Below are 68,261 nucleotides of genomic sequence, written 5' to 3'. Positions count from 1 at the left end.
CAAGGACCAAGAGTTACATATAAAAAGGCTGCAATCCTAATTTGGAACGCAGACAGAAGATTTTTTGTTTTGTGAAGAACCGTAGTTCTGTAGATGTCTCTTGTGATCCAAGCAATTGCCCTTGATGATTGCGTTGGAATAAGTTGTGTGTGTTAATTGTCACTCTAAGCTTTTAAGCACGAGTGTGTGTCTCTTGATTGAAGCTTTTAAGCAGATCAAGGTGTGTTTTTGAAGAGTGTCTTCTCTCTGTAATTGTTTATGTTTATTTGTAATCACTGCTGTGATTGAGGGAGAGTGAGTGGAGATACTCAGGTCTAGGAATAGGTTGGAATTGCATTGGGTAGGTTTTAAGTGAGGAGTTGTAAACGGGGGAGTTTAACTCCGAATTAATTCTGCTTATATTGGATTCCCACCCTAGTTTGGTAGCCCCTAGAGTAGGTTGTTTGAACCGAACTGGGTAAACAATTTTGTGTGTTATTTATTGTTTTTATGCTGTTCTGTTATAATTATATGTGTTGTGTAATTGTGGATGTCATAACATCCAGTAAGACATCGAGCGTGTGTTACTAGAATTTCCAGTCATCTTGGACCAAAGAAGGAACATAACAAGTTCAAGAATTCTGGTGGTCCTAAAGGTCCAAAAAATGGATGTTACGTGTGCGGTAAACCTGGACACTATGCTCGAGATTGCAGGCACAAGTCAAAAAATGAGATCAATGCAGTTCGGGCCAATGATGACATAATTGCTACGGTGAGCGAAATTATGGCAATCAAAGGGAAAGTTCAAGGTTGGTGGTATGATACATGTGCTACGGTACATGTCTCCTATGACAAGGCTACATTCAAAACTTATTCTGAGGCAAATGATGGACAAGAAGTACAAATGGGAAATGAAGTTCGCTCTAAGGTTGTTGGAGCCGGATCGGTCGAACTCAACTTCACTTCCGGAAAGAAAGTTACTCTTGTCAATGTGCTTCATGTCCCCGACATGAATATGAATCTTGTTAGTGGGGATTTATTGGGAAAACCGGGTATTAAATCTGTTTATGAATCGGGCAAACTTATTTTTACCCGTAATGGAGTGTTTGTTGGAAAAGGATATTCCGCTGAGGGAATGATCAAATTATGTACTACCGACAATATTATTAATAAAATTTCTAATTCTGCTTACATGCTTGAGTCTGTTTCCTTATGGCACAATAGATTAGCATATTCTGGTACTAGTTCTATGAAGAGACTAATTAAATCTGGATTGATTTCATACGATATAAATGATTTCCAAAAATGTGAATTATGTGTCAAATCAAAAATGATTAAGAAACCTTTCAAAAGTGTTGAAAGAAATACAAATCTACTTGATCTTGTACATTCAGATTTGTGTGAATTTAATGGCATGTTAACACGCGGAGGAAATAGATACTTTATTACATTCATCGACGATTCCTCTAGATACACTCATGTATATCTCTTAAAGCATAAAAATGATGCTTTTAATGCCTTTAAGATTTATAAAGCAGAAGTGGAAAATCAATTAAGTAAAAGTATAAAAGTCCTTAGGAGTGATAGGGGCGGTGAGTACTTTTCTACTGAATTTGATGTGTTTTGTGAAAAACATGGCATAATACATGAATGTTCAGCACCTCGCACACCGCAACAAAATGGCATGGCAGAAAGAAAGAATCGAGCAAGAGATGATGAATGCTATGTTGATGCATTTTGAACTACCTCTCAATTTATGGGGTGAGGCCCTACTATCTGCTTGCCATATAATCAATAGAATTCCTTTAAAGAAAACCAATATTTCTCCATATGAAGCATGGAAAGGGAGAGCGTCAAATATCAGTTACTTTAAAGTGTGGGGGTGCGTGGCTTACTATAAAAACATGGATCCTAAGAGAACCAAGTTGGGTCCTCGAGGGATAAGATGTGCCTTTGTTGGATATGCACAAAATAGTAAGGCATATAGACTGTTAAATTTAGAGTCTAATGTAATTATAGAATCTCGAGATGTGGAATTCTTTGAAAATTTTATCACCAAGGATAAAGAATCGGAGTCAGCCACAAATAAAGAATCTTGTGAAGAAGAATCTTCTCGGATTGTAGAAATACAACCTGAAGGCACTCCTCGAATCATTGAATCACAACCCGAGCCTAGGATAAGCAAGAGAGTCCGGAAAATAAGGAATCTAGGACCAGATGAAATTGATCCTCAATGTATCTCCTTTTATCTAGTTGAAGGAATTGTAAGAATTGCGTTCAAAGTATTCCGGTCATTCTCCAAGCAGGGGGTGATCCTAAAACATACAAGGAAGCAATAACTTCAAGGGACTCTTCCTTTTGGAAGGATGCTATCCAAGATGAAATGGATTCAATCGTGTCAAACCACACTTGGGAACTTGTTGACTTACCAAATGGATCAAGGCCCATTGGATGCAAGTGGGTGTTTAAAAGAAAGTACCATAGTGATGGTACTTTAAACACTTATAAGGCCAGACTATTGGCAAAAGGATTTATACAAAAGGAAGGTATAGATTACTTTGACACCTATGCACCAGTAGCAAGGACAACCACAATTAGATTGTTGTTTACCTTAGCTTCTTTGAATGACCTTATAGTTCATCAGATGGATGTCAAAACAGCCTTCCTAAATGGAGATCTCGATGAGGAAATATACATGGAACAACCAGAAGGCTACATGCTTCCTGGAAACGAACAAAAGGTGTGTAAGCTTATCAAATCCTTATATGGCTTAAAACAAGCACCAAAATAATGGCATCAAAAGTTTGATTCTATGATACTCTCTAATGGATTTATTCCTAATTCTTGTGATAAGTGTTTATACACAAAGGTGTGCAAAAACAATGTAACATTCCTTTGTCTCTATGTCGATGACATGTTGATAATTAGTAATGATTTGAATGAAATTTTAGAAACAAAGAGGTTTCTAACTTCCACTTTCAAGATGAAAGATCTGGGACTTGTTGATACAATTCTAGGGATTAAAGTTAAGAGAAATAGCGGGGGTTATGAACTTAGTCAAACACACTATATTGAGAAAATGCTTGATGAGTTCAAACACCTATAATTTAAGGAGGTAACCACTCCTTTTGATCATGTCGTCAAACTTCAAAAGAACAATGGAAAAGCAGTGGCTCAATTGGAATATGCAAGTGCAATAGGGTGTCTCATGTACTTAATACAATGTACCAGACCTGATATATCATTTGTAGTTAGTAAAATGAGTAAATTTACTAGTAATCCAAGTACTGAACATTGGAAGGCAATCACGAGGATTTTTGGCTATCTATTGAAAACCAAAGATCTTGGCCTTCACTATGGTAGGTTCCCTGCCATACTAGAAGGATATACCGGTGCGAGTTGGATATCTAATGTTGGAGATCATAAATCTACAACTGGGTGGATATTTACACTAGCTGGAGGAGCAATTTCTTGGAAGAGCAAGAAACAAACATGCATTATGCTTTTGACCATGGAATTAGAGTTCGTGGATCTCGCTTCCGCTGGTCAAGAAGCAGAATGGTTGAGGGATCTTCTGTTGGAAGTTCCATTGGCTAAGGACAATGTCTTAAAGGTGATGATACACTGCGATAGCCAAGCCACTTTAGTAAGAGAGTTCAACGAAGTGTATAATGGAAAGTCTAGGCATATTGGACTTAGACATTCGTTCGTGAGAAAATTGATTAAGGATGGAATCATTTCACTCACCTATATACGAACAAGCTATAATTTGACAGATCCGTTTACTAAGCCACTGGCCAGAGACTTAGTAAAAAAAACCTCGAGAGGTATGGGGTTGAAACTCCTTGAGTAAGAGTTCTGATAGCGGCGACAACCCAATCTTACGTTAACAAAACATTAACCTCAAGATTTTCAATGGGTAATAACAAGTCGTTGATTTGGATAATTGTCAAACATTTCGTGATAATGTTGACCTTAAAACGAGGGTTGAGTTTTATTTCAAACTCTTAATGAAGTTCAATACCGAGGGTACGTGTCTCATGGAAAAAGACACAATATGAACTTCACCTATGTGAATTTCGAGATGGTGCCGTCTCAAAGTGAGAGTCGGAGTTTCTCTCATGAAAAATTCATGAAAACGGGATAGCATATGGCCATAAAGAGTGTGTGTAAGGTAACGCCGGTCTAATCACATGGATTAATGGTTTAAAAGCATTACTACCTAATATTCCGATCAAACTTTGCGTTATTCACACTAAGGTTAAGTTTTAAATCGAAAGATACCTAACTGTATTAACACTCTTTATATCTTTGTTTCTGGAATGAGTTTTTGTCATTATTAGAACAAGTGGGGGATTGTTGGAAGTTATAAAACAATAATTACCATAGTGTGTTCTAATGTGACAAAAAATGGGAATAGATTTTTGGTTGTTCAATAAATTTGTTTTTTGAATTCAAATTTTCAACATTTCATGAAGGGGTGTCTTGTGTTATTATAGACTAACCATTGCAATATATGGTCAAAAGGTGTTGTTTCATCAAGAGTTGCAAACTTATGAAACAACACATGCATGGCCTATAAATACACATTTATGAATCCAAAATGAAACACACAAAAAACATAAATCCTCTTCATTATTCCAAACACTCTTCCTTGCATTCGAGTTCTTCACCGGTCTTGTGCAAACTCGAGTAAGGCTGACATTATGCTGGGTATTCTTGCTTTCCAAACTCTAAGACAATTAAGAGAATGCTTGAAATACTTTTAAGGAAAGTGACTCTATTCACGATTCAGCCTGGATCATTTTGATCTTTCCGATATTTCTAACAATATATATATATATATATATATATATATATATATATATATATATATATATATATATATATATATATATTTCTCTCTCAAAAAGATGGTTTTTTTAACATTTTAAGCAGTTTTTTACTTTAAATATTTCTGTGGTGGATTTGGGGAATGTTCTTTTTGTAAATTAAGTAGATAGCATCAAAAAGTTAATGAAATCCTTAAAAGAAGGAAAACGCAAAAAGAAAACGAGAATACGCTAGATAGATAATGTAGCGTACGTACTGTAAAAAAACAGTAGTGAGAAGAAACATAGATATAACCATGATAATAATAAAGGTTTGAATTTCAAGCTTGAAAGAATGCAACGGGTAGAGAAGAAGATCCAAATTGTGGGGATGCATGTGAAGTGAGGAAGATGCATGTTTCAGCTAAATAAAGACACGAAGACACGTGTCAAGGTGGTATTGGTTTGGTACATGCAGATTACTAAGGCAAAAGAGCAAGTTGTTGTTGGACGTATTCGTTATTAATGTTACTGTTCGTAGCTGCTAAGATACGCAGTCAACGAAGACTTGATTGGTGAGTGATCATGCTATTGTTGCTACTCAATTCCTCAAGAATAACGGGGTTTTTGGTTGATTGTTGCACTGTGTTGTGTGTGTCTTGGAAAAAGAACTAGTATTTCTCAAATCTTTATCGTATCTTTCCTCCATTTTACAATGAGAATGAGTGACACTTTTTGTTTCACTTATGTACTTTTAAAAAGCTTTTTAAGAGTGTTCTAGAACATTATTAAAAATAACTTTTTCTTTGCAATACAAATTATTATATCATAACTCTCATTAATAAAGATAAAAGTGGATGTTTATCATTCTTTTTGTTTTTAATTTTTATATTCTCTATTAATAATAGGTGTAATTTTTCATCTCCTTTGTGTCCTATAAATAAGACTTACATTACAATGTAAATAGTACATTTAAAGAAGATAATACAATATTGATTTATCTCTTGTCTTTCTCTCTTTGATCTCTATAAAATTTTATAACATGTTATCAGCACAAAGCTCTCAGATATTTTTTTTTTGCTTCTATCTCGTATAAATTAAATTTTCAAAACATTCAACTATTTACGATAATAATATTTTATTGAAAATTTTATAGGTATGACTTGATGATTTGGAGGAGATCATTATTTTTTTTTTATATTTATGATATTTGGTAAATATAATCATATTAGAATATTTAAAATTATATAATTTTATTGTAATTTTATGTTTAAGATTATGTAATAGAGCATTCAGAGCCTTGGAGGTTGCAAGAGAAGATTTATAATCCTTATCAGACCAATCTTCTTCAGCTTTTAAGGTCAATTCCAATCTCTGTCTTTATTAAAAGGTTGTTTCCAACCTTTTAAAACAGCTTTTCAAACTTTGATGTCCATAAATTTTAGAAAAACAATCATTCTAACTTTCTACCAGTCATAGTTAGACACATCCAATAGAGGTGATTTGTTGTTGTATCCTCCTTCTTTATTTATAGTACCAAAAATATTTTCCTTGAAGCTCACCCGATAAACAAAACAGGGTGTCTGCTCTGATGCCAATTAAAATTCTGACACTTACAACAGATGTCGAGACATATGTCCTAACAACACACAATATCAAGACAAATGTTATAACATCTGCTGACTTACAGCACACTTATTAAAACTGAAAGTAAATGACAAAATAATAAATAACACAAGAATTGTTAACCCAGTGCAAACAACACCTAATCTAGGGGCTACCAGGCCAGGAAGGAAGTATACTATCAGTAGTATTAGTTCAAAGCTAAACCCCTCGTTTACAACTTCTCGCCTAATCACTATCCAACGCTACTTCTGCCTAGTCGACATCTAGACCTAAGAAATCGCCATCCCACTTCCAATCACCGCAGTGATAAAACAGTCACACACACCTCGTGACCAAGAGAACCCAAGTAGAAAGATTACACTTCCCAATAAACAAAATACTTGGTTAAGCACTCTAACTAAGAATAATACCTGGTCTTGCTTAAAAGTTTTGATCAAAAATAATAATCAACTCTCTTGCTTAAAAGCTTCAAGAGTGAGAACACACGTCCACTCAATGTATCAGAAGATAGATGAGAGACACGAATAAACAGAAAACACGAAGAACTTTAAGAACTCCAAAATAGCAACCCTTATTGCTCCCACGGATTTCCTTACAAGAAAGCTTGATCAACTAGATTTTCCAAGTTTCCTTTTTATAGATACTTGCTGTAATACGGTGAACTGACTTTTAAAGAAAAATGTGCGGATAGCAAGAGTCGCCACCGACTTTTATTTTATCCAATTAGGAAAGGCTAAAAGAACAGGAAAATACCTTTTGAAAGATTTTGAGTTCGGGGGGTAAGTTATACAAAGGGAAGGTGTAAGGCACCCTTTGCATCCATGGTTATCCATGGGCTCTTAATTGCTTAGCTCACTTTGTTTGTTTGATTTGTTTGAAAAGATTGAGAAAAGTTTGAACAAGAACTTTAGCTTGTAAATAAGCGTAGTCTTTTGAATTTGATTTGAAAAGAGTGGGAAAAGAATTTTGAATTGGAATTTGAGTTAAAAGAGCAAGCAGTTAATAGCAACTACCCTAAATTGTTCTTTTAGTCTTTCGGGCGAAAGGGTCTATCCATACCATAAGAGGGCAGGAAGCCTTTCAATTGGATGTGAAGGGTCATCGAGAAATCGTTCGCCATAAGATTGTCCCTTGCCATAAAGAGGGCAGGTAGTCTAAGGGAAAGATATAATAGTCATTTCTAGGCATCATGCGAGGATACCTTAGCAATTGGGGACAATCATTTTATAAGGCAACATCGAGGGAGTTTCAATAACTTTGAAGGCGACAGGCAACATTGCTTTAGGTATCCTCGGAATCGAGGGACTTGACTATTTAGTACACTTAGAGGCAACAGGCAATAGTTAAGGCAACAGTATAAGGCAACAGGAGGGATTACCCTAAAGGTGTGTGGGTGCAACAATCACGTGGTTCAGTTCGAATATTTAATCTTGTAATTAGTTATCCTAATTCTGTTAAAGGCTTGCACTCCCTAACATTACTAACCACGCAGTTTAAATTTGCAGAAATTAAAGGCAGAAAATAAATCCTACGCTATTACAATAAACACCTGCGGGGATGGGGGAAATTAAAAGGCGGAAGAATAAGAGAAATCAATAATTAGTTTTATCATCTTGATATTGAACCTTGATCTTCCTCAAACCCTTGATTGACTCTGATCATCTGAGAATTAACAAAAAAAACAATAGGGGTGAGTGTAGGCGGAATTCTTTAACATTTGAAAATAAACTCTAATTTAGATTATATAAGGTAAAAATAAATAATATTTAAAATTATTAAATAGGGACTTAGCTTTTTTATTGGCATGGCGCGTAGTCGGAAGATTTTCGATTAACCCTGAAAAAATTAAGAATGAAGAAAGAAAGAGGTTAGTGCATTAACTGATCTAAAACCCTAATTGATTACAAACCCTAAAGGTTTACAAACCCTAACTCTAAACCTAAGAGAATTATTTAAGAAAACTTATTGTGACCCACAAGGTTTACGAGGCTTAAAAGTGTGTTAGTGGATAATACCTACCAACAAACCTAAAGCTATCAGGATTGATAAATGTCTCGAGGTTAACAAATTAATTAAAAGTATATATAAATAATAATTTTTCTTATAGATAAAATAATTATTTTTAATGTTTGTGAGAAAAATCGAGTGTCAATTAAATTAATAGTTGTGTGAAATTATTATAATAATAAAAATGCTTAAATACAATAAATTAAATAAAAACCAAAAGAAATAAATAGAGGTTTAAAAATAAAAATAAGAGAAAAATAAAGAAAGGAACTTAGCTAGGCCATGATTGGGTGTGGTACTCTCATGAAGGTCCACGGTGGGGATTCAAGCTGGGGGCTTTAGATCTGGATTGGAGGAGATCCAATGGTAAGTGCTGACGGTGCATGGAACGCGTGTAGGTGGTGTGCGCACCAGATCTGTTAAAGAGAAATCTGGAAAAATAATATGTATGAAGGTGGGGATCCAACCCACACTTCTAGGGTTAGAACTAAACTCCCAGCCACCTCAACCACCTGCGCATGATGTTATGATTTTGAAAGGAAAATAATATATAAAAAAACAACAGACTAATTCAATGATTCAAAAAGTCTTCGCGTGGGTCCCAGTCTGGTACGAATGAGCCAATAGCGCAAGAGAGAGAGGATTTGAATTTTTGACTAGCCAATGAGGAAATTTTCAGCGCCACGCGTACAAGTGAATGGGTCCTGGGAAATGTTCATCATCTCTTTCCTCTTGACCTGCGGATTTTCTTGCAGCCATAGCTATGGATTTACCTGCGGATTTTCCGCAGGTTTTTAATCAGTCCATGCAACAGTTCGGTTCCTGCAAAACAGAGATTAAACAAGACAACAAGTAACCCAGATCTCATTAAAAACACATTACGAGTTTCATGGTGGCATTTATTTGGACTGAAACGGACTTCATCGACGAAAACGAATGTTTCTTCTCTCCATGCCCTAACAATGGCAATTCACGGTTTAGGGGGCCAAGCTTCGTTTTAATGATTCAATCATGTGCTAATATACATCCTTAACTCAACCAAACAATCAAAACGCATTAAAACACGATAGTATGAGTAAAACAAAAATCAAGAATATGTGATGGATATGTTGAACATGGAATGCGAATTATGGATGCTTTCACATACTATAAATCATGCATACTTACTCTAACTCACCTGAAAATTGCAATGGAAAGGCTATTTGGCTTTGAGGATGCTTGAAACAAAGGATACGATAATTTGCTCTTTCTTTGAAATTTTGATTTTTTTGAACCCTAGTCTCTCTCCAATCTTTTCGTCCCCTAGTGCTGAGTATAAGTTGTATATATATAGTGATGAGAATTAGGGCAAGAGTTTGCTTAGAAACCAAGTCCATGAGATTTGATGAAGATATGACAAAATATTTCTATTTTTGGTCCAATTTTAATTCTCCAAAAGAATCCCACGAATTTCTTTGGAATCTTGGATGATGTGGAATATTAGATTTGGTTCAAAATATCTTGCCATGTGTTTTTTTTTAGATTTCATATATTTTTTACTATTTATTTGAGAATTAAATGAATAAAACCCAAATAAATAGAACAAAAATACTATGAATCCATGGAATGATCCCTGAGGTCTTAAATATCCTATTTGATGGATTATATTGTGATTCATGCACTCAACAAGATTTATTTGTGATTTATTCAATTTATTTTGATTTAATTTGATTTTATGTGAATAAATTCAAAACTAAATAAAATAAAATCACAAAATAGATGGGGATTGGTCTATGGGTCGTGGATAGTCTATTGATCATGTTTGGATCAAAAGAAATTGGGCCCATTTGGAACAAAATTGATTTTGACAAATATTTTCCTTCATGCACTTCTTCAAATTTGACCAACTTTTGAACCTCATATCTCCTTCAATATTGATCATATGAAAGTGTTCTTGGACTTTTTAGAAAGCTCAAAGAGTCCTCTAAAGGCTCCTTTTGGTTTCATCTCAATTGAGTCTACCATGTCCAAGTTATGAGCTTTGAGAAAAAATGACTTTTTGCGATCTTTTAGAAGGACCTGTAATGTATTGGCTCATATCTCTCAAATGGTGTATTTTCAGACTTGGCGTGTGAGAGACAAAGTTGTAGAGAATTCAATTTCCTTCAAAATGAGCTTTAGATGGGAAATTTTTTATGTTCCATGCAGGAGTTATGGTTGGTCAAAGTTCACTTGACTTTAGGTCCAAAAAACCCTAATTTAGAAAGTTTGAGTTTTGATGATTTTAGAGCTTGAGTATAAAATGCGGTGGGCAAATTTTGGGGTACGACACTTGCATAATGGGCTTGGACTTCAATTTGAATTCAATCTTCTCTTTTTTGAAATAGCTGCAAGATCTTTTTACAAATTAGAAACAAATTAAAATCAAATCAAATCTTTGTTTTCCAAAAGAAATCACAAATATTCTTTTTCTAAAACAAAGACTAATCTGACTAATCAACATTTGTCCTAATCATACCTTGATTGCCTGCGCCTGCAATGATTATCTGAATATTCCACATTCTCATATTTTTCAATCAAATCTTTCATCATTTAAAAACAGACTGAACTGTCAGGATGTTCTGGTGTAGAATGTCACAACATCTGGCAGAACATTTGTCCACACACATAACAGCAAAACCTGTTATGATAGTAGAACAGGATGTTACAACATCTTGTTCAACATCAGTTAAGAACCATATTTTAGCAAAATTATACCAATACAAAAACCATGGAACTAACAATCTCTCCCTTTGGCAAATTTTGGCTAAAACAACCAAAGCACAATTTACTCCTGGAGATAAAACACATTTACATGATAGCAAGTAAATTTAAACACAAACTACAAAGATATATCAGAGATTGCACATCAGTTACACAAAAGCTCTTTGAAGCTTGTGCCAACATACAGGTACATTTCTTCCCCTGTCATACAGAACTAGTACTTCCCCACGAAGGGATATCATGACAATCATGAACTACTCAAGTCCACACATCAGAGGCATATGCAGGAGAAGATTTTTAAACAACCTCACAATCAGTAGGATGTCAAAACATCTTGCACACATTCTTCAATCTCCAGTCTTCAGGCCATAGCAGCGCAATCAAGTAGCTTGACATATTATCATGCTCCCTCTAAATAGTTGCAGTAGGTAACCACAATAACTATTTTTTATAGTAGTAGCACAATCAAGATGTATGCCAACCAGCATGTTGTAACATGTGTTGTAACATCATGATAATTAAACACACTAACAATTTACTCCCCCTTTTTAACCAAAAAATGACAAAAATATAGTAAATATAAACTAACTGGAAGCGCGCACACACACACACACACACAAAATCTTGCAAGCAATCAACACACACTAGCAAAGATGGAAGCACAGAAACAGTTGGAAACACACATAACAGTTGGAAACATACAAGCACTTGGAAACACACAAACAGTTGGAAACACACAAGAAGATCACCTTTAGGTGGTCTTCCATCTCCTGCCCCTATCAAAAAGCCTTATGCATTCCTTGTGGCTGTTTTTCAGTGTCCTTCTGTTCCATCCCTTGTCCATAGCACACTACCACGTTTAGGAAATTTCTTTACCCACCTCCTAACTTACTTGGTCACCTCTGGTGAATTTACCAAAATACCCCCTATTTTGGAAATGCATTTTCGAAAAACGTGCCTTTCTTGAAGAAAAAAAAGGTGTTTTCGGAAATGTACTTCCGAAAACCTTTTTTTATGAAAAACAATGATTTCAAAAATATACATCCGAAATAAAGTTGTTTGCCAGAAAATTGGTGTATTCGGAAGTTCATCTCCGAATTCACCCCCCTTGGAAGAATTCGGAAATGTACTTCCGAAATAAGGTCTGGACAGAAGAAAAATAACAAACAATAACGATTCGATTTATTTAACGGTTGAAGATTACATCGATCACGTTACATAAGATTAAAGTTACATATTGTTAAACACGGGTAGGTGAGGATGAGTCAACATTTTGATAATGTCGTCCCCCGATATTTAAAGTTTCGCGTCCAACTCGATCGGACCCTTCAAAGAAAATCAGTCGAATGTTGTCCACAAAACCGCTAAATCTTCGTCGTTCTTGACCTCGAATGGGGTGAACTCAACGTCTTCGTCGTCATTAAGCGATGGCGAGCGATACTCGAGCTTGACAACCTTTCGATTTTCCGGATATTGCAATAGCGTGTTGAGCGACGTTATCAACTCCACAAACGGCGTGTCGCGCGAGAAGCGGAATTGGAACGACATCGGGTAGCCAGTGGTGAAGTAGACGAATGCTAGGTAGGGGTAGGTTTGTGTCATTTGTGTTTTGTGGTGTGAAGAGGATGAAGAAGAGTGTGTTGTATTTATAGAATTATTGGAGCAATAATGGCCCAACAAACCTTATCCTACATTCAGTGGTATTTTCGGAAATGAACATCCGAAATTTGGCTGCAGACAAGTATATTTCGGAAGTTCATTTCCGAATTATGCAGAAACAGAGTTGAATTTTGCATTTTGTGCATTGCTGAGTGTTGTGTTAACAATACCAAAAGCATTCAAAATAGGCATAATTTAGGCAATGATGACATAAAACATAATTATATTATATATGTATTGAATCGGTCCGATTTTACATGGTAAACGACAATACATACAAAAACGGTCATTACAAACAAAAAATGGTCCGGTAAAAACTAAAATTCGCCGAACCAATCGGTGGCTCCTAAATCTAAAATAGGTATGTTCTTCGACCGCTCTCTATTTTTCTCACGCTCTTGGCGCATCATTTATTCAAACTCCGCCATTCTTGAAACGAAAGGATCCGGCCAAGTCTCCGCCTCATTTGAATGATGTGTCGTCCATTGAGAAGAAGTAGCCGGTATAGGACACCCCGATTTCAAAAAGACTTGCACGAAGTGCCGCGATCTTAGATACCCGATGCATATGATGCGATTCGACGCGTCCAATGGCGGTCGACTGTGAAGTGGAAAGAATGTCTCACATAGTGTAATACGGTGAATTGACTTTAAAGAAATGTTGCGGTAAGCAAGAGTCGCCTCCGACTTTTATTTTGTCCAATTTATAGAAAGGCTAAAAGAACAGAAAAAGACCTTTTTAAAAGAAATTGAGTTCGGGGGGTAGGTTATACAAAGGGAAGGTTTAAAGCACCCTTTGTATCCATGGTTATCCATGGGCTCTTAATTGCTTAGCTCACTTTTGAAATGTTTGAATGTTTGAAGTGTCGTGTGTGTTTGGAAAAGATTTTTGAATAAGAACTTTAGCTTGTAAATAAGCGTAGTCTTTTTGAAAAGATTCTTTGAAAAGAAGTGGGAAAATATTTTGAATTTTGAATTTGAATTTGAAAAGAGTAAGCAATCAGGAGCAACTACCCTAAGTTTGAAAGATCGTTCTTTTAGCTTTTTAGTTTGAAAAGGCTATCTGTACCATAAGAGGGTAGGAAGTCTTTTCATTGGATGTTGAAGGGTCAACGAGAGATATCGTTCGCCGTAAAACTGTCCCTACCATAAAGGGGTATGTAGTCTTTAGGGAAGGATAGAATAGTCATTAATCTTTTTAGGCATCATGCGAGGATACCTTAGCAATTGGGACAATCATCATGTTTTCGAGGCAACATCGAGGGACTAAATCTCATATGATGATTTTTAATCTTTTAAAGGCAACCTTGCTTTAGGTATCCTCGGAATCGATGGACTTGACTATTTTTTAGTATAATTAGAGGCAACATACAACATGCAACAGGCAACAAGAAGGGTTACCCTAAAGGTGTGTGGGTGCACAATCACATGATTCAATTCGATTATATTATCTTGTAATTAGGTGATTCTAGATTAATTACAGGGCTTGCACTACCTAAGATTACTAACCACGCAATTAAAATAAAGGCAGAATTAAAAGTTCTTACGCTATTACAATAAACACCTGTAGGGCGGAAAAATAAAGGCAGGAAATAAAACCTACAACTATTACAAGAAAACTTATTGCGACCTATACATATTTTCTAATATTTAAAAGACAGAAAATTAAATAATTGAAATAAAGGCAGATAATAAAATAAAAAGGAATAAATAAAAGGAAAAATTAAAAGGGGCAAAATATTTAACAGAAGGCATTCGACAATCACAGAGTATGGGGTGAGGAAAGAATTCGCGCATAAAAAACCTCAACAATTATAAGGTAACAGATAAAAAATTAAAAGGGTTAGGGAAAACAGTGATTAATAGTCATGATGAAAAATATTTAGCCAAAAAATAAAATCAGAGTTAGAAAACCTAAAAATAAATTAGCCTAAAAATCCTAATTTGATTAAATTAACCTAAGTCTAAAAATGTTATTGTTGAATTAACCTATATTTAAAAAATTAATTATTTAAACTGATCAGTGCATTTTGATGCACATTCTTCTATGTTTTTAATTATGCATTTCCATAGTTTATTTTGTTTATTATTCTATTTTATTATGTTTTTATATTTGAGTTTAATTTTATTGTTATTTGATTTTCGTATTTAATTTTCAGCAATAGTAGTCTGCACTAAAACGATCATAACTAGAGTTCCGGGAATCTGATTGACGCGTTCTAATAATCGTCGGAAAGCTAAGAGAAAGATCTGCAACTTTTGTGTTGGAGTCAAAGTCAGATTTGAAGTCAATTATTCCCAGAGTTTCGTTTGAAGTTGCAGCATTAATTTTATTTTAGTTTTGGGTCGTTAGTTTTGGGCCTGGGTTATGTTTTTGACCCAGTTGGGTTGTAAGCTGTTTGGTTCTCTCTAGTACCTAGGTCTGGCCGTACTGTCTGTCACTTTTTACTTTTAACCAAATAATTTTGAAAGCTTTGTACGAATGATGAGGAACTAATCCCCGGCAACGGCGCCAATTTGATCCACTGTCGGGCACGGATCAAAAACGAGTGTTTTGTAAAAACTGTAGTAACGGTAACGACAACTCGGATATCGTCTCACAAGGATTCTTAGTTATTACTAACCGATGGTAAATTGAATTAAAGGGGGGTTTAGGATTGATTTAATAATAACATAATGAAAAAGTGTTTAAAATAAGTGATTATGTAAATAAGCTAAAACGACAATTCTACTGATTCGGTTACCGACTTATCACTGGTTCAATAAACTTCAATCCCCTAAGTGGATTCTATTCCCCTACCGATTACAACATCAATTAACAAGCGAAATTGACATTATAAGATTTCATTCCTATTTTCCGAATAAAGCAAACGGATTAAGCACAATCACAAATTAAGCAAACGTGATTCTAACATACACACTTTAACGATTAAGCAACGATAAAGTACGGTAAAAGTCAAGGAACATAAATCAATCGGTATAAATCAATAATATTCTATATAACTCGAATTAAGCAAACAAGACATATAGATTAATATCGAAAGGGAAAAGAAATTGGATTAAAAAAACAAATTAAAAAAACAAATTAATTTTATATAAAAAGATTTTAGAGTGATTTATGAAAATAACATGAATTTTATAGTTTGAGAAAAAAAGATTAAGGTTTTAGTGAAAATTTAAATAATAAAACAATAAATCAATAATTAAAAAAATGAATTAAAGAAAAACCAGGATTTGATCTGATATGGTGTGGCTGGAGGTCCATGGGATGCCAATGGGATTTTCGAAGAGGCAAAAGTTTTATGCCCTAAAAATGGTAAACTCATATTCCTGCACCGCTCCTCTTTAGTCAAAGGAAATACTTGCAAAAATAGGATAATAATAAGAATAAGAATAATAATAGTAATAATAATAATATAATAAAAATAATAATAGTATAATAGTAATAATAACAATAATAAATAATAGAAGCAATTAACAAAAATATTACTAATAATAATTATAATAAAAAAAGGTTAGTAATGATAATAGTTATAATAATAAAAAAAATAAAAAATAAGAAAATATTATGAAAAGGGTTTGGCCTCATATAATCTACAATTTCACTAAGAAATAAAGAAATGTTCAGAAAGTTACATGAGGGCTAAAAGGACAAAAATTCCTAAGGGTTTAAAAAAAAGTATGATTATAAAAACATAAATTTAAATTAAAATATAGCAATAATGGCCAAAACAATGATTTTTTTAAAACAGGCCTCAGGTATCATCATTGGCCAAAAATATTGTAATTCTAGACAAAGTATTTGAAAGAGGTTTTTAAAAAGGGTTGAAAGAAAGTGTTTCAAAAAATAAAGAGGAGGTCAGAAAAACATAGTAATTTTGACAAAAGGTGGTCTCAAGTATTATCATTGGCCAAAAACCACAAACCGAAGTCTTCTTGAATATAGTAACATCTTTTGAAAAAAAGGAAGGCTTCAGGTGTCATCATTGGCCAAAATAAAAGATATTGAAAGCTTTTGAAAAGATATAAAAAAAGTTGAAAAGGTTTGTGACAGGGTTTGTGAAAATTGTTGATCTTTAGAAAATTGTTGATGGAGAAAATTTTAGAAAATAGTTGATTGGGAGAGAATGAGAACTGTTGATAATTGTTAGAATGAGGGCTAGAAAGTTGTTGGTCTCTTCAAAGTGTAGAACCTAGTGCTATTTATACATAAAAATTAGGTTAGTAAAAATATTAAAAGAATCAATTAATTAATTAATAAATCATAACTCTAAATCAAATATAATTTGAATTTGATTTCTGAAATATTTAACTAATTATCTTGATTCTTTACTAAACTATACAATTATGCAATATTAAAAAATATGAACAAAATCTTTGCAAATCTTTTTTTTTTTAATGATTTTTGGACTAAAATTACAAAAAATAAAGATTTTAATGAAAATATAATATTTTAAAAATGCCTAATAAAGAAATACAAAAATAATAATTAAATGATGAAAAAATACTATTTTTGATTTTTTTTTAATATTTTATGATTTTTGGTAATTTTTTGACTAAAAAATACATAAAAGTAAAAATTGACTACTTTAAAATAATACCTATTTAATTAGAACGAAAATTAAAATTAAAATGATAAAAAAATGCAATTTTTGTGATTTTTGAATAAATGGAGATAAAGTTAGAACTAAAATTAAAAAGCAAGTAAAAGGGAAAATGTTAGAAGTGGGATTCGAGCCCGGGACCTCTCGCTCTTGTACCTTTTAAGGTCAAATCCTTACCAACTGTGCTATGTCAATTATTCGAAATAAAATAACATTTGCAAATATATGAGGGCAAATTTTGGGGTATGACACGTAATCCAAATCTCGTCAAATCGACACACACCCGATCATATGCACTTGCTATTAGATGACCCATTTCGGGGAATGACATCCACTTCGAAACCGGAGCGATACCGGTAAGTGATGGAACAAGTGAATCATGGTGTAACAGCTCGAGCCTTCGGCGTTCCCGACACTATTACCTCATGATCTTCTCTACCCCCTCACTAGTAGAGTTTTTGCCTTCCGTGGGAATCGAACCATGTACCCTGGGGTTCAAGTACATGTTCAATCCATTCTCACAACCACTTGAGCTAGTAGCACATGGAGTTTCTCAAAGTTTTCTTGATTTTCATATAGTCGGTCGTAGATGTCCCGATGAGAAGTCAACTCCGAAAGAAGTTCCCATCGAACTAAAGTGTGATTTTCTTCCCCTTTACCGAGCAAACCCGCAACGGCCCGATATCCACAATTGTCGTCGCCTCCAACATCAATTATGTTATCGATATATTTGTGGATAAAAAGTGGCATCTCATCAATGTAGATAGTGGGTATTTTTTGATCGGCGGTGTGCGAGGTGGCTTCGAAATACGGGCTCATTTGTTATCACTACACTTGGATTTTGGAGTCGGTGAATCGGGGAACAATGCATCATGTTCAAAGTAGGAAGGAGACATTTTTGTTGATGTGTCTTCTTGTGTATTTTTGGACTTTTTCGGTGCACCTTTCGTTTTAACCGGTTGAGATGGCGGTTTCAAATCGGTGGTCTCCAGAAATGCAATTTTTCGTAATTGTTCTTTTATGTGCATTTTCATTGTGTCATCCGCATTAGCAAACTTCTCCATTATCACTTCCAACTCGTCGGAGATGGTGATTTTGGATTCATTTTCTTTCGGCGGGTCAAAATCATCAAAACGAAGCTTCTTCCAATGGTCGATTACCTCATCCGTGCGTATCGGTGAATTCAACTTCATTTTTTTTGAACGATCAGCAGAAAATTCGTCAATCAATGTAGTGAAATAGGGGATGAAATGAGAGATGTTTACCTCAAATTGTAGCTTTCAATGCTCCCTTTAACGTGATCAACGGTTTGAAACTTGATTTTGAGACGAAAAATGGATGGAGATTGATTGAGTTTTGGAGAGGGTTTGGAGAAGTTTTGGAGAAAAAATGATGAAATAGTGAAGGAGGGAAAATTGTATATGCAGATATGTTTTCGGAAATGAACTTCCGAAATATTTCCTTTTTTGAATTTTCATGCATTTCGGAAATGCATCTCTGAAAACACCAAAAAAGTGGTGTTTTTGGAGATGCATTTCCGAAGTCAAAAAAAATCTAAAAAAAAAATAACTTCGGATATGCATCTCCGAAGCGGGGACAAGTGGGGGATTTCGCTGGGGGTGACCCCCATAGGGAGGTGGGTAAAGAAATTCTCCCACGTTTATTGTCTCTAAAAATACTTGAAAAATGTTGCCAGAACTGAGAAAAATGTTGCCAGAACTAATAGGCAACAATTTTTTGCACACATTATGATACAAATTTATTAAAATTTGTGAGGTACCTACTGATGTGGGTGCTCTAAGGGAGACACCCATGCTTTGGGTCGATGACATATGCACGCTTTAAAAGTTGCTCAAATCCTTGATATCCACATGGTAACACCGATTATACATACCCTTGAATTAGAGCCTTAATTTCCAAAACAATATATATTTTAAAAAAAATTAGTGGTATACAAATTGAGTTCAATAATATGATTGGGGTTTCAGAGATTGAAAAAAAATGAAAGAATGAACTTCTCGCAACAAAGATTCGAAGATCTAGAATTTTAGAAAATTTGAGGATAATGAGAGAACAACCTCGATTTTGTTTCTATGGTCGTCACCGTCTCGAATTGAACCACACCACACTTAGGCAGTGAGTTTTGTTATGCGCAATAGGGTTTGAACTTGATATGAAGACAACCAAACATGACATCGATTTGGGAGAAGAAACCGCGAGTTGGAAGAAGATTAGATTTTCGATGGAAGAACGGCGAATTAGAAGAAGATGAGGTTTTTGATGGAAGAACAGCAAACTATAAAATGAAACAAGATGTGAAAGGGTTTCATCTTTCCTCATTCTTATTTTATTTTACTTCTCTAAACTTTTTAAGTTTTAATAATTATTTATCTTGTAGACTAGTTTTTTTTTTTTTTTAAAATAGCATCACAAAAATTATTAATAAAATTAAATCATTCAATATGTTCTATAAAAAATAATATTCAATATGTTAGTATTAATATTGTTAAACTAAATAAACTTTCTTATAAGAAATTTAAATTAAAAACATAATTTGAATTTATAAATATCTTTAAAAAAACATAAGTTTAGGTCTCCAGATAATTTTCATGTGACCTTTTTATTATAATTTATTTTTCAATTTAAAACAAATTTTACTTAGCAATACCGATATACAATCAAATCATGAGTCTTAAAAATTATTTTATATTGTAACAGAACTATGATGGAAGAACTGAGAGTGATTTCATTGAACAATTGCCAAATATATACATGTACAGAAGGTTTATGATTCCTAAACTATAGCCTATAATATCTCATATACAGCTGTCACTAATCATTTTAAATCTGGACAGTAAATATATACTATAAATGGAGAAATCAAATAGCAACAAATCAGCTATCATAATTTAAAACAATCCCAAAGATTATGCTCATAGTCGTGACTGATGATCGGATATTACCCTCCCCCCTCAAGGTGCTGCGTGCAGATTACGAATGCCCATCTTGCTAATAAAGTCTCGAACTGATGTCTTCCCAAAGCCTTGGTAAATATATCTGCCAATTGTACATGTGTATGGACATAATATGGTTGAATATTACCTTGAAGAATCTCATTGCGAATGAAGTAACTGTTTACTTCAATGTGTTTTGTTTGTTCATGAAAAATCGGATTTTTGGCTATGTGCAAGGCTGCTTGACTATCACAATTAAGACGCATAGGAACTTGACGTGAGATGCCTAGATCAGATAGCAAGCCTTTAAGCCATTTAAGTTCACATGTGAAAGTATCCATAGAGCAATATTTCACTTCAGTAGAGGAACGAGTAACGGTTTGTTGCTTCTTGGTTTTCCATGAGATAGGAGAGTTGCCTAAGAACACAAACCAACCTATAGTTGAGCGTCGAGTTAACGGAAATCCTGCCCAATCAGAGTCACACCATCCTTGCAATTGAAAGTCATTTATAATACTAAGAAGAATGCCTTGACCCGGACTTCCTTTAAGGTATTTAATCATTCGAAGAGCGGCATTCCAATGTTCTATATGGGGTTGTTGCATGAATTGAGACAAGCATAAGTAGATGAGACGACCAACGAGACATCAATAACATTCAAGTTCATTAAGGTAATATCTAGTAGCAAGACTAAGTTGATGATTCTGCTCAAGAGGTGTCGACACAGGTTTAGAACCAAGTAATCCCGCTTCTTATATTATGTCTAAGGCATATTTACGTTGGCATAAGAATATCCCACTTGAATTTCTTGCAACTTCTACACCAATAAAATACTTTAAAATACCTAAGTCTTTCATGTGAAAACACTTGCCAAGATATTCTTTAAATCGTTGAATTGCAGCGGAGTTATTCCCACATATGATCAAATCGTCCACATATACTAAAGTAACTATTTGTACTTCATTAAATAAAAGAGTGAAGAGTGAATATTCAGAACTTGATTGTTGGAACCCAAATTTAATCAAGGCAGATGATAGCTTGGCAAACTAACATCTAGGAGCTTGCTTCAAGCCATACAACAATTTTCACAACTTGCAAAATAATCCCGGTTGAGAAGTGCGAAAACCCGAGGGAAACTTCATGTAAACATCTTCATGGAGATCATCTTGAAGGAAAGCATTATGGACATCCATTTGATGAGTTTTCCATTGCTTTTGTGCTGCCACAGCAAGAACAAGACGAGCAGTGACCATTTTGACAACTGGGGCGAATGTTTCAGTATAGTCGATCCCTTCTTTTTATGGTTCCCAAGAATGACCAACCTTGCCTTGTATCTTTCTATGGTGCTGTCTGAATTATGCTTAATTTTATATACCCATTTACACCCAAGAGGTTTCTTTCCATTTGGAAAAGGTTGCAAAGTCCATGTTCCATTGTCTTCTAGAGCTTGAAGTTCCTGTTGCATTGCAAGTCTCCATTTGGCATCTTGCACTGCATCAGCAAAATGGACAGGCTCACATTCAAGAGAAGGAGCAGCAAGGAACCTGCGATGCTTCATAGAGAAATTATAACAACTTACATAATGTGTTAGAGGATAAGGAGCACCCGAGATGCATCGTGAAGAAGGTGAACTTGGAGATGGGCTTAGCTTCTGTATAGTGAGTCACATAATCACGTAACTTGACAGATGGAACTTTTATGTGATGACCTCTTCCTAACTCCTCCACATTGGCTTGATCAATTGACTAAGTTTTCTTACTATTGATAGGAAGTTCGTTCAAATCTTCTCTAGGTTCATCACTTGTGTGATTGTCCAAATCATTTGAACCCCCCTTGCGTCAGAACCTGTATCAATATCGTTAGCTTAAATTTCTCTTCTTTCTATGTTGTTATGACCAAAAGACTCATCATCATCTTCAATCAACACAGGAAGCATCATAGGGGAATCCAAAGATGATTCACGGTCTTCCTTATGCTTGTGAGTGAAAGGGGATTTTGTCTCAAAAAATTCAACGTCACGAGATACAAAATATCATTGTGTATCTAGATCAAATAATTTCCGTCCTTTTTTCCATAAGGATAACCTACAAAAACACACTTTCGGCTACAGCTAGAAAATTTATCACTAGTTTTTCCCAAATTATGAGTGTAGCACAAACAACCAAAAACTTTCAAATGGTCGTATAAGGGGGCTTGACTGTGCAACATCTTATATGGTGTTTTCCATGCAACACGGGAGTGGGAGTGCAATTAATCAAGTATCCAGCAGTCAAAACACACTCACCCCAAAAAGAAATCGGGAGGTTACCTTAAAATCGTAAAGCACATGCAACATTAAGAATATGCCTATGTTTTCTTTCTACTCTTTCATTTTGTTGCGGGGTTCCTGGACAAGATGTTTGAAACACTATCCCATGTTCATTAAAATGATTTTTCAAGCATGTAAATTCAGTTCCATTGTCACTACGCATCACCTTAACTCGTTTCTCAAATTGTCTTTCTATTAAGGCAAAAAAATTATCAATGTAGGCGACACTTCTCTTTTATAAAAAATCAGATAATTCCATATAGCATGAGAAAAATTATCCATTATTGTCAAAAAAATATGAAGCACCACAAGAAGAGGGAGTTCGATAAGGTCCCCACAAAGTGCAATGTATTAAATCAAAACTGCTAACATCATTATGCGTACTTAATGGAAAAACATTTCTAGTTTGTTTAGCTCGGAGACATACATCACACGCTTTTTTATTCAACTTACTACTTTCATAGTTTATGTTGGAAACTAACTGAGTGATCCTAAAGGAGGGATGTCCCATGCATTGATGCCACAAAACAAACTGACATATTTTACTAGCTTTGTGTGCCTTCTCATTTTGAATGCTTTTGAAGTAATAATGCCCATCTCTTTGTTCACCCGCTCCAATCAGCATTTTCGAAGCGCGGTCCTACATAACACATAAGTCGTTAGTGAAATGAACAACACAAATTTGTCTCATTAATCAACTGAGAAATAGATATCAAATAGCAACTTAATGTTGGGACATAATGCACATTTGCAATTTTCAATCCTCCATCAAGTACGGTTGTTCCTTCTTTAGTGGCTAACACTTGTTTTCCATTTGGAAGCCCAACTGGACACCCTGTTATATCTCTCACCGTACACAAGAGTGTCAAATTCCCAGTCATGTGGTTAGAAACGCCAGTATCAATTATCCATGTGCTATGTTTACCTGTCATTTTGTCAGTTACATTCCCTTTGTGATTATTCAAAAGATCCATCAGTGTTTGCCATTGCTCAGTACTTAGCCCAAGTACTGGTGCACTGGTTTCTCCACTGGTATGCACTGCATTGGCTCAAACACCTCCATTATTTCCTCTACCAAGTGCAGCCCCTCCTCAATGTCGCCCTCTACCTTGTGACCTCTTTCCCCACCATTCAGGATAACCAATCAACTCGAAACAATTTCCAGCTTAATGTCTCGTTTGATTATAATTGGGATACTTATCTTTTTCTTTTGTCTCAGTGAGTCATCTGCCTCTTGTATGTGTTTGTGCAGAGAATCCAACAACTTCTCCATGTTCCTCCTTTCCCTTTGATATGGCTCTTACCCTCTATTCTTGCACCATAGTAGCATACACTCAATTCAATGAAGGCAATGGATCTGTTGCAAGAACATTCGAGTGTATCGTGCCATACAAAGCATCATCTAGACCCATCAGAAATTGATGGACTTTCTCTTCCTCTCGATGTTTCTCCATCTTGCTGCCAATATCACACTTGCATCCTCCATAAGTGCAGCGAGGTATTTGTTGACAATTTGTGAGTTCATCCCACAAAGTCTTTAGCTTTCCATAGTATGCTACCATGGTCATCTTCGTATGCTGACACTCTTCCAGCTCCGCCTTAATTTCCTCCCACAAATCTTTTGTGTTTTCTTGGTGTAGCAACCTGCCCTAAAAATTAAATATTTAGAGTCGCCACCTATTCTACCAGGGCGAATAGGAAACCATATGAAGTTTTAGAGAATTCTTGGTAAGTTATTATATTCAGGTCAAGGGAAGGTGTTAGGCACCCTTAACCCTTTCCTAAGGTTTGCATTTAAGGTTTGTAAGAGTTTTATGGCAGGGTTTGTGGTTTATGGCTAATGACAGAAAGTGAATAGGGTTAAAAGTGGGATTTAAACCTAATTGAGGTTTTGGGGAAGGGGACTCGCCTTGTTGCCAAGTGCCTACGTACCTCCTTAGGGAGGATCAGAGTCAACGTAGTTCGGGTACAGGGTTGTACGCCTTAGAATTAATATGAGGATGTTTGAAGGTATTTTGAGTTACCATACGCAGTTTGATAATTATCGCAGTTTTGAAATTCGTAGTTTATGAAAGAGATATGTTTTGATGTGGCATACAACCCTCATTATTATATGTTTCATTAATCGCGATGATCAATAGGTTTGATCAACATAATTAACAAATTAAATAAAGCATTGCTAATTATTCTAATCGATTAATTCGATTATCACCGTTAGCAAATTGATGTGTTTTAAATAAATTATTTTAATTAGAAGGAAATTATTTATCGTTAATCATCGTAATCAATAGGTTTGATTAAAACAAATAACGAATTAATGAGGGATTACTAATCATCGCAACCAATTGAATCGGTTAAAACCCTTAGTAAATAAACCTATTTGGATATATTATTTAATTAATTAAATAATTGATTATTAACCATCGCGATCGATTAATTCGATCAAAACGATTAATAAATAAATATTAATATTAGTTATATTAACCAATTAATTTTTAAATCAAATATATATATATATATATATATATATATATATATATATATATATATTAAGCTTAATTAAATAATTATATAAATAATATAAACAAAATAATAACAGATTTTTATTGCATGTGGCCAGGATGAGGGTTCATGGTATGTTCATTTACTCCTGGTGCGTTAGATCTAAAATACTAATGATCTAATGAATGGACGCTGAGGGCGTATGGTGATCCCCAGAACAGGTGCAACATATAATAACTGAAACAAACCTTTTATAAAAAATAATATGGGAGCGAGGGATCGAACCCTCGTCCCTTCGCTCACCCACCCAATCTCTTACCAACTCAACCAAACAAACCATTCGTAATATACACGCGCTCACAACATAATATATAAAACCAACAATCATTAATGGAAAACGCGTGCGCAATTCAAACAAGCTAGTGGCGTGTTACCATGCAATCATCTTCCCCAGTAGACCTTGTAATTTTCTGAACATTTAGCTACGAATCTGCTACGATTCCGTTCGTAGCCAATATACCTGCAAATCTTAAAACCCACATACATGCATCTAAATGTTTTGCGACCCTATGAATGTGTTCGTCCAGTTCCCCTGAATATAATGGTACCCCTAATTACTCCTAATTTTGCCTAAACCAGAAAACCCAAATCAAACTCACTTACCCTAACAATGGTGGATCACGTTTAAACCACGTAAACAGCCAATTTACTGCCCAGAAACAATCAACACACCAAGACAAACCATAATATGCAAACAAATTTCATCATGGATGCGTGAATCAATGTAATCGATCTTGAATTCAAAGGGACATACCGTGGCTTATATGGAGGTGATTTTGGGGTTGTTATTGTAGTGCAACGATCCAGATAGCTTCAGAATCCTCCAAGGATTGTATTGCACCCTTTAGAATGCTTCGAAACTCTCCCGAACTCCAAAACCGAATCTATGTTCTTGAGTGAATTTTTGCTTCTTGATTAGGGTTCTTTCTCCAGAAATTCGTCCCCTAATACATTGCACTATGTTATGTACTTATAGGAGAGCACATTAGGTTAATAAAACTTGCCAAAATCTCCTTGAATCCATTATTGAAAATTTTAGAAATTTGATTTATGGATCTTTCTAAATTTGATTAATTTTGCTCCAATCTTCTCCAATTAAGTTATGCACGAAATTATATTGGAAATATGGTATAATTGCTTAGTTGATTTGATTGGAATAAGCCTTTAAATGATATTTTTGATTTTCCCTTGATTTATTTGACTTTTAATCACTTTTTAAATGAATAAAAATTCATAATAAATCAAATAAATCATGAATATTCGTGGAAATCATATTTGGAGTCTTGGATAACTTGGGGATCAAGATTGGGCCAAAAAAGATTGGGTCCCTTTGCAAAAAATCCATTTTGAATCACTTTTGTTTCACATTTTTCCTTCAAAATTGCCCAACTTTGACAAGGCATATCTCCCTCAATTTTTAAGATATGAAATAGTTCTAGGACTTTTTGGAAACCTCAAGATGTCTTCTAAAAGCCACTTTGGACCTTTTTTTCCATTTGAAGATTTTATGTTGATGATATGGGCTTTGACAAATAACTGCTTTTAGTTGACTTTTGAAAAGGACCTATAATCTTTTGGACCATATCTCTTGAATGAAGCATTTCTGGCCTTGGCATGTGAGAGACAAAGTTGTAGAGAATCCAATTTCCTTTAGAATAGGCTTTGGTTGGGAAATGTTTGATACTCCATGTGAAAGTTATGGCTAGTCAAAGTACAGTTGACTTTTTAGACAAAAACCCTAATTTAGCAACTTTGAATCTTTTTTATTCTTTCCTTGAGAAATCATGATCAAATGATGAATGATGCTTCAAAATAAGGATGTTGACCAAAAATCATGAATTTTGACTGCCCTTTGACCATAGTTGACTTTTTAAGTCAAATTAGTCGAGTGTTGACTATCTAAGCAATTGAATGAGCAACCTTTGGAATTGAAGCTTGCATTTGAGCATGGAGATGGTTTGAAGTATAATGAGCCAATTGAAATCCATTGGAGACCTTGATTCACCAATTTTCTTAAGATAATGCAAAACCCTGGCTCGGGAGGTCTTTGGTTAGGAGAGTGTGCCTTGAGTTAGTCATTGAGCCTTGAGTCATTGTATGAGTTTGAAAGTGAAATGGGATGGGCAAATTTTGGGGTATGACACTTGGTATGAGATTGTATAACTCAAGCCTGGTTCCACCATGTTTAGTATCCACGATACCAACATCGATTACACTTTCCACCAATCTTCCATTTCAGGAGAATCTTTCTCTGGTTGCGAGATACTCCCTTCCACAAACCCCCATTTAAGTCTTGCATGGAGAGAGGTACGCATAGCCTTAGACCACTCATCATAATTCTCCCTTTTCAGCTGAACCTATGTGATTAGGTTTCCTGGATTATCACTGGTGTGCATATCATATGGTGAAGGAATATTTTTCACCAAATCGATCTTTTTATCCTTACTCTCCATGATGAGAATTTTACTTTTGTCACACATTCTTACCAGGATCAAGAATGCTCTGGTACCATAACAGAACTATGATGGAAGAACTGAGAGTGATTTCATTGAACAATTGCCAAATATATACATGTACAGGGTTTATGATTCCTAAACTATAGCCTATAATATCTCATATGCATATGTCACTAATCATTTTAAATCTGGACAGTAAATATATACTATAAATAGAGAAATAAAATAGCAACAAATCAGCTATCCTAATTTAAAACAATTCCAAAGATTATGCTCATAGTCATGACTGATGATCGGATATTATATTGATACTTATATTAGGATGAATCAAATTCAGTTTTTTGGCTTGTTCTAGCTATTCTTTAGTAAAGATATACTTACTGAGCTGTGAATCTGTGGTTATGAGATCACGGATTTTATCTCTCACTTCTTCATTAGTCTACACATGAGACGTTCCAACATTATTTGTAACAGTTGTCTTCTCATCAGAGACTGAGTCATCAAGGACTACACTTAGATAGTCCCCTACAAATTTATGTTTGGAGTAAAAGACTCTATAAACTCTGCTTCTTGTAGCATAACCCAGAAATATTCCTTCATCTCTTATTGACTCTTTGTTAGTCAGAATATAGCAATCATTTCCAAAGACATGAAAATGTCTGACTATAGGCTTTTTCCCTTTCCATAACTCATAAGGAGTGATTGAAGTTCCTCCTCTCAAGGTTACCCTGTTATGGGTGAAGCATTCATTATTCATGGCTTCAACCTAAAATTCTTGAGGCAGTTGTCTAGCATGAAGCCTGATCTCAGCTGATTTTTGTAATGACCTAGTTTTTTGCTTAATTATTCCATTTCGTTGTAAAGAGAACTCAAGATCAATTCCTTTTGAAGAACATAACTTATAGAATTTTGCATTCTTAAACACTTTGTCATTATAACTTCTGACTTTAGTAACCTTACCTTTTCCATCGTCTTAAATTTCTTCACATAAGAATTCAAAGACATCAAGAATATATGATTTTTCTTTGAGAAGTTTTATCCATGTAAACCCAAAAAATCATCTATGACCAGAAAGACATACCTTATTTTATCCAGTCCTTCTCTTGGCAATGGTCCAATTAGTTCCATGTGAAGAAGTTCCAACCCTTTGGAGGTAGTATGATGTTGCAACATTGGGTGTGACATTGTAGTTTTCTTCTTTAATTCACACTCATCACAAACTTGCTTTCCTCAGATCTTGAGCCCTAACATTCCTCTAATGACTCCTTTAAGTCTGATATCCTTCATTCGGTTGAACTAAAGGTGTCCAAGTTTCTGTTGCCATAACTTTACTTCATCCTCATTGGTTGTTGTACATGTGGAATTTATTTGTGATTCCCATAAGTAGTAGTTATCTTTAGACCTTATACCTTCTATAAGTAGTAGTTGTATCTTTCTCATCTTTGACTAAGAACTCTGATTTGGAGAAATTTACCATCGTTCCTTGATCACATAGCTGACTAATGCTAATAAGATTAGCTGATAGTCCTTTCACAAGAAGAACATCTTCTAACTTTGGAGATCCAGTACACATCAACTTTCTTACTCCCTTAATTTTACCTTTAAACTCATCACCAAATCTAACAGCACCTGAAGGATGATACCTGATATCTTCCAGTAATTTGGGAATGCTTGTCATATGTCTAGAGCATCCATTGTCAAAGTACCAGGCCTCTCTTTTTGTGCTTCTCAATATGGTATGAGCTATTAGGTTGACATCTCTTTCTTTGACACTTCTCTTTTTGCTGACTTGACCAGCTTTAGGATGAGCTAGAGGTTTTTTGCATCTTCAAGAAATTTGTAGCAGAATGGCTTAATGTGATCATGCTTACCACAAAAATGAGATCTCCAAATTGAGGAGTCGAAATTAAAAGTTTCATTTAGTCTGTTAAGATGTTGAAACATGTGGTTTGACATGCTGAACATTATTTTCTTTTCAACAGGAAAAGACTCTTTTGCATACATTTTCTTTTAAAGAGTATCAGAGTGATATTTAATTTGGGTGACTTCATCTTCTTGTATCATTCCAGTTACATTGTTTTTTCTTTTGAAGAGAGTTACCTCATTTCTCAGATGAGAGACAGTGCAGAGAAGTTCCTTCTTTTTAATTTCCAGATCATCAATGATCTTTCTATGTTCTTCTACAGTTTTAAGATTCTCTTCGCACATGTCACAATTGAAAATTCTAGTAATACACGTTCGATGTCAAACTGGATGTTATGACATCCACAATTACGCAGTGTCATACCCCAAAATTTGCCTTCCATATTTCAGTCATAATTGTTCAAAAGCTCAAGAGATTCATCAAGTCATTCTCTTGAGCAAGAGTCTCCTAAAGCTAAGGAATTAGCAAAGCAAGGCCTTTAATGAAGTTCTCCATGGCCTATTATGATCCAAGATATCTCTATGCCAAAAGTCAAGACCCAACTCCAAAAATTACTCATTCAAAAGCTCAGATGATCCACAGTCAACTGGTTTGACCTAAAAGTCAACCATAATCAAAGCACAGTCAAAACCCCTCAATTTTGGTCAACATTAAGTATGTGAGATTATATCCATCATTTGACCAAAGGTTGATCATGATCCATCAATAGAAACTCAGAAATGAACAAATGCAAAAAGGTTCAAATTAGGGTTTCTTTAGGAGAAAGTCAACTCAACTTTGACTGGCCATAACTCTCACATGGAACATCAAAAATTACCCACTCAAAGCCTATTTTGAAGGAAATTGGATTCTCTACGACTTTGTCTCTTACAAGCCAAGGCTAGAAATGCTTCATTTGGAAGATATGATACAAAAGATTACAGGTCCTTTTCAAACATCATTCAAAAGCAGTTTTTTGTCAAAGAGGATATCATCAAGATAAAAGCTCCAAATGAAAAATATGTTCCAAAGTGGCTTATAGAGAACATCGTAAGGCTTCCAAAAAGTCCTAGAACTCCTTCATAGCTTATAAATTGAGTGAGATATGCTTGGTCAAAGTTGGATAATTTTAGAGGACAAAATGGGAAATGAAGGAGGTTCAAATTGGATTTCTTACAAATGGGCCTATACTTTTATGACTTAAACTTGGTCCACAAGTTATCCAAGCCTTCAAAATGATTTGCCACGAATTTTAGCTTTTATTTGATTTTTATATGATTTTTATTCATTTAAATAATGATTTAAAATTGTATAAATCAAAGGAAATCAAATATTTGGAAAATGGTCACATAATAACCAATTCCAATCAGCATTTATATCAGAATATCATATAATTTTCGTGGAGAATTGATTGGAAAGAGTTGGTGCAAAATTGGATGAAAATAGAAAGTAAATAAAAGCAATTTTCTCAAAATCTCAAGATTGGATTCAAAGGGCTTTTTGAAGAGTGTTTTTAACCTAAATGAGCCCTCTATAAGTAGAGAGGACATGCCACACGAATAAGGGTTGACAATTCTGATCAGAGGCAAGAACGCAAGAGTCAAAACTTTGCAAGAAAACTCAGAATCGGTTTGAGATATTCAGAAGGTTTCAAAGAGATTTGAAGGTTGCAAAAGCTTCCTCGAGGCATTCTAAAGGAGACTGGATACTTGCATAGCATCAACACCCCCAGAACACTCTCCATTTAACCAAGGTATGCCGCTCTGAAATCTTGATCGATTAGAGTAATCCATGCACTTCCATTGAAAATTGATTGCATATTTTGGTTAATGAGGATGCTGTGAACGTTTCTGGATTGTTAGATTGAAGTTTGTGTGTTTAAAACTCATTTTGCCATTAACGTCCGAATTAGGGTTCTTGGTGGGAATTTGGGGGTTTCTTGTAGAGGTAAAATTAAGTCAAAGTAGGAGCATGGTTAGGTTCGCGTGAGGGAGACGAAGAGGTCTGATAGGTTGTGAAATACTTATATGCGTGTATGAGCTAATCGCTATTTTGCAGGTAAGCTTGCTACGAATAGGATCCTAGCTAAATCGTAGCTAAAATTGCAGGTTTTTTGGCAAGGTGAGTGGGGACGATGATGAGGTGTCCCTAGATCATTGGCCTGTTTAAATTCTCGCACGCGTTTTCTTGGTCATTCGTCTGTTTTTTATATAATTGTTTGAGTAGGTTTGGTTAACGCATTGTGTCTATAGCTGGGTTGGTGAGTGAAGCATGTGTGGAACAAAGGGACGAGGGTTCGATCCCTCGCTCCCTATTATTTTTTTAAAAAAGAGTTGTTTCTTTGATCCTGTGAGGCGCTCCCCCTGTAGAACACCATGGTCCTTCTAGATCCAGCCCTAGAATGCCCACTAAGTCAGATCCAACGCACCCAGATTTGTGCCTCATACCATATACCTTCAAAGCAGCCACATTGAGTCATAACCCTAATAAACTAAATTAATTTTAATTAATTCATATGTTTTATTTAATTTCTTTTTAGATATTTATTTATATAATAATAAATTATTTTTTATAAATAAATTAATATATGTTATAAATATTAAAATTCCAATTTACTGTTCATTCCGATTAAATCTATTAATCGCGATGGGCAATAATCTATTTTATTTAAAATAATTATTAAATTAAAATAAATAGTTATTTGGTTAAATGGTTTCAACTATTTTTATTGGTTGCGATGATTAACCTATTTTTCCCACTTTAATTCATTGTTCTTTTTAATCGAATTAATCGATTACGAGGGATAACGATACAAATTAATTATAAAAATCCCTAAAAAATACCTTCATTCGTTATTAGTGATAATTGGATCTATCAATTAAAATTGGTAACGATACAACTACTAATCTTTTAACTATGGTGATCGAACCTATTGATCATTGCGGTTAATAGTACAAACTAAAATCAGGGTTGTACGCCCAAATCCTAAAACACTTCCCAAACCTTTTCAAACTGCTAGTACCAAACTACGGATTTTCATCCTTATTCAAAACTACGATAGGCCATTCAAAAAGCCTTCAAACTATATCAAATCAAATTATAACTCTAAGGGCGTACAACCCTTCCCCGAACTACGTAGACTCTGATCCTCCATAAGGAGGTACGTAGGCACTTGGCAACAAGGCGAGTCCCCTCCCCCAAAAATCTCATTTTGTCCCGATTATGTTCCTTAATCATAAACCTTTAACTTTGATAATTTTTGCCATTTACCCTATGACTTTCTGTCACCTTTCTTTATATTAACCCTATAATGCAAACCATAGGAAAGGGTTGGGGGTACCTAACACCTTCCCTCGACCTGAATATAGTATCTTACCCTGATCTCTCAACTGCGCGAGGTTTCCTATTCGCCTCGGTAGAATAGGTGGCGACTCTAATCTTTAATTTTTAGGGCAGGTTGCTACACGCAGCACAGACAATAATAACAAATAGCATAAAATAGTAAAGAACACATAGAATTGTTTACCCAGTTCGGTTCCAACAACCTACTATGGGGGCTACCAAGCCATGGATGAAGTCCACTATTAGCAGTATTAATTCAGAGCTAAACTCCCAGTTTACAACTCCTCACTTAATCACTACCCAATGACCCTTCTACCTAGGTTCTACCTAGATATGGAATATCTCCATTCCACTCCCCCTCAATCCCAGTAGTGATAACACATACACAATAAACAATTACAGATAGAAGACACACTTCAAAAACACACCTTAATCTGACTAAAAGTTTCAATCAAGAGACACACACTCGTGCTTAAAAGCTTAGAGTGACACAACTAAAACACAAACTAATTCCAACGCAATCATCAAAGATAATAGCGTGGATCACAAGAGACAGTTACAGAATATCCGTTCTTCACAATACACAATTTTCTGTTTGCATTCCAAATTAGGATTGCGGTTCTTTTTATATGCAGTCTTGGGCCTTGGGCTTTTTTAGAAACACATTAGGGTTAACAATGTTAACCTAATTCACACGCCAACTGTCTGTTACACAATGTGTTGTCAGTAGGATCTCCTGAACGAAATTTACAGCACTCAATAAAACAGCCGGAACTAAATGCAAAAGATCAAATCAAACAAAACAAAAACAAACACACTAGACTCTAGTTGCAATTATTGCTCAGAGTCAGATCCAGATGAGGTGTCTGAAGAACTTTCTTTCTCAGAGTCATCAGCAGGACTAGCACTTTCTTCCTCCACTTCATGATCATCTTTATCTTCCATCTCTTCTATATTTGCAACCTCCTCATTCTCATCCATTTCCAGAGTACGTATCATTTGTTCAAAAGAGTATTGCTATGACTTCTGCTTTACTGACTGATGCTCCAGATTTGGAAGTTTCAGCTGATGTCATGACAGTGTATGGAACATGATTTCCCTGAAATAGTTTGTAATGGAAGGCCAAGGGACTTTCTCTTTTGCACACTACATCATGTTCATTGAGAATGTTTGGATATTGATCCAGAATTATACCACTCAAGAGGGATGGAAAGGCAATTGGACCCTTAATACTGAAGCTTCCAGCATGCTTCATGGTTTGGTCAAAAATGTATGCTCCATAATCAAACTTTTCCTTTGTTCCTACAGCATATAGAAATTTACCAAGCACAATTGAGATAGTGGACTTGTGATTTGTTCGAACCCAATTAGCTGCTCCTATTTTGTGAAGCATTGCATACTTGATGCTCAGCTTACTTGCAGTTAGCTTCTCTTTCATGGGCCAGATTTTTACCTGCTTGGCTGTGATCACTTGACAGACTTGGTTGTTTGTTACTTCCAGCTCGGTTTGAGCTTCATCTGTTCTTCCCAAGAATTTATTAATCACAGAAGGAGAGAACGATACACACTTACCTCTTACAAACACCTTTCTGTAGTCTGCACTTCTGCTATTGCCACAATCTTCAGATAGGTTTACCACAAATTCTTTGACCAGCTTCTCATAACATTTGGGAAGATTGCACACAATTTTTAGCAGTCCAGCTTCTTGAATCAGCTCTAAGACCTCCTTGTTTTCAAGAGCATTTGGAGCCAATTCCCTTTCAACAGCCAATCTCTTTTGGAGAACATATTTCCATCTGCTGACCCTAGAGACATAGTGGAAAGACACATTATCAATGGGAACTTCAAGGATGTTAGCAGCAAGCTTACTGGTTGTAGGCTTCTTCCTTGATGGAATGTCAGGGACATTTGCTTCAACATCAGATTCAGGTTCAACAATTTCCCGTTCGTTTCTTTTCTTTGGAATGACCCTGCTCCAAGATTTTGAAGGACCAACCCCTTTACTCTTGGTAACAGCTTTGCTCTTGACAGGACCTGCAGAAGTACTCTTCTTCCTGATAGTGTCTTTGGCAGGGTTGTTCACTTGAGTGCTCCCTTTTGGTGATCCTCGAACAACAGCTTTGCCTTTTCTTCTTGTCATTATCCTGTTGGCTACACTCGGATTCAAGGAAGTAAGTAATTCGTCTTCAGAGTACTCATCTAAGTCTACCACATTAGTATCAGTTTCAGTATTAGCCTTAGGGTGCTCATTATTGTCAATTTCATCGACATCCTTGGTGACATTGGTTTTCTTAGTAATCCCTTGTTCATCCTTGTTGATTTCTAGGTCACTATCCACGGTGTGAACAGCCTCATCCTTATTGGTGTTATTGAGGGGATCAGCCATTATGGTTTGAAGAGGAATAGATATTCCAGGCACTTGATGATTCTCCTTCAAAATACGATTAATAATCCTGGTAATTGCACTATCGACATACTTGGATCCTTCTTTAGTAAGTTCCTCCATGGTAGCAGATGCTGAGGATTTGGTACCCTTGTTGTGAATACCCTCCTTGGGTCGTTTTGCATGATTCGTTTTAGGCTTTGTGGCCTTTACTTCGTCACTGTTAATCGTCCTTAAAGGGACAACCTTATGGACCCTATTAGGGTTAGAGGACTCTTCCGGTGTTGCTGAGTCTGAAACGGGAGATTCATCATTCGATTGCTGAGACATTGTGAACCTTAGAGAACCAGAACTTGTTTCACACTTGTGAGAGCAATAGAAGTAAATCAATCTCAGAGAGTAGCTACCAGAACTACTAGGAAGGTTTGTCGTTTTTAGAATATTAGGGGATCGAGGGAGCTTTATATGCACACTGAGTGAGGCAAATTTCAAAACATGGATTTTGACAAAGCCCAAATAGTATTCCCTCACGTCGGTTAATTGCTATAATAAGTTTTGGTAGCAAATACCCAACATACCCTTTTCTGTCACATTGTCTTTAGATGTTGTTGCAACATTCTCTGTGACATTGCTTTCAGACAGTCCTTTAGGATCATTGCTCACATTTGACTTTTCCAGTTTTCTTTCCTGTTCTGTAATGTCCATCACAAGGCTTACTCTTTCTTCTAGTAGAAATCTATTGAAACTTTTGTATTCCCTTACTTTTGCACATAGTTTCTCATTCATTAGACTGGTCTCATAAAAACCAGTAGACAGTTCACTTATAGTAAGATCACCAATATAGGATTCTTTATCCGATTCATCACCATCATTAGATTCATCAAATTCGTGATGGTACATTTTTAATTCTTCCTTGATCATGGAGTAGTCAGAGGGGTGGACAGGTGTGTCAGGCTTCCATAGTTAGCAATTATCCTTAGATCTAAATCCCTTCATGACTCCTTCATTTTCTTCATTCGTGATGATACACTTATCTTTGGTGAACCTAGCATTGAATCCTTCATCACACAACTGATTGATGCTTATAAGGTTTGCAGCTAATCCTTGTACAAGTAGAACATTGTTTAGATTAGGTATACCTACTACTTCTGTCTTCTCAACACCTTTGACTTCTCTTATATCTCCATCACCCAGAGTTACATAGTTGTTTCCTTCCAATTTGAGATCTACTAGAGAGTTCTTCCTCCCGGTCATATGATTTGAACAACCACTATCAAGGTACCAGTCTTCTTCTGTTGGCATCCTTAGAGAAGTGTGTGTTATTAGAGCAACATTCTTATCTATCCCAGAATGCTTCCTGTTACTAGTATCATGATCAAATTTGACTTGTTGAGTTTGGTCTTGATATCCAAATAGTCTGAAACATAATGGCTTTATGTGACCAAATCTTCCACAATGATGACACCTCCATTTCTGGAACCTTTTCTTTGAGAGCCTCCCTCTTCTGTTTCCTTGATGTTGTGATATTTGGTTTGACATCTGGTTAGTCACACATGTCTTGGATTCTATCCTCCTGAGTTCAGAGATTAATTCCTCTTTAGCCACAAATCCCACTCCAGACATGTCTCCTGATCTTTGTCAAGATTCCAGAATTTCTTCTAGAGTATCAGATCCATTGTTCAGCATTTTGAATGACTTGGTCATTTGATCAAGTTTGTGGTTCAACATGCTTACTTCACTACTAAGGGAGTCTATGGTTGCAAGATGTTTAATCTTTTCAGATTCTAGATCTCTTATGATCACCTCTTGCTTCTCCACTTGTTTGCAGACTTCAGCATTCTCCCTACATAACTTCTTGTACGAGGCAGCTAGTTCATCAAAGGTTAGCTCATCATCACTGGAATCATCATCAGATTCCTAGATTCTTGTTGAAACTGTAACATGCTTTGCAGTTTCCTTTTCTGAATCTGAGTCTTCGTCAGACCAAGTAACAGTCAGTCTTTTCATTTACTCCTTGTGGTAGGTAGGACATTCAGCTCTAATATGTCTGAATCCTTCACATCCATGACATTGGACCCCTTTCCCTAGATAGGGTTTCTCCTCAGCTTTGAATCTTTTGCTTGAGTCATATGTCTGACTGATGTCATAGGAAGTGTTCTTGACATTGGGTCTGGACTTCTGATCAACCCTTTTAATGAGTCTGTTGAATTGTTTTCCAAGCACGGCTATGGCGTCTGATAAATTCTCATCACCTACACCATTGCTTTTTTTGAATCATCACCTGTGTTGGTGACAAACGCAATGCTTTTGTTCTTCTTTTCAACAGGCTCATATATGCTTGACTCAAAGGTTTGGAGAGAACCAAGAAGTTCGTCCAGCTTCATGTTGCTGATGTCTTGAGCTTCCTCTATGGCAGTTACCTTCATATCAAATTGCTTAGGCAGTGATCTGAGGATCTTTCTTACCAGTTTTTCTTCAGTCATTTTCTCACCTAAGGCTGCAGAGTTGTTTGAAATCTCTCGGACATTCATGTAAAACTCATAAATGGTTTCATCCTCTTTCATCTTGAGATTTTCAAACGTGGTAAGTATTTGAAGTCTCGACATCTTTACCTTGGATGTACCTTCATGTGATGTTTTGAGAATATCCCAAGCTTCTTTAACCAGCTCACAGTGTTGTACAAGTCTGAAGATGTTTTTGTCAATACCATTGAACAGAGCACTTAGGGCCTTGGAGTTTCCCAACGCTAACTCTTCTTCAGATCTGCTCCATTGAGTTTCAGGAATTAGAATAGTGGTTCCATCTTCCAGAAGTTTCTCAGGATGTTTCCATCCACTTTTAACAGCTCTCCAGGCCTTGCTGTCCGCTAACTTAATGACTGCTACCATACGAGGTTTCCAGTAGTCATAGTTAGAGCCATCCAGGATAGGTGGTATGTTTCCAAACACTAACAGTTCCTTCTCCATAGTACCAGAATTTTGTTATCCCTAGATCTCACCCAGATGTAAATAGGCAGGGTGTCTGCTCTGATGCCAATTGAAAATTCTAGTAATACACGCTCGATGTCAAACTGGATGTTATGACATCCACAATTACGCAGCACAGATAATAATAGCAAACAACATAAAACAGTAAAGAACACACAGAATTGTTTACCCAGTTCGGTTCAAACAACCTACTCTGGGGGCTACCAAGCCAGGGATGAAGTCCACTATTAGCAGTATCAATTCAGAGCTAAACTCCCAGTTTACAACTCCTCACTTAATCACTACCCAATGACCCTTCTACCTAGGTTCTACCTAGATATGGAATATCTCTATTCCACTCCCCCTCAATCACAGCAGTGATAACACATACACAATAAACAATTATAGATAGAAGACACACTTCAAAAACACACCTTGATATGCTTAAAAGTTTCAATCAAGAGACACACACTCGTGCTTAAAAGCTTAGAGTGACACAACTAAAACACAAACTAATTCCAACGCAATCATCAAAGATAATAGCGTGGATCACAAGAGACACTTGCAGAATAGCCGTTCTTCACAATACACAATTTTCTGTCTGCGTTCCAAATTAGGATTGCAGTTCTTTTTATATGTAGTCTTGGGCCTTGGGCTTTTTTAGAAACACATTAGGGTTAACAATGTTAACCTAATTCACACGCCAACTGTCTGTTACACAATGTGCTGTTAGTAGGATCTTCTGAACGAAATTTGCAGCACTCAATAAAAAGTTTCCTAAACAAATAAAAGTGATAAATCAGGAAACAAAATTAATAAAAACTAACAGCTCCTGCTGTCACACATGGATGTCATGACATCGATCATGACATTCATTACAAAACCTGTATTAGCTCCACACATATATGCAACCTGCATATACACAATCAACCAGGTATGTTTTACCAATAATGCAGTCAACATGCAAAACACCTTCAACAGGTATCCTTGTAGGATGCTTTCTGGACTTTATAAAGATCATCCCATCATAATATTCTACTTCATCTTCCCATTTTCCAAAAAGAGCCATCATAGGTTTGGCAATTTTGGAAGTAGATTCAACTTCTGACTCATAATCATCAGACTAAGATACAGTCAACCCCTTTTTTAGATTCTTGAGATAGGTTGGACATTTTGGTCTAGTGTGGCCATATCCATCACACTCATACCATAGAATACCTTTTCTTTAATGTGACTTTTTTTTCAGATCTGGTATCATTATGCGAATTGTTGTTGTTCCTGATGTCAGATGAGATGTTCTTGACATCAGGTCTTCCTCTTCTATCCATTATCTTCATAATTTTATTGAATTGTTTCCCAAGTAACACAACAGTTTTGGACAGTCCTTCCTCAGTATCTAGATCATCTTGACCGATTTCATCTTTAGTGCTGGATACAAAGGTCATGCCTTTGTTCTTCTTCTCAGACTTGTCATTAACAGCTAATTCAAAAGTTTGAAGTGAACCAACAAGTTCAATAACCCTCATAGTGGTGATTTCATGATCTTCTTCAATGGCTATCACTTTCATGTAAAATTTCCTAGGTAGAGACCAAAGAATTTTTCTTACAAGTTTTTCTTCTGACATTTTTTCACCCAATGCACTGGATCCATTAGCAATTTCAAGAATCTTCATATGATATTGCTGGATAGTTTCATCATCACTCATCTTCATATTTTTTTAATTTTAAAGTGAGAAGCTAGAGCCTAGACATTTTTACCTTAGATGTGCCTTCATAAGTTGTCTTGAGGATTTCCTATGCACCTTTTGCAATAATACAGGTGTTGATCAACCTGGACACATTCTTGTCTACTCCATTGAATAAAGCATTCAGAGCCTTGGAGTTTGCAATAGAAGATTAATCATCCTCGTCAGACCAATTTTCTTCAGCTTTTAAGGTCACATTTCCATCTTTGTCTTTATTAAAAGGTTGTTCCCAACCTTTTAAAACAGCTCTCCAAACTTTGGTGTCCAAATATTTTAGGAAAGAAATCATTCTAACATTTCACCAGTCATAGTTAGACCCATCCAATATAGGTGATCTGTTGTTGTATCCTCCTTCTTTATCCATAGTACCAAAATTATTTTCCCTGAAGCTCACCCAATAAATAGAACAGGGTGCCTACTCTGATGCCAATTGAAATTTCGGCACTTACCACTGATGTCAAGACAGATGTCCTAACAACACACAATGTCAAGATAGATGTTATAAATTATGCTTACTTACAGCACACTTATCAAAACGGAAAGTAAATGACAGAATGATAAATAACACAAGAATTGTTAACCCAATTCAGTGCAAACAACACCTAACTTGGGGGGCTACCAAGCCAAGAAGAAAGTCCACCATCAGCAATATTAGTTCAAAGCTAAACCCCCCGTTTACAACTTCTCGTCTAATCACTACCCAGCGCTAGTTCTGCCTAGAATTTGAAATCTACACCTAAGAAATCTCCATCCCACTTCCAATCACCGCAGTGATAAAATAGTCACACACCCCGTGACCAAGGGAATCCAAGTAGAAATATTACACTTCCCAATAAATAAAATACTTAGTTAAGCACCCTAACTAAGAACAATACTTGATCTTGCTTAAAAGCTTTGATCAAGAACAACACTCAAGTCTCTTTCTTAAAAGATTCAAAAGTGAGAACACATGTCCACCTTAATGTATCAGAGGATACATGAGTGACACAAATAAACAGAAAACACGAAGAACTTTAAGAACTCCCAAAACAGCAACCCTTATTGCTCCCACAGTTTTCCTTACAAGAGAGCTTGATCAACTAGGTTTTCCAAGTTTCCTATTTATAGATATTGTAGAATGGGCTTGGATTTCAATTTGAATCCAATATTCTCTTTCCTGAACCAGCTGCAAGATCATTTTACAAATTAAGAACAAATTAAAATCAAATCAAATCTTTGTTTTCCAAAAAAAATCACAAAAATTCTTTTTTCTAAAAACAGAGACTAATCTGACTAATCAGCATTTGTCCTAATCATCCCTTGATTGCCTGCGCCTGTAATGATTATCTGAATATTCCAGATTCTCATATTTTCAATCAAATCTTTCAAGGTTTAAAAACCATTTTGAGTTGTCAGGATGTTCTGGGGTAGAATGTCACAACATCTGGCAGAACATTTGTCCACACACATAACAGTAAAACCTAATATGACAAACGAACAGGATGTTACAACATCTTATTCAACATCACTTAAGAACCATGTTTTAGTAAAATTATTCTAATATAAAATCCATGGAACTAACACTTTAGGTTTGAATTTTCCTAGCTCTAGTCATCATGAGATTATTATTGACTAAGACATTTGGTAACTGATTTTGAGGGTGAATGATGGATACAAAGAATTTGTGGATTGGTTAAATAGGTTTTGTGACTAGGATAAACTATTGTCATTAGTTTAGGTGGCTTGGATTTGAATTTATTGGCAAACTTAGGTGACATAGGCTCTTCTAGAGTAGGAATGGGACACAAAGATATGAGAGCGCATTACTGAATGGTATTAGATACATGTGACAAGTAAATGGAACTCTCTTTGAGTAAAGCATGAGTTTGAAATAGCTTAGTAGGTTGATTAGGATTGATATGTGAGTTTAGACAATAAGGTACATGACCGTCATTATCCTACAAACTAGTGGATAGGTTGTGACTAGTTGATTAACCTGAAGCCCATCTAGATTAGGTGTGTGAGTAGGATCATATATAGTTGTGAGTGGTATTTACTCAACATGTCTTTTGAATTATGTGGTGGAGTATAATCCAAACAATACAATAGGTACATTAAAGTGGTTGTGAGTAATACCTTTGGGATTCTCATCAGACTTGGAGGATAAATTTTCTTTGAAATGAAACTTAATTTCATTAAACTTGACATACTTGGATATGAAGATTCTTCCTTCAACATTGATACATTTTTAGCCCTTGTGAGTTGGAGCCACACATAGATACACACGCTGACTGCTTCTAAATTGAAGTTTATGTTGATTTTACGACCTAATTTAAAGAAAGCACGAACTGCCGAACACCTTTAAGGACATGTACTCTGGTTGTTTGTTGTGCAAGGCAGCATAAGGAGAGATGAATTTAGGTAGGCCAATTGTTTGAATTTTGATGATTAGGTATATTTTTGTAGTAAAGCTATCATCCTAATACTTGATTGACATTGAAGCATGAGTAAGGAGGGTTAGCCCTGTTTCCATTATTTGCTTATGCTTTCTCTCCATAGTCTCATTTTGATGTGAAGTGTGGGGACATGTGAGACTGTGCACAATGCCTAGATCATTTTAATGTTTGGTGAAAGCCATGAATTCTCCTGAAAACAAGTCAAGATCCAAAGCAACCGGCAATTAACAACATAAAATGCATTAATACAAATTATAATGCATGAAAAAGATTTTAAAAGGATTTTTTAAATGAAAATAAAAGAGAAAATAGAAAATTCATATCAAACTATCAAATAAATGTCAAATAAAAATATAGGAAAATCATAAATGATTTAAAGTATTTTTAGGAATTTTTTGAATATTTTTAAAATCGGAAAACTATTTTTAAACTAATTAAAACAAGCCAAATAATAGGAAAATCAAATAAAATAGCAAAAAAGAAAATAAAAATCTCAAAATATTACACAAAGTGTAAAATGAGATAAAATATTTTTGAGTTTTTCAGAATTTTTGGAGTTAAAATGGATTTAAAATGAATTTTAGAAGATAAAATGGATTAAAAAAATAAAATAAAAAATAAAATACTTATATTATTTCAGAAGTTAAGGCACGTGATGGAAATTAATTCAGAAAATACTTCAGATCCAATTAAATACAACCTATCAAAATAAAACAAATGGCCTCATCTCATTGGCCAGGTCATTTAAAACAAACTCAAGCCATTTGTTGCACCTCCGATCATCTTCTCCGGTCACCTCTCATCGGAGTTCTAAAAATGGTAGAGTTAGGTTACAAAACCTATACGATTATGATTGTTTCATCAATGTGAACCTAACCATGGCATCCATATAAGTTTATTCAAACCGAGTTGAGAGAATTTTGGAAAACACTATCAAATTTCAGAAAACCAAAACAAAAATTAAATGATGAAATCAAATGATAAATGAAAGGTAAGTTAGGGGAAAGAATCACGTAACCAAGAGTTACACAATGGTATCGAGTTTAAGTTGAAATGATGCCTCTAACTACCTTGTCTAAGTGGTGATCGGAGTAACAAACTGATGACTTAGTTAGAACGATTCATAGGCTCTCAAGGCTTAGGAATTGTTGCAGAAGCTTTAGAGAGTGATGATGGAGCTTAAGGGAGTGAGAAATGGCTTTGAAAGTGTCTGGAAAATGAATACAATCTCAGAGAGTTCTGGTGAAAATTTGAAGTTCAAGTAGGGGTTTTAGGGGCTTTCAAAGCTTGAGAATGAAGGAAATAACTTCCTCTATTTATAGCTGAGCTCAAGGAATGAAATCAAGTGGCACGGATTGTGTGATTTTTCTTCAACATGAAGTCACCAAAATGCAACTATTTTAGGCCCTTCTCAATGCTATGAGTTACATTTTACCATTTGGAGTAAGTTTTCACAAGTTATATGGGGTCCCATTTGAGTTTTAGTGCATTTCCAATTCTGACTTTGAGACAAAAATTCAACCCATGAGGTCATCTTCAACCCCTCTTGAAATCTTGTACATTACACCTTTATTGCTCATTCCTTTTGAAAAATGTTCACATCATCACAAAGATTAAAATATGCAAAGAAAGTATTGATTTGGACACCTGAGAAAAAGTTATGAGCTTATGAAGTTGGCATGATGACTTGAAATTACAAGTCAAAATAATCCTAAGTCCAAAATGACCTATAATGTCATCAAACTTTTCATAGCTTTCCAAGCATAATTGGTCTTTGATCCTTGAAGCAAACTTGTAGATAACATCAAGAATGACATTGTGCAAAAAGAGGCACTAAAAATGTGGAATATTGAAGGAGTTATAATTTTGGAAAGTCAGATAAATACAATTAAAATTGAGTCAAATTTCACTAAGTCCACAAAATCACCTCTAATGTTTTCAAAATTTTGATGATCTTCAAATCACAATTGGCTCATAAATTGCAAAGAGAAGTTATTGAGGATTTCAAGGAGAATCAATTTCAAAAAGCACTCCAAAATGTTGAACCATGAGTAAGTTGTGATCTTTTGAACTTAGGGTTGAAAATGTTGACTTTTAGGTCAAACTTCCTTGATCAAACATGGATATTTTGAGCTTTTCTTGCAATTCAATGAATTTAGATGAACACATGAACTTAAATTGATGAAATCTTAATTATACTTTGATTAAATATGGTCAAAGCTTGAGGTTGCTTGATGATGAAGGCATGGAAATAAACACATGAACTTTGATTTTCTTGAGGAACAAGCAGTCAAATATTTAGACACTTTTTGATCAATTTGAAGTTGAATAAAGCTTGAAAAGATCATGCCTAAGATTATAGGTCAAGTCTTGATGAATGAGCCCCTTGAGAATCAATGATCAAACAATCTCTGAGCTTGGACAACCAAAAACCTAGTTGATGAAGCAATGATCGATGTTCTTGATTCAATCCTCTAACTTGCAAAACAAAAATGAGGTAAGCAAAGCATATTTTTAATATTTTTGTTAAGGTTAGTAAAGTATAAAGGTGTATAAATTGAAAGATACACAAGAAGGTGTTTGGTAATCCCCATAAGGAAAGGTTTAAAGATATAGGAGAGAGGTCACCAAGTTTGTGATCTTGATACATATGCACATGATGCAAATGAGGTGATATCTTAGGGGTAAAAATTAGGGTATGACACGTACAAACCAACACGGGTCTTTTCAGCATGCTTTGTCCTCACTCACACGCTTTTTGGGAAACTTCCTAGAAGGTCACCCATCCAAATACTACTCCAAGCCAATCCTCCTTAACTATGGAGTTCTTATTTGTTAGGATACCGAAAATAGAATGCATCTTGTCGGTAAAGATAATCCTAATAAATCCTTACAAGCTTTCCTTCAACCATGCAGCCTCATCCCTATACAACCTCATGGTCCCTCTCTTTCTGATGTAAATTTGGCGACCACTCCTCCTCCTTTTTGGTCTCAGTTGTTACATACTTCTCTCCCTATTCTGCCTCAGATGTTGCACCACACACATTGAAATACACCACCTCAAGGTCACACTTGGTTATACAGCCTGCATCCTTGCTAAACTTGCCCTTATATTGCTTTGCTTGCACATCTTCTTCACACATTTTACCAGGTATGTTGATTAATGGCAGCCTCATTACCATTACGTTCTTTTGTAAGGCTTTGAGATCTCTAAAGTTGAAATTTCCAAGCCTATAGTGCCATATCCACTCTTCTTGACTAGTCGTTATAGCCAGACATTCATGCTTTATAACCTTCAATTCAACCTTGAAATATCTATTGGGAGCCATAGGAGCCTTTAGGACCAAAATTCTATTTGCATCCATAACACGTAGCACCTTATTCTCTATTTGAATTTTGTAACCCTTCTCAATCAATTAGTCAATAATTAGAAGGTTACACTTGATTTCAAGAGTATACAACACGTCCTTTATCAATGTCTACCATCCCTTTTCTCAATCGATACATTATTGATCACTTCCGCCGATAGAGTGGTATCATCCGCGAACTTCACATTGTTCTTCATGGCACGATTAATTATAACAAACCAATATTTTCTCCCCGACATATAAGTAGAACATCTAGAGTCCAAATACCATTGCTCGTTGCACTGAATTACCTCTTTCATAGTCACCATGGCATATTCTTCTACTGGTAACCGGTTACATCATATTGGTAATCGGTTACATCATAGTTCTGCACTATTCTTCCAAATGTTATTGTTGTTATCCCACAGTCTCTGTCATTGTTTCATTCCCCCTCTGTGATCATGACCAAGAGTGTGTTCTCCTCATCAAACACTTGTCTTGCAAGCTTGGTTACATCCACTTGAGGTTCCTTCTTGTTAGGATTGCACTCTCTTGCAAAATGACCGAACTTTTAACAAACAAAGCATTGCATATTGCTCTTATCAATCCTTCTCCTTTCACCTCTAAAGTAGTCTTGACCACCATTCTTGTTACAACTGCTCTGACCCTCCTGACAAGTTAAATTCTTATAATTTTGGGATTCTCTTCCACCAAAATTCTGAAAAACTCCCTTTACTCTTCATGGGCCATTTTCCCTTCGATTTCTTGTCTTTCTCATTGAATTGAGCTTGCAAAGCGATCTTCGTCTTTGCCTTATCATAATTTCTTTCATCCATCCTTTGTTCATGTGCTTCAAGAGATCTTGCAAGCTCCTCTTTGATCATGGTTGTAAGGTTTTTCGATTCTTCAATTGCTACAATAATGTTATCGATTGTTGCCGTCAAAGAATGCAAGATTTTTTCGACAACATGCGGTTTCGTAACAATTTCCCCACGCGCCTTTACTTGATTTACCGACCGAGTAATTCTTGTCGTGAAAGTGATGGTCTTCTTCTCCTCCAATTGATTCAATTTAAGTTGTCTTTTGTGAGTTTGTAACCTCACAACCTTCTCCTTATCAACCCCTGCATACGCCTTCTCTAAGTTTTCCATGCTTGGTTCGATGATTCGCAATCACCAACTTTCTCAAAATTGTCTGCATCCACACATTGATGGATAAAAAACAACTCCTTGAAATCTTCTGTTTTCTTCTCCTTATGCTTAGATCGTTGTGCATTTGTTGCACCTTCTACAAGTGTAGTTACCCCCATTCTTGATCACTTCAAGAACATCTTGATAGTCAAACAACACATTCATCACTTATCGTAATTCTTCGCATCGAGAATTGGTAGATTTGTAGGAATTCTTTCATTGGAAACTGAAGTCATGATTGCACACTAGGTGTTTAATGATCGAACCAAACTCTTAATGCCAAATGTTAGAACTTGGAATCTCAAGGTTGGTGAAAATTGAGTAATAGAGTGTGGAGAGAGAGAGAGAGAGAGAGAGAGAGAGAGAGAGAGAGAGAGAGAGAGAGAGAGAGAGAGAGAGAGAGAGAGAGAGAGAGAGAGAGAGAGAGAGAGAGAGAGAATTAGAGAAAGTTTAATTGATTGTGAGAATGCACACTAACATTGATTAAGATACCCTTGAGTATATATAAAAATTACAATTGATTGAGATACTAGAAACAACAAACAGAAAATAACATAAAAAAACAGTCTGCTTGTAATCTGGTTACCGCTTTCTGGTAATCGATTACAGGTGTTTCTAAAATTAATTTTCAAGACAGTGGTAATCGGTTATCAAAACGCATTTATCAGTTACAGTTGTTTCAAAAACCAAAAATAATAACCGGTTACCAAAATCCAATAGCCGATTAGGACACTTAAAATATTGTTTTTTCACAAGAAGATCTATCCTACTCAACCTTTAATGACGAGCTATTTGGCAAATGAAATTTCCACTTTAAAGTTTAAACTCAATTTTATGTTGAAAGAACTCATATAAAATTTTACTCCATATTAGTAGAGATTTAAGTTTATTGTCGCAACTATGTCGTGATCGCATAGTACAGAATGCACGGGATGACTATTGAAATGCCGCCACCTGCTGTTCTTTTCACCGCGGCCTCGTGAATAACACAACATGCAGAGAGCAAAGCAAGAAGGGGGGCCAGGGAGGGGTCGTGAGAGAGTGAGAGATGGAGTGAATATTGGTTTGGATTTTAGAGCAACAAAAGCACCAATCCCTTAGCTGAGTTCAGCTACGGATTTCGATGCAGATTGCTAAATCCATGCATGCTTATCCTCACCTATGGATTTTGATTCATGGACAATATGTAGACCAAAAGTAGTTCAGATTTTTCAGATACCATAGTCTTCAGTCCTTCACACCAATTGGTCCAACTCTGGCGCATGCTGCTTGTATCAAGAATACGACGATTTTGGGACAGTATGGTTCAAGACCATAATTTATTAGGGCATTGCTATACAAAGACAATCAAACACCTCCCCCAACAACACCCTATAAATTGTCAAATTATGCTTGGCAAGTTTTATAAATTATGTTATGTCATTACATATTGTTTTAGGTTTTTTCTTTACCCACCTCCCTATGGGGGTCACCCCCAGCGAAAATCCCATTTTACCCCTGCTTCGGAAATAAATTTCCGAAATATTTTTTTTTCTAAATTTTTTCAGACTTCGGAAGTGCATTTCCGAAAAAATCCCAAAAATTGAGATTTTGATTAATTCGGAGATGCATCTCCGAAAAAACAAAAAAAATCTAAAAATTCCAAAAATTAATTTTAGGATATGAATTAATTTATATATTATAAATTTGATATAATTTATGAGTAATAAATAATAATTATATATTTTGATATAATTTATTAGTTATGAATAATAATTATTATATATTTCTATTCTGATTCATATTTTAAAATTTAAAATAATTTTAATTAAAAAAATTAAAATAATTTCACTTACAAAATGAGTTATAATTTTTTATTTATATATTTATATATTTATAATAATCATTATGTATTTACAAAAAAAATTAAAAAAATGAGTGTTTTAATTTATATATTTATATAATAATTATAAAAATAAAAAAAATGAGTGTTTTAATTTATAATAATTATTATATATTTATATATTTATATATTAATTATTATATATTTATATATTATATATTTATATATTTCACTTACAAAATTAATAATTATTATTATATATTTATATATTTCTATTCTTATTCATAATTAAAAATGAGATAATTTTTTATTTAGTTTAAAAAAATTAAAAAAAGATTTTGTCTTAATTTTATTTAATGAATAAATTTTATATTTAATTCTATATAATTCAAAATTTACTTATGGAATTAAAATGTTTTTGATTTATATAAGTTAGTAAAATAATTTTTAACTTTCAAATAGTTTAGGATGTTTTGATTCACCTTGATTTTATTGATTCACCTTCATTTTATTGATTCACCTTGATTTTATACCTATTAATTGTATTGATTCACCTTGATTTTAATTTTTTTAATAATTATTAATTATTTCGGAAGTGTATATCCGAAACATTCCAAGACCAATTTGGTCTTGGAATATTTCGGAAGTTCATTTCCGAATTCCTCCAGGGGGTGTGTTCGGAGATGAACTTCCGAAAACACCACATTTTTTGAAAAGTAACTTTATTTCGGAGATGCATCTCCGAAATCAATATTTTATATTAAAAAAAACACGTTTTCGGAGATACATTTCCGAAAACACCTTTTTTAACAAAAAAAGTACCTTTTCGGAAATGAACTTCCGAAACAAGGGGTAGTGTGGTAAATTCACCAGGGGTGGGCAAGAAGGTTAGGAGGTGGGTGAAGAAATTTTCTTGTTTTATTACTCTCATTCTAAAAAAAATTCTCATTTTTAATTTCTAAATAATTTATATCAATTTTAATAATAAAATTAGTACTAGCCTTTACTAAAATATTTCTACGAGAAAAATATTAAAATAGTGTAGTTAATGTTTTGTTGAGGGCAATTATGATTAGTGACGCTACAATTACGAATGTGGTCATAAAGCTTTATTATTCAATCATGTTGTATTTTTGACTAAATTTAGAGTTTCAGCGACCACCACGATAGACTCTAATAGATTTGCAGAAGATTTTGTTGGTCCACATTTTGTTGTGTTTGTACTCGATTGACCTTGCCTTGGTTGGAGGATCGACGATTAACCCTAAAATCGATACATGCCAATTTTGGTCGACATTTTTATTATTTTTAGGTGTAAACAAATGCCTTTTATGTAAAATTATCAATTAACCTCAAGACGTGAAATCATCTCGTGTAACCATTAATGTGTGGCGTGTGAGCAAATCATCATTGTGTAATGTGTAGTAAAGCAGGAGACTAATTGTTACAACTTCTATCTCGACCAACAATTCGCTGAGTATCTTTAGAATTCTTGTCAATCTACCTCACCCAGTGGCACTTCTGACTGCCCTCTATCAATTATTCTATCTGGTTAATGAGTGTTTCACGAATCTGGCAATGAATTGTAATTTATCATTCCTTCACATCAATTTATATAAATCACAATGAAACGTCCATCAGCCTTCAAATAGTATGTCTAAAAACAAAACACCCATGTTATTTAAAAGTCTGTTCTCTTTTCAATTACTTGTGCTTCCAAATGTGTCCTAAACTTAGGTCCTCTTATTCCTGCAGACGGTGTGCCTAGTGGGAGTAGGTGACATCGGCCATACTCTTTGGATCCAAGGAAAGTCCAAAAGGTTTATGCTTCTAAGAAATGTGACAAACTAAGGTAATTTATCTCTCTATTGTTCAAACGGAGAGAGGTCGCCTATTTTGAAATAATCGACTCTATTATTTTCTTTTTTCAAGTGAAGAAGAGTCGTGTATTTTATTTTGTGTGGAGGTTTAACAGTGATACCAAAGAGGAAATTGTCAGGCTGTTTCATCGTCTTCAAGAACCTCACATATTCATGGTGGGAAATTAATGTTGCATCCTATCGATGTTAACCTCCTTGCAGTCAGTCCCTTATTGTCGATTCTAGATAACGGAGTCAAGGACACTACACTAATGCTTGGGATTCATGATCAACTTCCTAAAGTTCTTTCTAGGAATGAAAGAGGAAGTGAACCATGTAACCTACAACTGACATAGGATGAGATTGCCTTTATGAAAATCCTTGGTAGCTTTTTTTTAGTCTTCCCCTTGTGGATTTACTAGGTAGTTAACCTTTTTGGCTACCACCCCTTTATACTATTAATGGAACTTTTATCTTGATTTACAATACTCCCTGACATGGTAAGGTAGTACTTTTTTAAATACTTTATATCGATGTTTCCTCTAAACTCTTTTCGTTTTAGTGTTACTAGCTAATATGGACCTCAGTCACAGGCCTTATTAATCATGAAGAGACCTTTCCAATTTGGCAATCATTTTTCAAACTTATGATCTTTGATCTAAACTGGTAAAATATTTTTATAAACTAATTTACCTTCAACAAAACTCTTGAGTTTGACTTGTTTTTTTTTTTTGCTCTAGCCATCTTTTACTTAGTGTTTTTATTCTATCCAATGCCATTAATCGATCTTCGTATAGGGATTTTAAGTACATTAGCATAACTTTCTCATACTCATCGATTGGGAGAGGGATTTTCTTGAAAATATTTATAAATTTTCGCTAATCTCTAGGTGAAATATTGTACCCTCATCAAAGGTAAGCTCATATGGATGGAAACCAATTGCATATGTTTAGGGATTCCTTGTATATCAATGTACTTTTTGCATGGTTTCGTGCTACCTCCCCAACTTGCACTCAATGTTTTCCTTGATTAAATTGATAATGAATTAGTTTGTTGTCTAGGATTGTCCATTAGCATGAGCATAGTAGAGGTAAAAATGTATGAACATTATCCCAAACATTTAGGGTGAAGACAATTATCTGATCCCATATGAACATTGTTCCTTGATGAATCGTGATTATTTCAGGAACTCAAAACCTATATATGATATAATGTAGTATAAAGTTGATAATCTCATCACTACATGAAGAGAATTAAGCCTATAACCATAAAATTGCCAAATGAATCCTTAATTTCTACCAATTTTGCAATAACTATTTTGTTTGATCAAACTTTATTGTTAATTGATGTTTTACATATGCCCAATTTTTCATTTAACTTTATGTTTATTCCAAAACTGACTCAAAATCTCAAATTCTAACTAATTTGTGTTAATTCAAATTGTTTGATACATAATACTTGCTTGAAGAAGATGATTAGTGCAGCTGGATTGAGAAGTGGATTGTACATTCTCACCTATCCATTAGTGACTATCTTTTATACACCATCATCTTCCCTTGTTCATCCTACAAAAACCTACACCTTAGAATAGAAAATTGTGTCAATTTCATTTAGATTTCTAGTTTAGGACAGAAAGTTGATTGTAATCTTTAGCATTTAAAATTTGGCCATCCTTCAAATGAAAAATTGATTAAAATAAATAAAATATTTCCTTTTGTTAAAATTGTTCATTCTAATACTCGTGACGTGTGATTTTATGCAAAACAGAAAAGACTCCCTTTTTCTAATAGTACTCATAAATCTATTGCAAATTTTGTTCTCATACAAATGGGTATTTGGGGGAATTTGACAATTCCTTTAATGCATGTACATAAATATTTTCTCACAGTGGTTAATGATAAGATTAGATTTACTTTGATATTTTTCATAAAATGGAAATCAGAGACTTCTAATCTCATTAAGTCTTTTTTATGTGGTTCATACTCAGTTCAATGCTAAAATTAAATTTATAAGATAATATAAATAAAATGAATTTACATCAAGCATCTTGTATTGGTACTTCTCAACTAAATGGCATTGTTGAAAGGAATCAGCAACACATTCTAAGCACCATTAGAGCCCTTTTATTTCAAGCACATTTGTCAAAAAAATGATGGTGTTATGCATTTTGTCATGTTGTTCATATCATAAATATATTACCAATTCCTTTCATGCATAACAAGTCACCTTATCAAGTTTTTCATCAATCATTACCTAATATAAATTTTCTTTAAGGTTTTTGGTTCATTATGTTTTGCTTCTACTTTACAAGCAAATATAAACAAATTGGATTCTAAATCCATACATTGCATATATTTGGGTTTCAAAATTGGTGTCAATGGACACACTTTTTTATTTACATTCAAAAGAAATTTATCTTTCAATAGATGTCATATTTTGTGAACATATATTTCCTTATCAATCTAAGTCACATGAAGAAAATTCAAATTTAAATGTATCTCAAATTTATAATCCTTATATTTTAGGTGATTTGTTTGATCTCATTTCTATGCCTAAATCTCATTCCCATATACGTGTATATGTCATCTCAGAACCAATAACACCTTTTTAAAACTCTCAAAATGAATCATCTCTAAATACTGTGAAGAAGAGCTTCTCCTTAACCTTGGCTAGGGTTTTGATGAAAACAATACATCAACAAAAGAAGAAAAAAGAGAAAGTTAACAATGATCAACAAGGAATAAAATGATTAAGATAATGAATGATAAAGATAAAGACAACAATCAATCATCACAAATTGGCAAAGATCGTCATTAAACAAAGTTAAGTTTGTCTTTATCTTTGATATGTCATCATCCATCTTATGTATCACTTAAAATCTCAAAAATATTATTTGAACTTAAACTAAAATATTTTTTTAAAGTTAACGCATAAAAATTCATGGAAGTCTTGCCTTATAAATTTATTTTCAAAATATAAAAATTTGTTTTTAGTGCTTCCAAAAAAGTGGTAGTCGACTATATCCCCTTATCTTTTCACATTCTCTTTTTATACTTCTCTCTTAATAACTTGAAGATGAATATTAAATAATAGTAGACTAATTTTTCAACTTGCATTTCTTTTATTTTTATTTTGTTTTGATAATTTATTGTTGTGTGATATTATTATACATTTTATTCACTAAAAGTCAATTTAAACAACTATTTAAATAATAAATTAATTCTGTAAAAAATAATTAATAGAAATTTAATTTATTATCTTTTATTAGTACTATGTAATCATTAATTAAATTGGTCTAATTTATAAAACTAATAAAATCAAAATTAATACATTAATTTAATTAATTAATGGAAATAAAAATTAAATTAATTTTGGTTAATGTGTTTTTAACTTAAGAGTATTTTTGTACTCTTGAAAATAATTTACACTTCTTTCTTTATCATTTTTCTCTTTCTTCTCTTATACCAATCAATACATCAAATCTATTATATTTCTCATTTACTTTTATTTTATTTATTTTTTTTTTCATGTTTTTCTCTCTTTTCATTTTCTCTTTATAGCCAAACAAATCCTAAGTGTGTATGAATTATGATTTAACAGAGAAAATGAAATACCAACTTTCACATAATCATTTACACAATTCAAAGGTCAATTTTAAAAATTATTATTTTTCAAAATAGTTTGAAACATGTAAACTTTCATAAATCATAAAAATTTCAAAACCAAAACAAAATCTTAGCAATTATGTGACATACATTTGATTTGTGATATTGATAAGAATCATCAACAAAAATTTGAATCCAGTTATTGTATAGCCAACATAAACTCTTCATTTCTCTACAAAACAAGTGTGAATAGTTTCCCACTTGCCACTTGTTTCCCATATTGTATATATAGCTGAAAGTACAAAATCAAGTGTGAATTGTTTCTCACTTGTTTCCCATATTGTATAGTTGAAAGTACATGTTAATGGTACTATTGAAAGATATAAAGAAAATTTAGTAGCAAAAGGATTCACTCAAATTGAAGGTCTTCATTACTTAGATACCTTCAGTCCATTAGAGAAAATGACTATTAGAATGTTTATGACATTCGCAACTTCCCAAAATTGGCCATTGTTTCAGCTGATTTAACACTGCATTTTTACATGATGAACTTATTGAATAAGTATATATGTAGGCCCCTCGTGATATTGATTTTCCTCATCATATATGATGTGCAAGCTACAAAAGTCTATTTATGAATTGAAGTAGGAAAGCAAACAATGAAACACAAAGTTCATTAAAACTCTAATCAATTTTGATTAGATATAATCCAAGTATGATTACTCTTTGTTCACCAAGAAAAATGATGCAAGATTAATTGTAATCCTAGTCTACGTTGATGGTTTGGTCTTAGGAAGGACTAATATTGTTGTAATTGCATACATTAAGTGGTATGGTGAGACTATTACTGTTGATCATTGGCCTTCACAGATTTCTTATGCTAATGTTGTATGTTGATAGTGTAGCTTTTATACAGTGGAGTGGTGTAAAATAGAATGTTAGCACTCCAACGCTCGAGTTAGTATGTGAGAAAGAAAAGTAAATTGAAATAGAATTTAAAACACGTTACTTCAATTTGGCGCCTCTTTTATATATATATATATATATATATATATATATATATATATATATATATATATATATATATATATATATATATATATATATATATATATATATATATATATATATAACAATCCTACTATTTATTAGCGGTGAAATTCAAAGAGCCGTCGGATTGCACTTGCAATTAAGATCTCTCGTGATCATTAGGATTATAATCATCACGTGCTTCCAAGACAAATTTGAAATGATTGACATTCATTCTAGCTTGAGGTAAAATGCAAGATATGAAACCTACATAAATTAGGTGAAAAACAAGTTAGCCAAATGATTTTTATAATTAGTTAGATTTAGTTATAAATGATTATTGTAATGACCCATTCATCTCCTATATCTCCTATATGAGATAATGATGGCCATTCGAAATTCAAATTTATGAAATGCAATTTTATATTCAATGAGATTTCTCTTTATTTTTTTTCCAATAGTGTTCATATTTTCACCGAAGAGACACACATTCTTAAAGAGAGTAAATAGTGTTTATATTTTCACCAAAGAGACACACATTCTTAAAGAAAGCAAAACAAGGTACCTTTAAGAATGTGTGACTCTTCGAGAATATTTAAACAATAGCTAATAGGTAATTAAAATACTAAAAGAGAATAACTCAAACAAGGTGATATAGTAGTGCAAAAAAAAAATAGACAGGAAATCCTGTTTTACTAGTAAATGTATTTGCTAAATGAAATCTCATAAAACTACTCAATTCAAACTAAGTTGCATAGGCCCAAATTTTTTGGGCAAAAACCAGCAGTTATGTGATTTCCCGTTTCCCGTGGAATTGTTTGTTCAAATGAGATTGCAAAAGGCCTTATGACTTCATAGCAGTAAACCAAACCAATCGCTCAAATGTCGTGGAATTGGAGGGTTTTATTTTGTCTGTGTTAGCAAAGGAAGAAGCAATTGGACATAGAATAATTCGCGTAAATTAGGGTCGGAGCGGGAATGCTGTATTTTATTATTTTCTGCGCTGCGTATAGTTCGGTTATACGGATAGGTGGTGGTAATGGTGCTGCAACAGTATAATTTTGGGCTGGCTGTTAACATATATCTGCAGGATTTGGTGGTGTGAAGATTTGATATGCTGTTGTTGGTGTTCATTCTTGGTCTGGTGTTAGAACCTTTAAAGTGACAGAATTAGGTGCTATTGGAAGAACAGGGCTAGTTTTATCTTTTACTTAGCATTTGTGTATTATGTTCTGGTGTATGTATCAAACAATTCTAATATGCAGGCATTACTTATGCCTGGCTTCTAATAAAATTTATTGGCTTTTCAAAAAAAAAAAAAAAACAAAAGTAAACGTTTAACAACAAAAAAAACATAGCAAAATTATGCAAGTCCTGCAAAATCATGCAGAGGATGCTATTGGACACCCCTTCAAAACCTAAACAACTCAGTTGCATCAAACACCACCACCTTCAAACTATAGGCAAACCAAAGTCTAATTCCAGCCAACAGAGTTGAACTTTTTTTTTTCTGTAACATTGGGAATCTACCTGCTACAATTTAAAAAAAATACTTCTAAAACCAAATTGTCTCAATAAACTTCTTACAGATTTCAATTCCAACGAACCTACTCAATTGTTACCATTGAGTCAAAGAATAATTGAAACTTAGTTTATGGAACCATAACCATAAGCAATTAATCATTAAAAGAAACATGAGGAATAAAAGCTTAAACCAAGATTCACATTAAAACGGGATATAAAGGACACTTAAAAACCTAGATAAAAGTTCCATAAACTACCTAAACAAACCACATACTAAATATTATGATAATATTCAAAAGATTTCAACTCCCATGACCAAAGTTCAACTTAGTCTTGCTTAATCGACTTCCTCAATTTTTGGCCCAGCACCACTTCCACTGCCAGCAGTAGGACCATCATCATCCATGGCTCCACCAGCTTCACCACCAGCACCTTGGTACATCCTAGCAATGATAGGATTGCAAATACCTTCCAGCTCCTTCATCTTGTCTTCAAATTCATCAGCCTCTGCAAGTTGATTTCCATCCAGCCATTGAATAGCCTCCTCAATAGCATCCTCAACTTTCTTCTTATCATCAGCCGGCAACTTGGAAGCAATCTTTTCATCTTTGAGTGTGTTCCTCATGTTATAGGCGTAATTCTCAAGTGCATTTTTGGCTTCCACCTTCTTCTTGTGCTCCTCATCTTCAGATTTGTATTTCTCAGCCTCCTGCACCATCTTCTCAATCTCTTCCTTGGACAATCTACCCTTGTCATTGGTGATTGTTATCTTATTCTTCTGCCCTGTAGTTTTGTCCTCCGCAGAGACATTCAGAATACCATTGGCATCAATGTCAAAGCAGACAGTAATCTGAGGAACACCCCTTGGAGCAGGTGGAATACCAGACAACTCAAACTTGCCCAACAAATTGTTATCACGAGTCCTTGTTCTTTCTCCTTCATAAACCTGAATCAACACACCAGGTTGATTATCAGAGTAAGTCGAAAACACTTGCTCTTTCTTGGTCGGAATTGTTGTGTTCCTCGGAATCAACACAGTCATAACCCCTCCTGCAGTCTCCAAACCAAGCGAAAGAGGAGTAACATCAAGCAACAACAGATCCTGCACTTTCTCATTCCCTTCACCGCTCAAAATAGCAGCTTGAACAGCAGCCCCATAAGCCACAGCCTCATCAGGGTTTATGCTCTTGCAAAGCTCCTTCCCATTGAAGAAATCTTGCAAAAGCTGCTGAACTTTAGGAATCCTTGTAGACCCACCAACAAGAACAACATCATGGACAGTGTTCTTATCCATCTTAGCATCTCTCAAACACTTCTCAACCGGCTCCATACACTTCCTAAACAGATCCATGTTCAGCTCTTCAAACCGAGCTCGGGTAATTGTAGTGTAAAAGTCAATACCCTCAAACAATGAATCAATCTCAATAGTGGTTTGAGCTGTAGAGGAAAGTGTCCTCTTAGCCCTCTCACAAGCAGTTCTCAATCTCCTAAGAGCCCTAGGATTTCCACTAATATCCTTCTTGTTCTTCCTCTTAAACTCCTGAACAAAATGATTCACCATTCTGTTATCAAAATCCTCACCTCCCAAGTGCGTATCACCAGCAGTAGCTTTCACCTCAAAAATACCTTCCTCAATAGTCAAAAGCGAAACATCAAAAGTTCCACCACCAAGATCAAAAATAAGAACATTCTTCTCACCAGTACTCGTAGCTTTCTTATCAAGCCCATAAGCAATAGCAGCAGCAGTAGGCTCATTAATAATCCTCATCACATTCAACCCCGAAATCACACCGGCATCCTTTGTAGCCTGACGCTGCGAATCATTGAAGTAAGCAGGGACGGTAACAACAGCATTCTTAATCGTTGTACCGAGATAAGCCTCCGAGATCTCCTTCATCTTCATGAGAACCATGGAAGATATCTCTTCAGCAGAAAACTGTTTCTCTTCAGCTTTATAGTTCACCACAATCATCGGCTTGTCACCAGGACCAGGAATCACCTTGAATGGCCACAACTTCATGTCACCCTGTACCGAAACATCGCTAAATCGTCTTCCAATTAAACGCTTAGCATCTGAAAAAAAACAAATCAAAATCAGAACCATGCAAAACAGTAGAAAATCAAGTTTGAGAAGTTGATTTGAGAGTATTTACCGAAAACAGTGTTGGTAGGGTTCATGGCAACTTGATTCTTGGCAGCATCACCGATCAAGCGTTCTGTATCAGTGAACGCAACGTAAGAAGGAGTGGTTCTGTTACCTTGATCATTTGCTATGATCTCAACGCGATCATGTTGCCAGACGCCAACGCAAGAATAAGTTGTTCCTAAATCGATTCCGATTGCAGGACCTTCACCTTTTCCAGCCATAATTTCTCACAAAATCGCGTTTGTTAGTGTGAACAAGTAGAAAAAACTAAAATGAATTAAAATGAAAGTGCTTTTCTTTAGAATTTCTTTGAAACTGATATGAATTTTGGGTTGATGGAAGTGTGTTAATATAGGAGTAGTTTGATGTCTGGAATGTTCGGTATAGTGGTTTTGGGGCCGTTGGATTTGTTATTTGGACGGTAGATGTTATGGATTTTTCGAGTGTGCTCTAGGTGGTTCGAGAAATTTCTGATGATGAAACGCCACGCGTTGGATGTGGCGGTGAGTTTTCGTACTGTGCTGTTTTCTTTTTTTGATCAGTTTTCCCGCGCCATTGGCTATCGACCGTGCGTTGTATAAAACTGCCCAATAAGATTTCATTTCTGTTGTATATATCTATCTAATCTTGAGTGAAGAATTCTTACTCAAACTGATTTTAAAAAACTAAATTTTACCCAATTTCAGAATAGAAAAAAAAAACAAAAGAAAAAACAGCCAAAATGCAAACATAATACAATTGAAAAAAAAATACATGTAAGATACAAAAATACAAAAGCAAAAAACTAATAAAATAAAATGTGCGAAAATAACTTTTTTTTAGATTATTTAAAAGTAGTCTCTTAAAATACATTAAGACCATTTTAAATACAATTTTTACAAACTACTAGAGTAAATTATTTTCATTTATATCAAATATTTTTTTCCTTCTTTTGTCATAAAAACAAAAAAGTGTGTGAAAAATGTTTGACACATTTTTGCTAAGGCACTGTATAAAAAAATTTAGAGAATTTTTTTTATACTTATATATTTTCTTAGATTTCAGATGTGCATCTTCGAAAATATATTTTTCTTTAAAAATTGTGATTTCGGATATGAATATCCGAAGACATCTTTTAAAAAAAAAAATTGTTTTCGGATATGCGTATCCGAAATAACCTTATTTATAAAAAAAAAGAGTGTCTTCGGAGATGCATCTCCGAAAACTGTTGCGTTTTTTTTACAAAGCTCAAACAGACACCCCTTCACTTTTATTCTCTTCAAAACAATTTTTTTTCAAACAAACTCATTTATGCCAAGTTGCATTCAAAGGATTCTTGCTCTACAACTCGTTCTAAGCATTGATAAGCATTCAAAGCCGAATTCAATATCAACTCAAAGCTTCAACAAATTGTAAGTTTCTATAACTTTGAACTCTAACTTAGAAATGTTATTAGGGATGTTAAAAATTAGAAAAATGTTGTAGGATGTAGTTATTGTAGGTCAATGATAGTGTTTAGTTGGTAAAAATTGGATTTTGATTGAGTTATGGCAAGAAGTGGTGGTCTGCCAAAAATGCACTCCATAGATCTCTTACACACTGAGCGAAATTCCATTTTTGCCCTCTGCTTCCGTAGATGCACTTCCGGAAGCACCCCATTTATCCAAAAAAATTGATTTCTTCCGTAGGCACATCTACGAAAGTATAATAAACTAGTATATATGAGGAAAAAATACACATAATAAACCAGTTCAGGGATTGTCCCGTAGGTACACCTACAGAATGGCTTAGCGCCACATATTCCGTAGATGCATCTACGGAAGTGTCTGATATAGTTTGAACCAGCATGATCACTCCCCCATTGTTTCATTTCTTCAAACTCTCCATATTCCACATCCTAAAAACACTACATCATAAATACCTTATTTCACTCCAAGACTCAAACTTTTTGGTGCAACAAATCAAAGGGAGCAAGAGGAGTCTAAATTTCAGGTAAATATCCATCTTCAACCACTACATTGTTCACATTATGCAACTAATTTCTGTGAAAAAAGTTACGTTGTGTCATACCCCAAAATTTTCCCATCTCATTTCACCTTTCAAAACTCATACCAAAGTTCAAAACTCAAGAGCACACTCTCCTAGACAATGACCTCCTGAATTAAGGTTTTGAATTCTCTGAAGAAAATGAATGAATCAAGGTTTCCAAGGGATTTTATAAGGCTTATACTATTTCAAATTATCCCCATGACAGAGTTCAAGCTTCAATTCCAAAGATTACTCAGTCAATTGCTCAGATAGTCAACAATCGACTAGTTTGACCTAAAAGTCAAATATGGTCAAAGTACAGTCAAAATTCCTGATTTTTTGTCAACATCCTTATTTTGAAGTATCATTCATCATTTGATCAATGATTGATCATGATTCATCAAGGAAAGTTCAGAAATCAACAAAACTCAAAGTTTCTAGATTAGGGTTTTTTGACCTAAAGTCAACTGAACTTTGATCAGCCATAACTTTCACATGGAACATTAAAAATTTTCCATCCAAATCTAATTTTGAAGGAAATTGAATTCCCTACAAATTTGTCTCTCACATTCCAAGGCTAGAAATGCTTCATTTGAGAGGTATGGATCAAAAGATTATAGGTCCTTTTTGAAAGTCAACCAAAAGCAGTTTTTTGTCAAAGCCCATATCATCAAGATAAAATCCCCAAATTGAAAAAAGGTTCCAAAGTGGCATGTAGAGGACATCTTGAGGTTTTCAAAAAGTCCTAGAACTCCTCCATATCTTAAAAATTGAGGGAGATATGCCTTGTCAAAGTTGGACCATTTTAAGAGAAAAAATGCAAAGTAAAAGGCTTCAAAATGGATTTCTTTGAAAATAAGTCCTCAAGTTTTTAAGATCCAATCTTTGTCCTCATGATATTTAGGGCCCCATATCCAATGCCACGAATTTTTGGTTTAATATTCATATTTTTATTGAATTTAATTCATGAAAAAATATAATATAAATCAAATAATGTGAAAAATATTAAGAGGATTTGTTTTGATTCTACTTCCACTTGATTCCAATCATCAAATATACCATATAATAATTCAAAATTCTTGCAAAGAAGATTGGATGAAGAAAGATTGAAATTGAGCTATTTTAGAAACTTTTAAAATTATATTTCCAATCAAATTTCAATCAAAGATTCAAAGGGATTTTTTTCAGTTTTCATTGACCTAATCCTTCTCCTATAAGTACATAACTTGCACAGATCATTGGGGTACGAAAATTCTGCCTCAAGAACCCTAATCAAAGTTCATAAAACTCAAGAAAAAGTTGAATTCGTTCTTGCTGATTGATATCGATTCAAAGAGTTTTGAAGGTCCAAACATACTCCTAAAGCATCACTGAACGTGTTCAGATCATCACCAAGCCTTGAAGCATCAAGAACACGCTCACAAAACCCCACGGTTTGCGTTTTTAAAAAACCCTTCGATTTCAATAATTCATGCATCATTTACATGTTTTAATTGCATATTTCTGTTTGTTATGATGTCTTGAATAATTCTGGAGTTTTAATTTGATTATTATGTGCGTATATGAGGATCCACCATGTTAGGGTTCACGAGCTTTAAATTGGGGCTTTGTGTTTAAGGCAAAATTAGGTGAAATCGAAGGGATTTTTGGACTCAGGACATCTGGACGATCGTATCCATGGGGTCGCGAAATATTTTTGTGTTGTTTTGTGGGCTTTACGATTTTGCAGGTGTAATAGACGCAAGCTTTTACAGCTAACATGGAAAAGCGCTATAAAAGATAGGTTGCAGAACGTCAAATGAAGAAGATGATTGTGTGTCGTCGTCCTATTGGCAGGGAAGGGCGCGCGAAATTTTTTTAAACCAGAAGGATCTGGTGCTATAAGACTCATATACGTACAATGCTCCCTCAGCGCTCACTCATTGGATCACCCTGGCCTCAGATCCAACGCTCTGAAGCAAGCGGTCTACCATGCACTTCCACAAGCGTGCCACGCCTAATCAAAGCTAAGTATTTTTTTAATTTTTTTTATTTCTTTTTATTTATTACATAATTGTTTGTATTTGTTTTCTTTTTCTTTATTTCTTTTTTCCCTTTTTCTTATTAAATTATCTTTAATCAAATAATATAATATTTTGACAAATATTTTTTTTATCGAAAACTCGACTTTTTTATCATCTCATCAATTATTTTTTTTTTTAATATTAAAGATTCCAATTTTTGCCTATACTTTTAATTGATTAGTTAATTAGGATTTAATCCCGTAATTATTTAATTATCATATTTTATCGAACATTCGATTTCCTTAACCTTTAATGATTATTTAAAAAATATTAAAATCATTTATTTTACATATTTTGTTTAAACCAATTGCTTTAAACCTGGTTTGTTTTAATCAATTAGGGTTTGTAGATCTGTAATCAATTAGGGTTTATCGACCTCGTAACACAACATTCAGTATTACAAAACATCAATTCAGGTTAAATCGACACGAACAAATTTTCTTTTGCAACAACATTACATTGACAGAGCCATGATCAACTCCCTTATTGATTTCAAAAACATCACAATAAACAATGCTAACACAGACAACAAACAACACCAAACACAATAGTAATTTCAGCTACCCAAAATCCCACATATCATTTATCATAATCTCGGTTATAGAGTTGAACTCCATCCTTACCTTGGATTAAAGGTCACCCTAAAATTCTCCGATTGAAATTCTCAACCTTGCCTCTATGTTGCAGCTGCTACGTATCCTCTCCAAACTCTTGGCTTTTATTTTTCTTCTGCTAACCTAATTCTTTTACTGATATTTCAAGGTTATATATTTCCTCTAATTCTAATTAACTAATTGTTTACGGTGATTTCCGGTAAACAACCGCTAGTCTTCCAAACTATAATAAATATGATTTGGTTACTCGCAGGATCGACTAGATTGATCCTAGGACATAGTCAAAAAGATTGTTATTGATGGTCATTCGAACCATATCTATGATTCATCTTGTCAATAAGAATTACTTCGAACGAAACAAACAAAATTAGCAATCACTTCGTTATACACGTGAGTATAACTTCAGCGAAAGGTAAGTCAAGATAAAATATGAGACAAAACTGTAAAAGTGCAGAAATCTTAAAGTGCAGAAATGTTAAATACTTCAAAGATAAATGACATGAAAATAATGAGTACGAAAACGTGAATGGCAAGAAGTAAATGGCAAGAAGTAAATGGCAAGAAGTAAATGGAATGCAATAATATTGAAAGATACTTGAAAATAAAGGGAAAATACACATGTATTAAAATGGTGGTGTCATACGTACATTTCTCAGCGAACTCTTTCTCTTTAACACTTGATACTTGAGTAATATGTGAGTGATTTGTACAAAATGAACACACTGAATCCTAACATTAGAACCCTTATTTATACTAGTTTCGACCTTAACGGTCCTACGCTAATCTAATGCCACGTTTCTCATGAGAATCCTCGGAAAGCCATCTGTCTCTGGACAGTTATGAAAACTTCTTCGAATTTCAAATCCTCCTTCGACGCGTGGCAATATAACTTAACATTAAAATACCACGGAAATACACTAAGCATCAGTACTTAACATATTTCGTAAAATTTGTCTAAGTCTCGAAGATATACACTCCTACTAGCTTCAGCATTCACTATCTTCGTTATAACTTAGAAATCTTCGTTCTCGAAGCATGGCCATCAGGAGCCATTTTTATCTTCAAAGATGGTCATCAGTAACCATCCTTCCTTCGATTTTTTATCCTTCGAAGGACCATGTTTGCAAAACGAAATCTTCAGCTAACACTAATATAATGGAAACACTATTTTTCTGTTATTCCTAATGGGCTTAATTCTACCCTCCCACATTTCTACTGCTGACACAACAACTAGTCCATTTAATAATTAGTCTAATTTAATCTAATATTATTTCTACGATTAAATCGACTAATCAATCAACCAACCACACGACAACTTAAATCGACATATTGAAATCTCAACAATTCACGACAATTAATAGAAAATAAGTTAATTAAATAATTAATTAATTACGGGCGTTACACTTAGAACAAGGGCCTCGTCTGAGACCGGAGAAAAGGAACGTTGGTGGATGAAGTGGACGACGACGTTGATTCCGTTCTAATGATGCATGAATCATATGACATTGTTTTAACTGTTGTAATTTCTTAGATCTCTTAGTTTTCTTAATTTTCTGTTGGAAATTTCGATGTATCTTTTAATCAATGTCGATTTTAATCAATGAATAGATTTTTTATCATTACAAATGTTGTTGTTTTGGTTTTCAGAGTCTGTATTTGTTCCGTGGATGCATCTACGGAAGTATTCCGTATGTGTATCTACGGAACAAAGCAACGTTAAACAAAAAAAAGTGCTTTCGAAAATACATCTACGGAAGCACGTGAACATTTGCTATTTCAGTGGTGCGTAAGAGACTCGTGGAGTAGGATGGAAAATTGTCGAATATTATAGTTAAATAGTAATTTTTTGATACATTATAATTACTTACAAAATGGTAAATACTTTAAATATTTTTTTTAAATGGACAAAAATGATTGACCATATAGTTTATAAACCTCCTTAACAAAATTGCAACGCAAGAAGCATATAACCGGTAATATTCTTATGACGTGTCACTCAACCGCTGGCTGAAAATCCACCACTAACCATATCGTGCACCTTGTCTCTACCTCGCAAAAAATTAAACAAATTTGGATAATAATAATAAATTAATAACAATATTTCAGAAAGAAAAAAAAAGAATATCCTCTCATCTCTATTCTGTGACGAGAAGCTCAAGCCTTGAAGCCTGAAGCGTCTCGCACAAAAACCTTCTCATCATCCATGGCGAAGACACTGATTTCTTCTCCATCATTCATCGGAACTCCACTTCCTTCACTTCATCGTAGTTTCTCCCCGAATCGCACCAGGCTGTTCACCAAAGTTCAATTCAGTTTGCACCAAATTCCTCCAATTCAATCCCTAAGTCATTCGGTTGACTTGTCCGGAATCTTCGCTAGAGCTGAAGGTTTACTTTACACGCTCGCTGATGCTACTGTTGCGGCGGATGCTGTTAGTTCTACTGATGTTGCGGTGCAGAAGAGCGGTGGTTGGTTTGGGTTTATTTCTGATGGAATGGAGTTTGTTCTCAAGGTAATTTTCGTAACTCGCGTGCTCTTTAGTTTTTAGGTCGTGTTTGGGTGAACAAGTTAGTTAAGCTTTTATTATTATATAAATTTTGTTTATAAGCTGTTTTTACAATAAAGTTATACCGTTTTAATAAGCTATAAGGTATAAGTGTAACTGTGTTAGTAATAAGCTGTATTCATAATCTACTCTGAATAAATGAAAACAGCTTATGAATATGTCCAAAGCTCTCCCTAACCGTTACAAATGCTTATGCACTCTGTAAGACTATGCTCTTACTATATAAGGATTATGTCGCCTTTGTCAAGATTGAGAGCCTTCAAATTCACGGAATTCGTATTCTTTGGGCAGTTTAGCTTGCTTATATCATAAGATATGCTCTGTCATCGAGTTTTACTTAGCAGTATGTATGGTTTTAGATTGTGGTTGAGATATAGTTGCATCTGTTGCAGTTGTGATGCCTATTGCAGTTGTTGCGGTGTGAATTTATTTTTTATAAGCATAAGTATAATTTATTAGTTATCTTATACATCTCCTATCTCCTATTTCATATCTAAAATATCATATCTACCCCCTTATCAACTCTCCATCCCTTTAAATCTCTAAGTACCCTGCAATCTATGATACAAAGAAGGAAGCTAGAAAGATAGTTTTTGTGAATACTACATAGTTTATTGCGGACTTGCGGTCTAATATGGTGTGATGTAGCCATTGCGCAGATATGTTGCCGTTCGTTACATGTGATTTATAATTTAATTTACAATCACACTGCAATTGCGGTCTAATGTGGCCGCAGGCACCGCCACAACAGAATATTGCAGCCTGATCACAAGATGCAGTCCACAATTTTAAATCATGTTTAGAAGAGTAAATAGTTGATTTTTAATGAACTTTACATGGGGATGATGTTAAGGCTATTAAGTTCTAGGTCACTTCTTATCCTAAATGATGTTTTGCAGGGGAAGTGTTCAATGTTATGGACCGACTCTGAACTCTATAACCTTTCTCTTCATCTCTCTCTATATTTGGTCTCTTTCATGATTCTCCTTCCATTCTATACATCACTCTCTCTCTCTCATTTTATCACAATTTTGCCTAAAGTTATCATACCCTTTGCAGTCCAAAGTTAGAGAATCTAAATCTCAACACCAACACATAGAAGCTTGTAATAATTTGATTAAATAAAATAATTGAACGTAATCATATGTGTTGATGTTGTGTCGATGTTAGATACCTGAGACATATCGGATACTTAACACAAGTTTTAATTTGAAGTGCCGGTTCTACTTAGATTAATGACTTGCTATTTATTATCTGCTATTAATTCTATTAAACAAGTTAAATATTTGATGCTTTTTGTTATAAGGAAAGATATGCTTGGAAATGGAAAGAATAATGCTATTTGTTTAGAATGTATTTCTAGTTTATACCCTTTTGTTTTACTGTTAATATGTAATTTAACCACAAAAGGAAAGTAAAGCTACCTAATAAACGCTACACGTTTCTGTAATTTTTTTTTGGAGGATTGGATTTTCAGTTCAGAAATGTTTTGCTTATTGTTACCCAATCACTTGTGCTTTAGATGTCATATTACTCTTTTCTTTTGTATTCAGGTGTTAAAGGATGGTTTATCTACCGTGCATGTGCCTTACTCGTACGGATTTGCTATTATATTACTCACTGTTATTGTTAAGGCAGCTACACTTCCTTTGACAAAGCAACAGGTAATACAAATCACAGCAATTTTTTTTGGCAAATTTACTGAAATTCAACACACTATATCTCCGTAAATGAAATTCTGACTTTATTTAGTACACGTAGGTTGAATCAACCCTAGCTATGCAAAACCTTCAACCTAAAATTAAGGCCATTCAAGAAAGATATGCCGGCAATCAGGTAAGGGGTGTTGTTGTTTATTACTTATTAATCATCCAATTTAATCTCATGTAAATATTGATTTGTACCTTATAATAATATCATGGTCGTTTCTAAACACTTAATTCATTGCTCCTATTTCAAGGAAAGAATACAACTTGAGACTTCAAGGCTATATACCCAGGCTGGGGTT

General features: G+C 34.5%; 4 protein-coding genes across 5 annotated transcripts in view; 1 reads left to right on the top strand and 3 right to left on the bottom strand.

The window, feature by feature from the left end:
• Positions 1-33,955: 33,955 nt before the first annotated feature.
• LOC131605142 (uncharacterized) lies at positions 33,956-35,665 on the bottom strand. The gene has a single exon (XM_058877534.1). It carries the CDS (start codon positions 35,663-35,665, stop codon positions 33,956-33,958), a length of 1,710 nt encoding a protein of 569 aa, XP_058733517.1.
• Positions 35,666-36,298: 633 nt separating this feature from the next.
• Positions 36,299-40,007, bottom strand: LOC131605140 (uncharacterized). The gene is made up of 2 exons (XM_058877533.1): positions 39,520-40,007; positions 36,299-36,752 (listed from the first exon to the last, which is right to left on the bottom strand). The coding sequence occupies exons 1-2, from the start codon at positions 40,005-40,007 to the stop codon at positions 36,299-36,301; spliced, it is 942 nt and encodes a 313-aa protein (XP_058733516.1).
• A 17,028-nt stretch (positions 40,008-57,035) lies between these two features.
• On the bottom strand, positions 57,036-59,335 carry LOC131601985 (heat shock cognate 70 kDa protein 2). Its single transcript, XM_058873927.1, has 2 exons — positions 59,011-59,335; positions 57,036-58,930 (listed from the first exon to the last, which is right to left on the bottom strand). The coding sequence occupies exons 1-2, from the start codon at positions 59,222-59,224 to the stop codon at positions 57,195-57,197; spliced, it is 1,950 nt and encodes a 649-aa protein (XP_058729910.1). The 5' UTR covers positions 59,225-59,335; the 3' UTR covers positions 57,036-57,194.
• A 6,440-nt stretch (positions 59,336-65,775) lies between these two features.
• The window catches only part of LOC131601984 (inner membrane protein PPF-1, chloroplastic), a 4,771-nt gene continuing 2,285 nt past the window's right edge, over positions 65,776-68,261 (top strand). For both annotated transcript variants that reach the window (XM_058873926.1, XM_058873925.1), the window contains exons 1-4: positions 65,776-66,199; positions 67,807-67,917; positions 68,015-68,089; positions 68,214-68,261. The exon at positions 68,214-68,261 is cut by the window's right edge and continues 13 nt beyond it. In XM_058873926.1, coding sequence (XP_058729909.1) covers positions 65,891-66,199; positions 67,807-67,917; positions 68,015-68,089; positions 68,214-68,261 — 543 coding nt within the window. In that variant the 5' untranslated portion in view covers positions 65,776-65,890. The remainder of the gene's footprint in view (positions 66,200-67,806; positions 67,918-68,014; positions 68,090-68,213) is intronic.

The sequence above is a fragment of the Vicia villosa genome, linkage group LG5 (assembly GCF_029867415.1).
Source record: "Vicia villosa cultivar HV-30 ecotype Madison, WI linkage group LG5, Vvil1.0, whole genome shotgun sequence".
NCBI classification, from domain to species: Eukaryota; Viridiplantae; Streptophyta; class Magnoliopsida; order Fabales; family Fabaceae; genus Vicia; species Vicia villosa.
The sequence above is the reverse complement of the archived record's forward strand: the minus strand, read 5'-3'. Positions and strand labels throughout refer to the sequence as shown.

Bases quoted from the DNA above. Each gene is read 5' to 3' on its own strand.
- LOC131601985 (XM_058873927.1), bottom strand. From the start codon at position 59,224: ATGGCTGGAAAAGGTGAAGGTCCTGCAATCGGAATCGATTTAGGAACA. The intron at 58,931-59,010 runs GTAAATACTCTC...GTTTTTTTTCAG, and splicing joins CCCTACCAACACTGTTTTCG to ATGCTAAGCGTTTAATTGGA.
- LOC131605142 (XM_058877534.1), bottom strand. From the start codon at position 35,665: ATGTCTCAGCAATCGAATGATGAATCTCCCGTTTCAGACTCAGCAACA.
- LOC131605140 (XM_058877533.1), bottom strand. From the start codon at position 40,007: ATGAGTGATGATGAAACTATCCAGCAATATCATATGAAGATTCTTGAA. The intron at 36,753-39,519 runs GTATTCTATGGT...ATTATGTTTCAG, and splicing joins AAAGTCACATTAAAGAAAAG to ACTATTTGGATATCAAGACC.